Below are 70,775 nucleotides of genomic sequence, written 5' to 3' on the forward strand. Positions count from 1 at the left end.
AAGAGCATAACTAACACCTCTTTTTGCCATGAGGACTGCAATTCTGAATGCCATCTCTCCACTTCCTGTCTCTTCTCTGCTTGGAGCATCACAATCAACCAGAGGTTAACTAAGTAGGTTTCTGTGTCTGTGCAGAAACAGTGCAGGAACTCTGAAGGTTCCACATCACTGCTGGACACACTTGCATCATGGGAAGCGTATGAGGGACCAAGAGAAAAATGTGTCACTTCCAGTAGCATTCCATTTTTATTTTATTGTCATTCATATTTGCACCCCTTTTCTGACAAGCTGCAACTTCTTCAGGCACAGAGCCACAGTCTACATTTTCACATTCTACATTTCAGCTGTGGAGTTTATGTTATTGTTTCTTTTCATGCTTCAGTGAATTACTTCTGAGCATCTCTGCCTCTGTAAACTGCGGAAATACCAGAACATGTTTCAAGCTATAACCATTCCCATAAACGTTACTGTTTGCAATGGGTCTTGATAACGCACTGTTCTCCATTCCGCTGGTTTTCCAGATACTGCAATACAAAAATGACTATGACAGATGCAAAGTTCAACCTATATAACTAGCATGCAAATGACATGTAAATATGTTGACTCAGAGAACTACTGAATTCTGCTCACTGAAGTGTTCCAGGCGATATTGTGAAAATGCAATTCATGCGTAACCTTTCTCACAGTATATCCACAACTCTCAAGAAGATAAATGTGTAGTGAGAACTCAAAGTCATCCCTGGGGGGCAGACATAGCTCAGAGATACAGCACCTACCTGGCATGCATGAGGCTGTGAGTTTGATCACCAACAACACACACACACACACACACACACACACACACACACACACACACACTGAGGCTTCCAAATGTTCCAGATGTGTATGAATACTGAGGCTCCGTTTCTCATGGTCACTTTCCCATCACTAGGACAAAATACTCAACAGCCATCACTTAAAAGGGGAGAGGTCTGTTATGGCTCACAGATTCAGCCCATGACCTGAGGCCTCCATGGCAGAAACAGCAGGGCAGAGGGGCCTGGCAGAGAGGAGCTGTTCGACCCTTGGCAGCCAGAAAGCAAAGCCAGATGAGGCCCTCTGGCCACGCCCTCAGTGACCCACTTCTTTCAACCCTACCCTCCCTCCTAACAGCACAGGCAACTGTGCACTGCCCGCTGGGTGAATCCAATGAGGGTAACAGCACCCTTGTGCCCCAGTCGCCTTCTGTACATACAAGGTTTTGGGGGGAATATTTTAGATCTCAACTCTAACACCACTGTTATTTATCTTGAAAATAACCTGCAAATCACCTGATAACTGAGCAGGAACCCCAAGTAATCAGAAATCTGTTCACCTGTTTGTTATCCTGGTTATCAACTCAATAATGTCTGATCCAATTTTTTTCAGGTAGACTGCTTGATATTTTTAATTTAGAAGTAAGTCTTTGTTTCCAAAACCTTGCTTTTCACACTTTGGCATTCCTTTGGAATGACAACCTAATGTCTCCACAGTACCTGTGTCACTGTATGACCTTATTTCTTCCTAAGACTCTATCAGAACTCTATTTGGGCTTTGGTTAGGTTTTCATTTTAGGGTGCTGAACTCAATAAGGGGCTTAGAGATGTCCCTGCCCTCCTTGCAGCACCCAGTGCAGAGCAGGATGTGGGCCCTGGCAGGTCCTGGGGAGCTGGCCACTCAAGTGGCGACTGTTGCAACCTCCTAATTGGAGTAACTATGAAGGCTTCTGGGTTCTGAGGGACATGAGAGGGACAGTCTGGCCCAAGACACATGGAAAGAGAGCAGGTCATCCCAGCAGGGAAATTCCTCTGGAGTGGGGCCGGGACCATCAGAGTTAACAGTCCACATCTTTGGGAAGAGCGGGCTCTGATCCTGGCTTCCTCCAGGTCCTGGCTTTCCTTCAGTATTGTAGAAAACAGTGCACCAGTGTGACCTGCGGCCAGCCCATACCTGGTCTTTGCCTCACTGAGCAGTCAGGATGTAGTTGAGTCTCACAGGGAACGAACTATCATGCTGACCCTAATCCCACCAATGATAAAGGGACAGGGTCTCAGCAATGTGCCCCAGCCAACATCATCCCAGAGTTCCCAGTGTCCAGGCTGATTCCCATCAAAACTATCCTTCAAGTGGTCACCAGAGAGTTCTCTGAAACATGGAAACATCCAGATGAGAACCATTCGTGATCAGCCAAAGAAAAAGTACAAGCTCTACCCTGGGCTACTGGGCTCATTGCCCCGCTCCCTCACACAGTGTGCATTGCATGGACAGAGCTGCTTTGAGTCTGATGTCATCGGTGCAGCTACACCTCCTTTCAAGTGGCCTTGTAGCTCAAAATTAGCTCAGGTGTCACCTACTCCAGGCAGCTGTCCCTGAACCCCCAGGATAGGTTAAATACCCCACATTGATGTTCCCAAAGCACTTTGTCTCTACCACACATGGTGTGCTGTCTTCTCCTAGGGAGTTAGTACCTGCAGACTGGCAACCCTGACTTGTTCCTTAGGTACCCCCATGCCTAGCATAGTGCCAGCCACATGTGATGTCCACGGAACATTATTTGCTGACTTAAACTGAACCAAGGTCACAGTTTCTGACTTGACTGAAATTCTCACTCGTTTTACAATTCCCCTCCAAATGTTCTATGAGCACCTAGAAAAGTAAATCCATGACAAGGCATTTTCCCTCAGGTGGCCTGCAGTACTGGGCTTCTAGACCCAAAAGAAATTAGAATGCTACCAGGCCTCGGGTTTCTTGCCCCAAACAATACTATACTGCTTCTCTGATGCTTGAAACACTTATTCATCTAGGTCAGAAGAACTCATTCATGCTGAGTTCTTAAGGTTGACCTCCAGGTTACAAAATCCTGTAACAATTCCTGTGAAGTAGGCCAATGTGCTGCTATTAGCAGAGTGTGGTGCTTACTCAAGCAGAAGCCTTGGCTGCTTGGCCAGAGAATCGCTCCACCAGACCACAATGGCAGTTTGTCTCTGAGTAATCCATATGTTCCAGTCCATTAAGATGCTCTGCTTCCCAACCCTTTTTTATCCGGCCCCATTAGCAACCATCGCATCTCCAACACACAGCCACCGAGATGACTTCCTTAGCCTCAGTTCTTACGGATCACTGATGCTCAGATGACAGAAGCCAGAAAAACTGAGGACAGCACCTATTTCCTAAGTTTGAATGAAGAGAGAGAAAACTTAGAGAGAAGTTTTAAGCTTAACAAAGAAGATGGGTTTTCTGCCACCTAACAAAAAGCCTCCAAGGTCACTCGCGTTCTAAAGACAAGGGTTTGCCCTCAGTGGGTGTCCACCTGTGCCGTAGATGCCGGAGTTCAGACCATCATCGGAATAAGGACCTTGAAGTGCGCACTCCAGGGCTCCTTAAAAAGCCTTGCTAAGACAAGTAATGCTTGAGGATGAGGACCCCGCTTCCCTCTCACCAGTGTTCAGTGAAGCCACGAAAAGCCAGCACGGATGGGGCCCTCATTTGCCCGGTCAACCCAAGGAAGCACTGTTCACTGGAATAGCCAGCAACATTCACTAGGCATCACTACAAGGGCTGGTATGTGACAGGGACTCGCGGCTCTTGTTACACATCTTGTTATTAAAGAGACTGTTCACTCAATAAAATAAAATTTAAAAAAAATACAAAAATAAATTGAAAAAAATCTAAGACAGAAGATAATCTATTTTATGATTTCTGTAAAGTTAGGAGAATCCAAAAATTCTTAGCAGAATTATTGATATTAAGAAATCCTGATCACCATATCTCTTTTGAAGCATTACTTGGATTACTCTATATGAAATTTTCTAATAAAAGAATAAACATAAAAAAAGAGAGACTCTTTTGGGTCCTCCTTTCCAAGATGACGAGAAAAAGAAGGAACAACGGTTGTGCCAAAAAGGGCCATGGTCATGTGCAGCCTATTCGCTGCACAAACTGCGCCCGGTGCATACCCAGGGATAAGGCTAATAAGAAGTTTGTCATTGGGAACATAGTGGAGGCTGCTGCCATCAGGGACATTTCTGAAGTGAGTGTCTTCGACGGTTATGTGCTTCCCAAGCTGTATGTGAAGCTGCATCACTGTGTGAGTTGGGCCATCACAGCAAAGTGATCAGAAATCGATCTCGTGAAGCCCGCAAGGACCGAGCTGCTCCACCCCAATTTAGACCTGCTGGTGTTGCCCCACGACATCCACCAAAGCCCATGTAAGGGGAGCTGGGTCTTAATGGATTGAAGAAAATTCTCTTGAGAAAGAAATAATAAATTGAATGTTATACTTTTAAAAAAAAAGAGAGAGAGAGACTGTTCAGCACTGCAGGCTTGCTTTTCATCTTCCAGTTCCAGCCTTGGTCACGGTGGTGCACGGTGCAATATGGCCAAGTCCAAGAACCACGCCACGCACAGCCAGTCCCGAAAATGGCACAGAAATGGCATCAAGAAACCTCGGTCACAAAGTGTGAATCTCTGAAGGAGGTAAATCCCAAGTTCCTTAGGAACATGCATGTTGCCAAGAAGCACAACAAGAAGGGCTTCAAGAAGATGCAAGCAGGGCCGGCGAGATAGCTCAGTGGTCCAAAGCGCCTTCTTAGGCAAGCTTAGGCACCGTGGTTCAATCCCCAGCACCTCACCAGCCCGCCCCACCCCTAGGGTGGGCTGAGCTGGCCAAAAATAAATAAGTAAATAATTCTTTAAAAAAAAAAAAAAAAGAAGGGGCTGGGGAGATGGCTCAGCGGAAGAAGCGCTTCCCTGGCAAGCGCATGGGCCTGAGTTCAATCCCTGGTTCCGCAAAGAAAGAAAGAAAGAAAGAAAGAAAGAAAGAAAGAAAGAAAGAAAGAAAGAAGAAGATGCAAGCAAACAATGCCACGGCCATGAGCGCACGCGCCGAGGCTATCAAGGCCCTTGTCAAGCCCAAGGAGGTCAAGCCCAAGATCATTCCAAAGGAAGTAAACCACAGGCTCGCTCCACTTGCCTATATTGCCCACCCCAAGCTTGGGAAGCGTATCCGCGCCCGCATTGCCAAGGGTCGCAGGCCTTGCCAGTCAAAGGCCAGGCTCCAGCCAAGGCCGAGGCTCCAGCCTCTGCTCCAGCCAAGTCCAGGCTCCAGCTTCTACTGTAGCCCAGGCCCCCAAAGGTGCCCAGGCCCCCATGAAGCCTTCACAGTAAAAGCCTCTTATCTGCAGATGTAAAAACAGGACTGGTGTGACCCCTGGGGAGCCATCTGTGGGGGGTTGGTGTCCTCCTGTGCTCTTTGTACAAATAAACCTGAGGCAGGAAAAAATAAATAAATACATAGACTGTTCAACATTCCTAGTAACAATAAAAATCCCAGATGAAAGAGAAAGGCTCAGAAATTCACAAACCAGAGCAAACTAGAGAAACCAGCTGACTAAATCAAGGAAGTGCTGGACTGAATTTTTGAACAGAAAAAAAGGATATTAGTGGCAAAATCCAAATGAAGTCTGGGGTTTAATTCATAGTTTTATACTACTGTTGATTTCTTCATTTAAGCAAATGTACTGTGGTCAAATAAGAAGTTAACATTAAGGGAAATTGGATGGGGAGCAGAGGGAACCTCTCCATGCAACTTTCCTGTAAACCTAAGGTTATTATAAGATAAAAAGATTATTTTTTAGATTATTGCATGTGAAGGTTAAAGTTAAGGAAAAATATGTCACCCGAGAGAGCCTTGCATATATTCTCTCTTTTAACAATAAATACCAATAATGCATTGTCCTGGTCACTTTACTTTTGTTGTTCAGGTGCTCAGGATCAAATGCTACACTGGATGCCATCAACGTTTTTCACCCTCAGGTTATTGTATTTGTTTCCTCATTTTTCTTGAGCCTTATTTCCCTTCTAGTTTAGATATCCAAACTCACCTTGCTACATTTTTGCTGTTGTGTCACGAACCAACTCTAATCCTTTTGGGAGGGAGCCTGTGCATTAATTATAAAACTGACAATTGTCCAAAAGGCAAAGAGGCAAGACTGGGAAGGTGAGAGGCACAGCTGAAGGAACCAGCTCCCGTGGGCAGAGAGATGACTCAGGAGGGAACTGATGGTAATCGTCGAAAGACGGAAAGATTGCCCTTGAGAGAGAAGGGAAGACTCACTCTGGGCTGCACCAAAAGGCCAAATCCAACCAGGGGTTGGCTCTCACCTAGCAAGAGGAAGAACTAGGATAGCTGATCACAGGGCAGTACAGTAGTTAGTGCTGTACCCTGAGAGGGATTTAGATCACACCAACAGGGTCTGCCAGAGCCCCTTGCACTGAGTCCCAATCTCCTACAAGGAATAGACTGGGGGAGGGGAGAGAGAAAGAGACAGACAGACAGACAGACAGAGAGAAAGGGCAAGAGATAAGATGGCAGTACAGTGGGGATCTGGGATGCCCAGTTGCTCACGAGGAACAAAAGGCCACAGGGGTAGACATAACCTCAGCGCTTATTGATTGAGGAGGGGATTATTGAATAATTCAGAGAGCTGTAATGACCTTAAATTAATGAGGATCCTGCCCTGGAGTGTGTTAGCCTTAGTGGTCTCAGTGTTAGTCTTAGTGGTCTTGGTCTTAGTAGATGGGAGAAGATAGCCCACCACTAATGGGATAATGGGAAATCTCCAAAGGGTGACACCAAAGTCCCAAGCCTCCATGCATCCCTTAGGGAAATATATGAAACTAACCACTGTGCATTTGTGGTCCCCAACAAGTGTCCCCTATGTGCACACAATGTTGGTACTGAGTAGTGAAGCTCTAATTTAGGCCACTCAACAGATAGTCTTCACTGAAGGGGGTTTTTTTTGGTTTTTTTTTTTTTGGTTTTTTTTTTGTTGTTGTTGTTGTTGTTCTTTTTCTTTTTCTTTTGCTCAGGGTCTCACTACATAGCCCACATTAGTAGTGATCCTCCTGATTTCTGCCTCCCAAGTGCTGCGATTACAGGCGCACGCCACCGCGCCCGGACTCCATCGCCGGCTCAGCGCACCCAAAGGTGGGGCCGGCGCGGCAGGCAGAGCCAGGTATTGAACCCTGGCCCCTGCGCTTACCTAAGCAAGAGCTTAGTCCGCTGAGCTATACCGCCGGCCCTACTGAAGGGGTTTAATGAGATCTCTACATACATTTTCTTTAGCTACTAACAGTCCATATGACAATTCTGAGTGGCACTAGGTCAGTGCAATGAATGCTTAACCTGACCTGGGAGCTACAGGACGTTCCTGCAGCCATGACCTCTCTAGCCCTCCCCACAACTCTTCGAGTTGGCCCAGCAGAAGCACATCTGCCAGCCTGGCCAAGCCATTCCCCACTGCTTCGGAGACAGTGACAGTGCTTGTCAGCTGACTGTAGCATGACACCCCAAGGAGAGAGCCTAAAACAGAGACTGGTGTTGATTTGGGGAGAAGTTTAGGCAGCTGAGCCCGGTGACCGACCTAATCACCAGCCATGTCCCTGGCAACCAGAAGAAAGCCGGCCAGGTCACTGCCTCCCTGGCTCCTGGGAGAACCTCCTCCTTGCTCTGTATTTCGGTTAATGCTGTGTCACAGACACAACACAGCACACAAGAGCTGCATGGCCTTGTGCCAGTGAGTCACTTTCTTTGCCCACCCCTCACACCATGCAGGAGGCTAGGTGGGTATTTCTAAGGACCCCTAGTTCTAACATTACCCACTCGAAATGCAGGTGGTTGGTGTTTCAACAACATTCCCAGTTCAAAGCATGGGCTAAGGATCATCTTGTGTCCCATCATGAGCTGTAAACTATGGAAAGTTCCCTTCCAGGCAGTTTTACTCTTGGCGCCCCCTAGCGTAGTTATGGACTCCCATTTTTAACATCCCCAGAATGGGGATCATCCTGCGATTCACTCTTCTGATGCTGCTGGGTGGCCACACTGAGAGAAGTCAGCCCTGTGCAGTCCAGCCTCTGCCCTAGGTGAAGGACTGAGGATGCTGGTGGTTCTGGCCGCCATCAAAGGGGCCCTGGGGAGGCAGAATGGCTTGGCCCAACAGAGAGCCACAGTCAAAATGTTGGAGGAAGGGATGTTGGCATTGGGAGGAATAGTGCACAGGAAGAAAAAATAACTGATGCCTACTTTTCAAGGGTAAGGGTGATATTAGGTATGATATACAGGTCAATCAGATACATAAATAAAACAAGTGGGGTTACATACAGTAATACTGCTATGGCAGCCGAGAAAAGGAAAGAGCAGACTGTTCACAGAAATCTTGGTCAACTTTATAAAATGCCATTGGGATGAAATAGGCCTTTGTAAGGACAAGAGCTCTACACAGATTAGGTCACCAAGGAAGGGAGAAAGGGAGAGAGAACCACATCAGGAGGTCAAGATGTAAGCAAAGACTTAGACGTCAGATGTGGTGACTCTTGCCTGTCATCCCAGCACTTGGGAGGCTGAGGCAGGAGGATCACCATGAGCTTGAGGCCAGCCTGACCTACATAGTAAGGTCAATGCCAGTCTGAACTACATTGCAAGAATCTGTCATAAGAAACAAATAAATAAATGTACAGAGGTAACAAAATTAAAATCAATTTTCCATTGGACTGGGGAGAGGGGATAGAGGAGATCAGAAGGAATCGATGAGCTGAAGGGTTTAGTGCTTGCTAAGAAACCTCAGCTTCACTTAGCAGGGCTGAGTGAATTTGGGGTAGGGGCCCAGGGCCTGGTTCATCCAGAGTAAAGGCCCAGAGCCTCATTTAGTTTTTGTTTGCTTGTTTGTTTGTTTTATGTATTTGGTACAGGGTCCCACTGTGCAGCTCACACTCACAATGATCCTCTTGTCTCAGCCTCCCTAGCACTGGGATTACAAGCCTGCACCACCATGCCTGGTCTTGGCCACTGGCTCAGCGTGCCCGGGGATGGGGCCAGCATGGCATGTGGTGCCCTGGGGATCAAACCCCAGTCCCTGTGCTTGCGTAAGTAGGTGCTTAGTATGCTGAGCTATCTCACTGGCCCCAGAGCTTCCTTTAATAAGGCAGCTCAGAAGCAGGGCAGAGGACACACCCAGAAGAGAAGGAGGAGGCTGGAAACTGTACTCTAACCCCAGCTTATTGTGTTAGGGGCAGGAAGATGAACCTGGAAACAGCACCTATGGTGCAGGCTGGGTGTTGTTAAAGTTGTGGGTACAGATCCCTGCTAGGTATCAATGAGATTGAGTGAAAAAGGACACACTGGCACAGTGCATTAGAACTAGGGTCAGACCACTCTCCCTCCCTCTTCCTGTGCCTGGGCTCCCCACACCACCCCAGGATGCCCCCTTAGCTTGTTCTCTGCCCCCTGTGATCCATCCTTAGATGCTGCAAATTAAGGTTCCCAGTTCCACCCCTCAGGTTCGTGGCGTTAAAAGAAGAGAAAAAGCAGGAGGACCTCTGGCCGCTCTGGGTCACCTCATCTCATGCTCATCCTTTCCCTGCGCAGATCTTGCTGCCCATGGAGCTTTGTCCTCCAGCCCACGTGAGCTCTGTGCACGCTGCTGTTTCCTTGGGCTACTTTCCTACTCCTCTCTGCCCATCCATGGCCTTCGCTCTCCTTAGCATGCCCCCAGCTCCACACAAATGAGCCTTGTCATGAAGACATGGACCCAGTTAGGGTTCCGCAGACCCCTCTTGCTGCAGAGGGCCAATGAGCAGCACAGGACTCAGTCCCACTGCACGGGTTTCACTGACCTCCACTGGGAAAGGCCATGTCTCCCTGACTCCCCCCACCACACCCCAGGAAGACAGGATTCTCATTCTGCAGAGCCTCCCTCTCCCAGTCCCTTGCTTCCCTTCATCTCCCGCCCATCCTCCAAGGAGTCAAGATGCAGCCATCTAAGATGCTAAACTGTCATCAGGGCTCCCCTGTAGACCTCATCAATACCTGACCGCCCCAGATCAAGGGCGGGTTCCAAAGAGCCCCGCTACCTCTAGTGACAGCAACCTGCCAGACACCAAGATTGCATCAGCTAGAAAAAAAGAGGGTGTTGAACCAGACAGAGAAAGATAAATAGCATAGATAATAGTGACATGCTGGGATCTTCTCAGGCACAGCCATCTTTTAATGATCTTGCAAACAGGAAATCAGAGCAGCGGAAAGCTACAGATAACCTGTGAGTTCCAAGAAACTTTGTGCCTCGAATGTGCCAGCCTGAGTTGATGTTTACAAGGCAGGAAGGAGAGCAGTAGAGGCTTTCAGGGTGGAAGGAACATCTAAAGAACAGGAAAAACACAGTACCATGCACCATAAATCCTATGGGTGCCACAAGGCGGTTATTAACCACAAGTCTGCACTCTATTCCATTAATGGGAAGGCTCACGCTTTCCTGAGTGTGGCAAGTGGCATCCAATCATACCCTGGGGACTCCGTTCTTCAGCCACTTAGCAGTCACAATAAATTTTTCTGCAGTTCCATTTAATAGATTATTCCTCAGGGGGTATTCTAGTTTAGTTTGAACAGCCTGTAATAAATATCTCCAACCAAGAGCAGAAAGGCTTCGGTCAGCCCCTTCTACCAGGCAGATGTGTCCCTGCCTATGCAGCCCAGGTAATTGTGGCCAGAAGATGACAGAGAAAATGACTCAGCTCTCACTTTTACAGGTGAAAACTAGAAATCCTAGGAAGGGAGAAGACAGCCCCAGTCATGGGTCTAGGCTCACAAAGACAAATAGGGGCAGAATTAACAGCAGATCTAGGTCCCTTCAAGCTCACACCATGTCTAATTTAAAATAAATGTCTTCTTCCAACTTTCTGACTCCTTCTATGACAGCCTGGGTTGACATGAGCTACATCATCCAGGGCCCCCTTGAAGTAAGGACTTGTATCTCCCCTTGATGTCTGGCTGCCATGCAGTAACTTCCTGTCTTCCCAACCCATAATGCATCACTCCAAGAGGCAGAGAAGATGCTGGGGGGTCTCTACCTTCCACTCTCAAACCTGTCCTCTGTTTCAGGGGACATCGAGTCTGTAGGATGTGGAGCGGGTGCATATATTACCATCACTGCCCTCGCACCTCCTCCTGCGAGGTCACCCTCTGCTCATCCTTACAGACCCGTTAGCCTTTTCTGGGGTATTTGAAAATGAAAGATGAAAAGTTTAAAAATGAAAGCATAGTTGGTGGCCAAGTTCAAGACACACAGGTGCCAGAAAAGTTTTACTAGGTATGGGAGAGGTGACTGAGTGGTAGACCTACAGTGGCCCTGACTGGTACCTGTCACCCCTGTATACTGAGTCGCAGTACTGCCTTTCAGTTCCACATGTCCCAGCAGTGGTGACCCAGGGCACAGGCCACATTGCCTTGGAGCAAGCCAGACTAGCCAGTTGTCCTCCTCCTCCGACCTGGATGTATTGAGCGAGTGGTGAACGGAAAGAATAAGGTCTCAAGACAGCCTCAGGTCTGAGAAAACTGCATCAGCCACCAGCTCAGGAACTATGGATGAACTTCTCAGACTCTTATTGCTCTACTTGAAAAACAGAAAGAGCAAAACATACCAGGCTTCATGCATGGCTGTGGAGGATACCAAGTAAAATAATGCACAGGAAAGGGATTAAAACAGTAAAGGCCGATTCAGGAGCACCTCTGGACATAACACCTAACCGAATGGGGAAGAGGTTAGCTGTCATCATCAATAGGTGGATATGCAGCCACTTTTCTTTTTAAAAAACCAATGGGTCAGGCTGGCAAGATAGCTCAGCAATCTAAAGTGCCTGCTTAGGCAAGCTTAGGCAAGTGCAGGAACCACAGTTCAATCCCTGGCACCACATGTCATGCCAGAATGGGCTGAGCCAACCACAAAAAAAAAGGAAAAAAAAAAAAAAAAACAGTGGGTCTTCCATGAAAGAGCAGAGTCTAGTTCTCCTACCCTTGACTACAGGCTGGCTGTAAGGACCCACATTTAACAAAAAGAATGCAGCCTAGGTGCCCCTGGATGGTGACTTCCAAAGGAGGTCATGGCCGGTCCTTTAACCCAGACTCTCTCTGGGGATGCTGCAGTCCTAGCTGGCATGGGCTAAGGGGGAGCCTGGGTTGACAATGAAGAGGCCAAAGTGGGTGTTCCAGTCCCTGAACCCAAGTGGGGTCCTAGCAAACAGACAGTCTCCTGGCAACCTTAAGAGAACGCAGCTCCTGCTGCTCTGTGGGACAGCAGCCTCATGAGAGGCCCACAAGACAGCCTCCTCCTGGGCCCAGTTAGCAGCACAGGATCACTTCATGGGGTGGGGGATAAACGTGGATGGGGACGTGTATCCAAAGCAAGGTGCTCCTTGCAGAGCCCACCTCTCCCCAGGAAAGTAAGAAGGACCTGAGAGGAGTCCACAGGGGTGGGCCACCTGCAGCCCTTCTTGGACAGCCCATTATTCTTGCTATCTCCTTTATTCTAACCTTTGCAATTCATTCTTCAGACACTGCCACCCCTGGGGCTTGTCTCTCTACCAAACTTCCTGGGTTGGAAAATCAAGTTTGTGTTCATTTTTCCCACTGTACCTGCCAGGTTAGAGACAGTGATCGCATTCACTCTCCAATTCCCTTTTCCAACTGAGACCATGTGTAGTTTTCATCAGAGCCTAAATGGAAAATCAGGGCAGCGCCTAAAAAGTCAAGGTCTGCACAGGCCTGTGAACTTCTAGCAGAACAGGTTCAAGCAAGTAGCTTATTTGTTCATAGATGGCTGGGCTTAATCGGCTTTGAAGACAGCGTGTGGGTTTTAATTTGTGTTAATGAATGTAGGTACCTACTGAAGTACTTTAAAATAATGGCATAATGCTCTGAATTGAATGTTAAGATTCATGTGTATGAGTTTTATTACACATTAAAAGCTAAATTTTCTCCTTAGGAACAAAGCTTCACAATCATAATAGAAAGCAACTGGGGAAATGTCTGCATCCTTCAGGGGGTTGTAGAGTAGCCTGCACAGTAGAGCTCACGTCAGTCATCATGAGTGACAGGCAGCCATCGTAGGACCCACAACCTCATGTCCCTACTTCTCGACAGAGCACTGATGGAAGAAGCTAAGTCTTCCTCTGCCTCTCATACCCCCGTGCCCAGCCCTCTCTCCTTGTCCTGCCCACTGGCCCACCCTGTCCCACAGCCCCAGACCCACCTACTCACCCTCTGTGGTAAGTCCCTTGCTGTATTGCTCTTTTTGAGTTCAAACTCTTCATGCAAATTGATGTGTATGACTTTTCTTTTACGGTGATTTTCCAAGACACAGGAAGAACTTACACATTTTTCATCACCCAGAACTTACTCTAGCTTGCAATTACCAGAAGGTCCTCTGGGATTCACTGGATCTAAGGACAGTGTAGCTGAGGTACCTTATAGGACGTTGGTAATCTTATTTTTCCTGTATCCTAAAACATTTGACTTTCATTTTAGTAAATATTATTATTCATCTTTATCCATCAGTTGTTCCCAACTATGGCAAAACAGACAAAAATAACTTTTAAACGCAAGAGTGATGGAATTTTCCTAGGATGAAGCAGACATTCTCTTAATGCCAAAAGAACTGGGGATGTCACCTTTCAAGGAGGTATGAAGGAAGGCTGGAGATACCATCTTTGGAGTCCGCGTTTAGCATTCATTCAGCACATAGACAATCCAGAAGTTTTCATTTTCTACCCTTAAAAGCAAAGAAAAGGAACAGAGAGAGACATTTCAAATGATTAGATGAACCGGAAGACGCAATGAAGAAAGAGAACAGCACTCTAGATTCTAATAGCAATGGTAAAATTGATTCTATAAGTGAAATCTCAGCATATGAATCCTCAGTCAACATTGTCCTGAGTGAATTTTCTCACGCCTAAGAATTGATGAATGAACAAATCATTTTTAAGGACAAAAGGGAAATCTACTATTTTCATCCAGTTAGTCAACAGGAAGGACATGATCACATTATAATTTGTGGCAGGAATCTGGATCATTATGTTTTACTAAAGGCTGAGTGACAACATTTTTCATCTTGAGTCATGTTTGTGCATCAAAATTTACCTGGCGCAAAGAGGCTTTCTATACTCAAATGCTTGTTAGAATTTCTAAAAAAGTTGTTTCTACTATCCTTCTTCTCACTCCTGTAAAATATTCATGGAATGACTTCAACTATAAAAGTAAATAAATAATCCATTTCACCTGAATAGGTCCATCATTTTTCCCGGCACCCTATCTTGCTGGGACACAATGCCTGGCCCCCACAACAATAAGGATTTTGGCTCACGGGCTCGAGGTTTTGGTCCATAGTCAGCTGGCTCCAGGGCACGGCAGCATGGCAGAGGTGGGAAGCAGAGCATGATCAGGGAAGGACAGACAGAACCTTCCAGGCCACGCTCCCAGTGACCTACCTCCACCAACCAGCTGCACCTCACACTGAGGAGGAGTGTGGTCCACTTTCCTCCCCAAAGCCCACCAATGAGCCCATGAGGACTTGGGGGGACATCTAGATGTAAACCATAACAGACTTTGAAGGTGGAGGTCAAGGTGGGTTCCCATCTACCTCCTGGAACTTTCTGCTGCCCCGGTCCATCTAAAACTCACCCTTCTCTGAACAACTCCTCTAAGAACTTCGCTGAAACACATTTGCTGGATGTGTAAGTGTCCCACCAGAAAACAATTGTCAATGTGAATTGATTATTCTAAATTCTTAATGTGCTCAATGAATGCTAAACGCAGACTCCAAAGATGCTATCTCCAGCCTTCCTTCATACCTCCTTGAAAGGTGACGTCCGCAGTTCTTTTGGCAATAAGAGAATGTCTGCTTCATCCTAGGAAAATTCTGTCACTCTTGCATTTAAAAGTTACTTTTGTCTGTTTTGCCATAGCTGGAACAACTGATGGGTAAAGATGACTTCCTATAAGCTGTATATTTGCTTAGTTTCTTATCTGAATCAAATTATGAAGTTCTTTAGGGCAAAAATTGGAATAATAAAACTAAGCAGGGGCCAGGGTGATGGCTCAGTAGAATAAGTGCTTCCCTGTCAAGCGCAAGTGTCTGAGTTTGATCCCCAGTTTCATAATAATAATAATAATAATAATAATAAAACTAAACATTAATAGCAGTTCCCTGTGAGTGGTAAAATTACAAATGGTTTTTTTTTTATTTTCATTTTTATAATTTTGGTATAGGCTGAATTTTTTTATGATGAGCACAAAGTTTCTATAGTCAGAAAAAAAATCTCACTTTGGCAAAAAATACGATGTCCTGCTCCAAAAGGATCTTTCCAGCTCAGGAAATTCTTGGGACAACCATCCTGTGGTGGAACACTTACACGTTCCACAAGGGTTTCAGTATGGGGAATGCAGTCCTGCTTGCAAAGGCTCTGGCTACATTTTGAAAATCATCTCACCTAACCTTAACATTTTTCTCCCTATTTCACTATACAAACATTACTCTAAAAGCCTGAAATGAAATTTTGAAAAGAAGAGGAAAAAATAATTTTACCAAGGCTTTCTTTCTTATCTTAGGATCCACATCTGTGATTATTTTACCCCGCTGCCATCATGTGACCTTCCTTTTACTCCCCTCTTCTGAAAACATGGTTCATTCACTTATACCCATCTGGAATCCATTCACTTTTGGGGTATGCACCCTTTGAGCTTGTCCTAAATGCACTTTTCCAGCTTGAAGGGCCCCAGCATATCAGAGACGGGTTGGGTCTCTTCTGCCTACGTGTGCAGCTCCAGCCCAGCACCAGCCCCAGGAGGCCCCATGTGCTCGTGTGTGTGCATGTGCGTGTGTGTGTGTGTATGTGTGTGCACGCACATGTGCCCACAAGCAGCCCCACTCAGGGCTGTGCTCAGGAGAGGGCTGGCTGCTTCTGGCTCAGGGCATGCAGGCAGCTACAGCATGCAAATGAAATGCCTTCCACCCCAACCTGGGCCCTGACTCACAGCCCTTGGGTGCCTTCTGTCTCCAAGCAGCAGGGAATTCAAGCAGAAAATTCCCCATTAGCAGTTCAATAAAACATTCAGGTCCTGGATGCGGCCCCTGTGGAGGCCACGTGGCAGCCTAGAATACAGATGTGCAGGGGGCGAGGGGCCCCATCCCTATTCATCTCCTCTTTAGAGCCCTGAAGTCTTTAGGGGTCTGGGGACCATGGCACCCTGGTATGCAAAGTGACAGCAAGAAGCACTACAAAATTTTGGCAAGCCCTGGGCACCCTGGAAAAGTTCTTGTCCTCGCTCTCCTCCCTCCACACAAGAGATTAATCATCTAAAGCTTCCCTACGGAGGAACAAGCCCATTATCTTACCCCGACCATGTGGCTTCAGATGTGTGGGAGGCGCTGGACTCCTGCTCCAGCGAGCCACACTGGGCAAACCATTCCAACAGCACCGGCTCCTACGGGGGGCTCACTAATGCTGTTTGTGATGACGGCAAACAATGCTAGAAGTACACCAGCAGTGTGTGTGTGTGTGTGTGTGTGTGTGTGTGTGTGTGTGTGTGTGGAGAGCAGCAGAGGCCTGCAGTGGGAAGAGGCCATGCAGGAGGAAGTAGAGACCACAAGGTGCATAAGTACTGTCTTAATTCATGCACAAAAATTGGACAGAGGAAAAACACTGGACAGAAAGATTCATTATTTTATTTTGCAAAGGAATTATCAATTTTGGGGGAGGCATTTTTGAAGCAGAGTTTCACTATGCAGGTGAGGCCGTCCTTGCAGTGACTTTGTAGCCCAGGCTGGCCTCCAACTCCCCTTTACCCTCCTGCCTCAGCCTTCCGAGTGCTGGGATTATAGGCATGCACTGCTGCAGTTGGCTCCATTTTCTTTACTAAAAATTTTTGTTGTTGTTCTCTATTTTGTTTTCCTCTTCCAGAACTCTTAAGTAGCTTTGGGAAGGGAACCATCTCACACAAACAGCGTCACAATCTTGCGAAGTGAAATTCTACCTGCTGCAAGCTGACAACTGTCCAATATGAGCCGGGAACAGGAAGAGGTGGCCAGTGCCCACACACTTGTGAGCAGGGGCTCCTACCCAAGCTGGCTGTCACGGCCTCCACAGTGGTGAAGGACACATGGGAGATAGCCTGATCGAGAGTTAATGTCATGAGATTTTCATGCGACACTATGTGCTGAATAATAGAATATTTTCAGTGCCTTCGCTTGACTGTCTTTTTCTATCCTGCTTCACAGGCTGCAGTCCTCCCTGCAGTACGCACCATCCTGTTCCCTCTGTCTAGAGTATTCGGTGCTCACCCCTCCTCAGCGCTCCTAAAATAAAACCAGAAAATTGCTGCCCTGCGTACAAACTGCACATGGTCCTATGGCTAAGGGACAGCAGTAACCACTCAGGCCACTGTACCAGGCCTCTGCTGTCTTAGCCAACCTCCACCCACAGCCCCTCCTTCTGGGCCCTTCTCAAAGCCTCCTCTGTGGTCTGCTCACTCTTACACCCCACCTGCCTCTCGCCCACCCTGACCTCGCTGGTCCTCCGTGATCCTGCCCACACCTTCTGGGCCAGCCACCAAGCCTTCCCAGCACCCAGCTGGCGGAGATCCACTCCCTTTCGGGGCTTGCATATCTTCTGCTAAGCCAAAGCTACCTTATTTATACATCTGTTTTAGTTCTGGAATCTTAGCTTCCAAGCTAAAGTCTTTGAATGCAGGAATTGTTATTCCATTTTACTGATTCCTTTGTCTGTCTATGAAGCTGACGGATATTCTGTGTATTAATGATGTCCAATCAATGTATGTGAGCTTCAAGGACACTGGTCTGCTGGGTCTGCGCTCTGTTGCAAAGGAGGACAGGAGAATGTAAGTCGCTTCTCCCCAGGGCTGTCCAATCTTCTTGGGCAGCCAGATGTGAGCCAGCACATGTACTATGAGCTACAAGTCTGGAAGTAAAGCAGTCACCAGGAGAGATCTTTCAGAAAAGTTCTGGGAGTTCAGGAAAGGCCTGAGTCAACCTTAATTAGCTATATGAAGTGACTGTGTTTGAAATGGCCCAGAGAGAGAAGCACGATGCATAAAAATTGTCTGGAGCCTTCACCATCGCTAACTCAGCCTAAAGCCTCATGCTATTGTGAGGCAGTCCCAGGCCCACTTTAAAGAATGGAAAGCCAAGGCTCTGAATCAAGAGGGATTTGGCCAAAGTCACATGGCAGGAGGGGTGAGGTGGGACTTAAGCACAGGCCTTAGGGTTGGGGTTCAGGGACTGTGCAGCACACGCTAACCATAACCATGCTTCATGTGTTATCACGCTGCGCCTGGTGGGCTGGGGAGATAGCTCTTTGGCATAAGTGCCTGCCTGGCAAGCACAAGGTCCTGAATTCGATGCCCCATATGGGATGCCATGTCAGCCCTGGAACCAGGCATGGTGGCGCACACCTGTGATCCCAGTGCTGGGGAGGCTGAGACAGGAGGATCACTATGAGTCCAAGCTGTGTAGCAAGACCCCGTGTCAAAGATAAATAAATAAATGAATGAAACTTGGGAAGAAAGAATTAAAGCAAATGAAAATAATGTTTTTAAAATGTCAGGGAGGTTGCTGTCAGTAGAACAGGAGAAAGAGCAAGCGAGCTCTCTGGGGGCTCTGTCAGATGACAATGAAGATGAATTGCTTGCATTGGATTGCACCCGAATACAAAGGACAAAGATGTGGAAAAGAGCAGAAAGGAAGGTGACCTGGACATTTTAACATACTGTAGCTGTAGCCTGGAAGAACCTTATTGATAACACTGGGACTGGAAGAACAGGACAGTCTCACAGGACTATGACGACACCCTGGCGGGCATCAAGGGGATATTGAGTGACAACTTCCCAAAGGCACTGGAAATTGGGCACCAGATCCCCAGGGGAGACCCAGGCTGGTCAGAGTACTGTGACACTGTAACATGGCCCAACACTGGTGACACAACATCAACTTAGCTTCTGAGGGTGTCAACTCCTAGCTTTGGGGGCCAGAGAGTGGAAGGAACACCCTGACTGTTATCCACCCAGTGTCTCCAAATGACTTTCCGTTCCCTCTCTGGGTTGTAGCCCTTCTATCTAATAAACATGATTTCATTTTCCCCAATATGGGCTAAATTATGGGTCTCTCCCCCACATTCCTATTTTGAAGCACAGTCCTTCCAAACACGACTGTCACTGGAGGCAGTGTTGTGAAGAAGTCACCCGGGGCAAATGAGATGGCTGGGCTAGTCCACCCTGACATTGTCCTTAGGAGATTCAGACACAAATGCTCACAGAAGGAAACACGAGTGACATGGGGAGAAGGAGGCTGTCCCCTGTCAATGAGCAAGGCCTCAGCAACAGCCCTTGAGCTTGGCCCTGAGGCTTCAGGGGTGGAAGCACAACAACTGTGAGTGGCACTTTGCTCTGACAACCCAAGCAAGTGAATGTACCCGCTGATCTTTATCCACACCTGTGTTGAAGTCAAGCTGCCTCTTTCTGCCTGTTCTCAATCTACAATTTGTCCTCTGCAACTTCACATTTTGCTCACAAAAGATAAGCATCATGTCACCTCCCGCCTGTCACCTGAGCTTCCTCCCCACTTCCAATCTGATCTACAATCAGTACAGCGGTCTGAATTTTCTAAATCTCTAATCGAGCTGTGCTGGTCACCACTCATTAGCATAACTTTTGCCACCTGGCCTGGCTTCCCCAGGATCAGGCTTCCATCTGTCCTCACAGAACTTAACCAGCACCCACCTAGACACTGTGGTCAGAAGATCTACATTTGCCAAAGCAGTCATAGTTCACTCGCATTGAGATCCTATCCACCCAAGTCACCACCCCCAACCTGAGCTCTGTGTTGTCCCTCCCCAGTTAGAATGGCCACACCACTAAAATCACAATGCATCGAAGATCTGAATGTTATAAAGGAAACACATGGGCCGGGGAGATAGCTCAGTGGTCTAAGCGCCTGCCTGGCAAGCACAAGAACCCAGGATCAATCACTCATACCGCATGCCGTGCTGGCCCTGAAACCAGGCGTGGTGGCACACACCTGTGATCCCAGCACTGGAGAGGCTGAGACAGGAGGATCACTAGGACTCCAAGCTGCAAAGTGAGACCCTTTACCAAATAAATAAAAGATTAAAAAAAAAAAAAAAAAGGAAAGACTTTACCTGCTGGAGGGTAAAATAGGCACAACTTTTAAAGGCATAGATATAGGCATGGACTTTTTTTTTTAATGTATTTAGTACAGGGTCTAGAGTCTCACTACACAGATCAGACTCATTGTGAGCCTCCTGTCTTCAGCCCCCCAAGTGCTGGGATTACAGGTGCACACCCCCACTCCATCTCAGTCGTGTCTCAGCACGCCCTGGGTCCCTGAGCCCGCCTAAGCAGGCGCTTTACTCCACTGAGCTACCCAGCTGTAGGCACAGACTTTCTGGACAGAAGCTCCACGCCCAGAAAAGAATAACAAGAACTGGCAAATGGGATCACATCAAGTTAGAAGGCTCCTGCACCGCAAGGGAAGCAGTCGAGTGAAGAGTCCACCTTCACAAACCAGACCCGTCCAAAATGAAAGAAAAAAGAGCTGTTGCAACATGGACAAATGAATCACTAATTCTCAGAAGAAAAAGTACGAATGGCCAATAAATGCATGGAAAAATGTTCAATGACTCTGGCCATCCGAGAAGTGCAAATTAAAACAACACTGAGATTCCATCTTATGCCAGAAGCTGCTGTGAAGAAATCAAATAATAAAAAACACTAGATAGGCTGTGGGAGAAAACAAACCCTTCTACATTGCTGATGGGAATGTAAACTAGTACAACCACTGTGAAAATCAGCATGTAGATTCCTCAAAAAAGCTGAAATAAACTTTGGCCCAGAAGCTCCAGTGGCACAATCAGTTAGCGCATGATACTTACAAAATTCGGCCCAAATATTCCCTTCTAGGTATCTTCCTGAAAGAACTAAAGAGCTCACATTACAGTGATACACAGTGATACACATGCCCGTGCCCATAAGGGCTAAGTCTTGGAAGAAGTCTGTATGTGCACTAACAGATGAATGGATAAGGAAAATTGGGTATTCATAGACCATGGAGTACTATTCTGCCATAAAGAAGGACAAATTTGAATCATTTGTAGAAAATAGATACACCCTGTGACCAAAATGTTAAGTAAATAAAACAGACACAAAGGTTAACTATTACATGGTTTCTGTCATCTAAGAAACCCCAAATACAAATAAAAAGCAAAATAAAAGATACGTACTAGGAGGTGGGGGTATGGATGTTTTTCAAATGGAAAGGGGATTAATAAATGGAGGGAGAGGGGAAGGGGATGCAGAAATTGAGATGTGCTGTGTGCATGCACCAACTCCCCACTAGGAGAAAAATTATCATGTAATGAAAACATGTACTGGCTGGGCACGGTGGCGCACACAGCCTGTAATTCCCATACTCAGGAGGCTGAGGCAGGAGGATTGCTATGAATTTGAGGCCAGCCTGGGCTACACAGTGAGACTTTTTGTTGGGGGGGGCATTTATGTTTTTGGTACAGGGATTCACTGTGCAGCTCAGACTCATAGTGATCCTCCTGTTTTCAGCCTCCCTAGCGCTGGGATTACAGGTGTGTCCCACCATGCCTGGCCTCTACATAATGATTTTGAGGCCAACCTGACCTATACAGTAAGATCCTGTCTCGAAAAGAAAACAAAACATAATATACAAAAAAAAAAAAAAAAAAACTAAGAGTGGGGAAAAAAATGGCCAGCACCAGGAGAAAGCAACCAGAAAACAGAAGTAAAGGTGTGGACAAAGGACCACTCTTACATACTGTTGGTGGGAATGAAGATCTGTAAAGCTGTTGTGGAAACTAGTAGTTTCAAGCTATTCCTCTAAAAAATAAAAACAAAAACAAAACTGCTGTATGAATCAGCAACCCCACTACTGAGTACATATCCAAAGGAACTGAAATCAGAAATAACTGTGTTCTCGTGTTAGCCGCAGGGCTGGTCACAGAAGCCGAGACAGAGGACCCGTGTGTCCACAGACAGATGAATGGAGAAGTACATTGGGGGCTTATACACTGCAGAGTACTATATAGCCACCAAAAGTTAATGAAAAAGCCAGCCAGATAGCTCAGCGGATTACAGCACCTGCTTGGGCAGACGCAGGGGCCAGGTGTCCCTGGGGTGTGCTGAGACAGTGATTGAGACAGGGCATGGCAGCACAAGCCTATAATCCCAGCACTTGGGAGGCTGTAAACAGGAGGGTCACTTCAAGACCGATCTATATAGTAAGACCCTATAGCCCCTGTACTAAATCAAAAATTTTTTAAAATGACAATGAAAGCCTATCCTCTGCAGCCACAGGGGTGGAGCTGAAGGACACCCAGTACTCCCCGTTCTCACTCACGGATGGAAGCTTAAGAAGGGGGTCTTGACTGTATGGGCAACTTGCCCAACTACAGGGAGTCTGTAGTTCCAACTACTTGGGAGGCTGAGGCAGGAGGATAACTTGAGCCCAGGATTTTGAGATCAACCTGGGCAATAAAGATAGACCCCATCTTAAAAAAGTCATAGAAGCGCAGAATAGAACAGCAGTTCTGAGCAGCTGGGAAGAGGAGGGGAAGGAAGGATGAAGAGTAGTTAACAAGATTAACTGGCAAGGGGCTGGGGAGATAGCTTAGCCATCTAAGTGCCTGCCTGGCAAGCGCAAGGACCCGGGTTCGAGCCCCTGTACTGCATGTCATGCACCCCATAACCCTGGGCGCATTGTGCTGGTCATCAAAACCAGGCGTGGTAGTGCACACCTGTAATCCTAACACTGGGGAGGCTGAAACAGGAAGATCACTATGAGTCTGGATTGTGTAGCCAGACCCTGTAGCACATAAATAAAGATGTTTAAAAATTAAAAGATTAGTTGGCCAAAGGAGTAAGCTCTGGTGTTCTATAGTAGGGATAACTATCATTTACTGTGGTTTTTTCTTTCCTTTCTTTCTACATTTCTTTCTTTTTTGTACCTGGAATCGAACTCAGGACCTTGCACTTGCCAGGCAGGCACTTGTGCTGCTATATCCCCAACTACTGTGTATTTTAAATAACTAGAAAGGACGGGCTGGTGAGATAGCTCAGCAGTCTACAGCACCTGCGTAGGCCAGCGTAGGCAGGCGCAGGGTAGCACGGTTCCATCTCCAGCACCACATGCCACACCAGTTCCGCCCTCAGAGAGGGCCGAGCCAGCAAAAATAAATAAATAAAAATGTAAAAATATAAAACACAAAAAAGGGATAATTTTGAACATTTCCAACACAAAGAGTCCATAAAAGTTTAAAGGGACAGCCATGCTAAACACCCTGGTAGTCATTTCACATTGGATACAGGCGTCACCTGGTCACACCACGCCCCATAAATCTGTGCGAGTACTGCCTCAGGTAACAGACTAGGGATACAGCACGCACCCGCCATGCAGGAAGGAGGACAGGGTTCCGTTCCTAGCGCCACAGGAAGTACACGAAAATCAAAACTCTACTTCTTACTGTTACTAAAATTCAATCTGCCCTCCATAGTTCAAAAGTCCTTCCATGCTTTACTGTAAAGATGTAGAGCAGAAAGGTGTCTATTTTTAAAATCCATTTGAGTCCCTCTTAAAAGTGTTTTACCCTCTCTGGAAATCCGAAGCAGCGTCTCCAGCCTCCAGCCCTCCTGCTCCGCGGTTACTAAGGAGACAGCCAGAGGTAGACTGCATCCTGGCGGCTGCACCTGGAAGGAGGCGCCCTTCGCCCTGAGAGGGGAACCCCGGCGGCAGCCTCGTGGTGGAATCAGCAGAGTCCCAGGTGGGCACCCAGCTCGAAGCCCCCTCCCTTAACTGCCCCTTTGATGAGGAGCTGGCTGGATCTGGCTCCGCCCTCACCTGGGGGAATCTAAGTCTTGCAGCCCCCTGGCGGGAGTGAATGTCCGACCCTCCGCAGCAGGAGATATAAGGTCTCGTCCTCCATCACTGGTTTTCTCATGAAGGCATCTGGCAATTGGAGCAGCAGAGCTCACCACCCCAGAAGAAAGCCTGGGTCCCCTGAAGCCTCACGCTGCAGCAGGGTGCCCCGGGGAGGCGCCCACACCATTGCACGCCACCCCCACCGGTCTCTGCTCTCCACCCGGCTTGGGCCTGCAGCTGCAGCTGCCCCCGAAGAGCGTCCAGGCCACTCAGCTCAGTGCCTCCCATAGAACCTGGGAAAGAAAGGCTCAGAGAAGCCTCCAGACTTTCCTCCAGTTCTTTCTGCCCTTTGAGTTGCTCAAGAAGAGAAGCGCTCAGCTACCAGAAAATTCTAGGAATAGCCAGGGTCGAGGGGGCATCTGCACACCAATGTAAGAAAATCCATATGCTCAGCTAAAACAAAGCAGGGAGGGGTGAGTCTGCTGAAGGCTCCAGTGAGGCCTCTGCATTATGCAATTCTGTAGTCCCCACCCAACCTGGCCGGCGGCAAGTACAACGGTGGCAACAGAGTGCCTGCCCCACCCCAAGAGTACAGCTGGTTCTATAGCAACATGTAGTGGAATCCTACAGATATCTGAAATAAGGGCTAGGGTTTTTGTTTTTGTTTAAGTTAGGAAAATAAAAATGTTGCAAACCCAGGATTGCTAAAGTAGCATCCTAGTCATGGGGGACCTGGAATTTCCATTTTTATATTCCACTCTCTTTAGCAATGGCTTTCATCTTCATAGCTGGCTCATGATCCAAATAGCTGCTAGAGCTCCAGCCATCACATTTGTATTCCACGAAGGCAGCAACAAAAGAGGCTTCTTTTAGCTGAGTTGGCTCCCCTTAAAAGGGCTTTTCTAGGAGACCCACCTAAGACTAGTAACTGAGTCTCATTGGCTACTTTGAGTTATGCAGGACTTTTAGGTGAGCACCTTGCCCCCTAGAATAGAATCAAGAGAAGAATAGGAAACCCGGGGTTGGGTAGGTGACCAGCAAAGCCTGCCTCAGCCTGTGGGCAACCAGGTTCTGCATACATCAGGGCACAAAACTGCCTCTGCGGCCTGCAGCGAATGTTCCAGGTATTCGGACCAGCAGCAGCTGAGAGCAAAGTCTCACTGAGCAGGCACCCGGCCCCTCCACTGTGAGCACAGCTGGGACGGAGCTCATCCTCGGAACTCGCTCGCACCAGGGCCGAGTTCTCCGTTCACCTGCTTCCCTTGATTGCTGTTCCCATCACACACCATCCACCACTTGAAGGCCTGGCTCGGCGGAGTTCAGTGCCCACTGCAGACCACTTCCATGGTGCAGGAAAGAAACAACCCAGTTAGGCTCAGGCCACAGGTGGGCCTCAGCCCTCCACCCAGCCGCAGGACCACCATAGAACTGCGTTTGCCACTTGCATGTGTGTTTGTGTTCCTGACAGCTCCAAGTAGGGGCTATGGGATGCTTCTTATGCTCTTGGCAAAGCCAGGGCCACGGCCTTGGCTCGGTGGCATGGGAGAGGCCAGGGGTCTCCTGGGACACTCTACGCAGCCACAGGGCCGCCCTGAGCTGCAGGGCGAAGGCAAGGCGCAGGGCCTGGTGAGGGCCAGATCGTCCTCTACAGAGCCCCAGCCTCCTGCCCTGGAGCAGGCAGAGGCTGACACAGGCTCACTGTGTGCCAAGGGGCAGGGAGCGGGGGACTCAGCACTTAGCAAGTTAATAACAGGTCTCCCTGCTCTGCTCCCAGGGTCCTAGGGCTGGGGACCCATTTCTCAGAGGAAGACCTGAGGTTCATAAGGAGCAGTCAGCAGCTCTGACGGGGCACCCAGAATCCCCCCACCGTGCAGAGGGCACCTGTGGACACGGATCCTCATGGGCCCTCGGCAAGTGCAGCCACCCCTCTGTGACCTGGCCCTGGCCGTCTGTGGGCTGGGACTCCAGGACGGCTTGATCGAGCTCAACCCTGAGCTTTGGGAGCCGGTGGGAGCCTGGCACAAACGGCCCCTCCTGCCTGCTGCTCGCCCTCCCCTCCTCAGGCAAAAGGTTGGTCCAGGAGCCTCCAGGATTTGGGGTCTGTCTGGCCACGGCGCCAGGAGCCCTTTTGCTGAACGTCTTTGCAGAGTTCCCGGCAGAGCTCTCAGAGCCTCGGAAGCAGCAGGGAGGAAGCCACGGGATCCTGACTGCACTGAGCCCAGGTGAAGCAGGCAGGAGACTGGACGGATGGGGAGGGTGGCGTGTCACAGGCCTGGTGGCAGAGCCAGCAGGAGGGGGGCCGCCTGCCAGGGCTGGAGGTGCTGCCGTTTGGGGGCTGGAGGGGGTCAGCTGCGCGTGTGTCATCGAGGTGGGAGACTACAAAGGAAGGGGAGGGCTGTGCGTGGGGAGGCTATATATGCTGGCGTGGCCGCCACGGAGGGACCGAACCTCGCCTCCCAGGCAGCCGGCGACGGACAGCCAGCGCCCAGGTAGGAGCCGCTGCGACCCGCCGCGACTAACTGCCTGCTGCCCGCCGGGGAGACCAGGGCAGCCGGGCTGGCCTCCCCGCCCCTGTCCTTTGTCCAGCCCGCCCGCTGCTGGCCTCTCGTGAGATGATTCCTTCATTCATCTTACTTTCACTGCTCGGGTGGTGGGGAGGGGGGAGGGGGGGTGTTTTGTTCGGGTTTTTTGTTTGGTTTGGTGTTTTGTTTTGTTGTTTTTTTTTCAGTCTCAGATTCAGAAGGAAACCGAGAAAACTGAACTTGGAAAAGAGGAAAAGTTTTGCTTCCCAGGCCGTGGCCCCTACTTGGCTGCTGCTCTCTGTGGAGAAGCGGTGGCCACAGCAGCGGGTCAGGCCAGCAGCGGGCACCGAGGGGTGGCGGGGGTGTCCTTTCAGGGTGCCCCTGGGACCCTGGAGAGGGCTTTCTTCCTGCTTCTTGTCCTTCTCTGGTGCATGCAGGCTGCTTCCCCCATGCTTCACTGAACTTGATGCTTTTGGGGGGCTGAGGTTTTCACCTGGGGGAGCCCTCTCCGTTTCCGCCCTCAGTAGACATTGCAGGATCTGCGGGCCTTGCTCCACCTGTAAACGCCGCTGAACGCAGACAGACGCATGTGGTGAATTTCGTAGAGAATTTCCGCGGCTTGACCTTGGTCTCCCAGCCCTTGATCGCTTGTGGTTTCCTTGCTCTCTTGGCATCTTCCTTACTGCCAGTCTCTCCCGTATAACCGTCTCTGCCCCGGTTGTGTGGCATACTCCATTCGTGAATCGCAGCATCTAAACTCTCGACACCGCTGCCTTGTCCTCCTCCTCTCTGTGGTCCCTGCTCTGCCTGGCTCCCCCCTGTCGCTCCCCTGCCCACCTCCCGGTGTCACTCCCAACACTGGCAAGTTCTGGTGGAATTTCAAGTGAGGCGGGATGGCTCAGGAAAGAGACTATTTAAAGCGAGCTGCTTTGGGCTTGAATACCCTGATCCCAGGCGGAAACATCTGTGTTTAGCTTCTCAAGCAGCCCATAATTGCCCCAATTATAACCAATAACATTGTTCGCAGACTAACAAAAGATGAGCTCCGCACGGCTTTTGCCGGCAAGTCCAAACCAGAGTCCTCAAAGCAGAAGGGAAAAAAAAGTAACAGCCTGGCTTCTTATCAAAACCTCCCAAAGCAAATACTGCTCTTTCTCTCTGCCTGTGGGCGGCTGCACGCACCCTCCTTTCTGAAGCGCGGCATGAAATTTTCTACAAGCTCTCCCGATGCCTTGGTACCTTTCACGGAAAACATTCGTGTTCCGTGGGCTTTCTGAGTCTCCTGCCTGCACAACTGCCCAGACGCTACCTTTGAGTCAGAGCCGCAGCTTTTGCCCTTCCCTGTGCTTCACTGCGCCGCCTGTCCGGTGTGCTGGACTGCAACCTGGGGTCGTGTTTTGGGGTGCCGCTTTGTTCTTCCGGGGACAGCAGTCACCTGCTTTATCAGCTGAAGGCCAGGGGTACTCAGGGATTTAGACAAAGCAGGAGGTTTTGCATTGCCAATGAAGGGAGTAATTGCAGGATTAGGCACAAATGGGAGCTGTCACCAAGCTATTTCATCTTCAATCAATCAGGTATTTATCAGCTACACGCACCAGGGCTCCGGAGATTCCGCAGAGGTGATAATAACAGCACTTGCGGCTGTTGCAGTGATTTAAGCACTTTCACACCCATTATCCCAGCAACAGCCCCGTGATTACTTCCAAGTTACAGTTGAGACTGAAGCCTGAGGTTCGGGGAATTAGTTCCATGCATGGCAGAGACAGGACAGAGTGCTGCAGCAAGTGTCCCCCTGTCAGTCAGGGCTGCTTAGAAACTAATACCAGGACCCGGCCCAGCACCTGTAAAACAATCAGCAGACAACACAGGGCTGGGTGCGATTAAACTACATGCTCACAGAGCAAGTACGGGGACATTTGGACAAGTGGCATTTTCTTCAGGATCTAATTAGAGCCCGATGGGGAGACAGCTGGAATTTGGATGGGTCAGGAGCTCTGAAGGGTGAGGTGGCAGCAGAGGCCAAAACACAAAAGGAAAGTGAAGGAATGAGCTTTTTTCTGAAAGCCACTGGTGTGCCAGGTGGTGAGATAAGTTTGTCTGTGTGCTTATTCAGTACGTTCACACATGTACAGGGCAGGCGTGTGTGACCCGGTCACACTCAGATTGTGGTTTTGGGTCCTTCTTGTGCCAACTCTCCAGTTTCCCAAGTCTACAAAGGACCTTGGAACGCTCCTATGTGCATTCTGGTTGTGGTGGAGCTGCCCATCAGGTACCTTAGGAGAGGAAAGGGCCTTTCCCAGGAAAGAGGGGTCATCGAGACAGCAGCTGCAGAGGCTTGAAGTGCTGACAGCTCACCAGCAAACTACATTTTCCAACCACTTTTGCTGATATGCCCACAGTTGCACCTGTCTAACATAACTGTTTCCTTCTATCCACAAACTAGGGAGATTTGGGGCTCACTAACTGGGGGACAAGCTGATTTTCTGGGCATCTCCCTCAACAGACTGTAGTCACTTTCATTCTTGATTTTCTGAGATTCTGTGGCTTTTCAGAGTCCAAATAGCTGCCTCAGCAATGCAGAAGCACGGGCACGCACCACAGCTCAGAGGCGCCCAGACTGCCAGGAGGGGCTCAGCTTGTCTTGCCAGCTGCCACCCAGAGTGGCTCAGGGCCAACCCCGCTCTGCTCACACCAATCCTGTGATCTTCTGCCACCAGTGCGTCCCATTCATCCTCTCATTCATTCATCCAGGAACACGTGTGGAGTTCCTGATGGAGCCACACAGGGCCAGGGACGTAGAGCCGGCAGCGCCCTCGGCTTGCTGCGTATTCATGGTCAGTGTCATCAGCAAAAGTGAAAGCCCAGGCTAGTGGTCCTGCAGGGGCGAGCCTGCCCAGCTACCTACTGGGACTGCTGGAAACTGGGACTTTTGTTTTGTTTCCTTAGCTTTCCTAATTTGTACTTTAGTGGATGTTATGTATAGTTACTAAATAAATGGAGGATGTGTACTAAAACTGTTAAGCCAGGCATGGTGGTCTATACGTGTAACCCCAGCACTCCAGGAGGCTAAGGTGAGAGGGTCACAAGCCCCTGCCTCAAAGGGAAAAAAATTATTTAGTTCCTAATAGCTAATAGGATTTTGAAGGTTTCCACACAAAGGAATGATCATTTGAGGTCATGGATATGCCAATGACCTCGACCTCGGTTATCACGTACAGGTATGGAATGTCACACTGCACCACATAAATAGGTACAATTATGTCAAATCGTTTTTTTAAAGCTGATTGCTAGGGGTACAAAGTTAAGGAAGGTTGGAGATTATTGGTCTGCATCTGTTGCTCTCTTGTATTTTCTAATCTTTTTGCAAAGAACACCGGGTGATTTTACAAAAGTGAATAAAGGCTTTTGAAAGTATCTCGATTACCTTGGTGGTATTTGGGGAGCATCTTCCAGGATGACAGTTCAGTGTCCTCCCTTCCCACTGAGGCACCTGGAGACCCCTCCCAAAGCCCCACTGTATGAAGTCCTCTCCTCTCCCCCTTCCTTTACCAGAGAGGACAAATACCCAGCCATTCACACAACAAAGTGTTAACCATCTACTCAAAGGCCTTGCTAAGGTCCCACAGGTAACAATAGAGCTGAGTCTAGAACTCAGGGCCCAGGTCTCCATGTCCTGCTGTCCACTTGTCGTGGCATCCTGGGCCCATGCAGGGAGGGCAGTGGCCTTGTCCCTTGCACCCCCCCCCCACTCACCCTCCACCCTACTACATGCCAGTCCTATTTTTCCAGGACTCGAAGCTAAATAGAGGCCTTTGGGAAAACAAATGTAACCATCAGAGGAGGAAGTGAATGTAAAGCAGCCTCCCTTGGTGGTGGTTGGCAAAGGCAGGAGTCCTGTCTGCAGTGGGTCTGAGGACCAGGGCCAAGGGTGAACCTGCTTCTTCCATGACAGTCCCCCCCCCCCAGACTGGGGAGGGGGAGAGCCAAGAGGCTGTGATCTGAGAGGCAGGCCTGGGGTCTGGGCCACAGAAGGTCCTTAGAATTTCACTTCCATGGCCACAGACCATCAGGAGGAAACTTGGGACAGGAGCTAGCGCCCTGGAAAGCTTCACCCCTTCCAGTTCTATGTCTTCGTCAAAGCTCAGTTTCTTACCCTGTAAAATGGGTGTGATCACAAAGAGTGGGTGCTTCTGAAGTCACTGGCACCAGGCCTGGACCAGCGTGACTGCTTGCAGTAGTCATGAGATTTTAAATTTAGATTCCGGGGCCAGAGATAAAGCTCAGTGGCACAGCACCTGCCTGGCAAGCGCAAGGTCGTGAGTTTGATTCCTTAGTACTGAAAAAAAAAGATTCCACTCCAAAATTCCACCAGAACTTGCCACACTTCCAAAGCAGAAACTGTTAGGAGTTTCCAGTTGCCCAGAGCTCACAAGTTGAAGTGGAACACCTGAGTGCAGTCCTTGGTTCTGCTATCTATTAACTGGATGAGCTGAGACAATTGCCTAATCTCCATGAAGTTGTGTGTATCACGAGAAGGGGGTAAAATTAACTCTAGGATTAGGATGAATCTGAATATAAGCATCATTTGTAACCTGTAAAAGACAGTGTTCCTACGTGCAACTGACACAAGGGTGATATTCTTCTAGGAGGAGGGAGGCCTTCTTTCCCTTCGCCACTAAAAGCACCAAAATTACAGGTTTCCTCCTAGGTCATAAATCACAACTCAATCAGAGTTTAGCTGCAGCTGAAGGTGCATACGTAATCCTCAAACAGAAAAGCAACTAATTTTATTGCCCTAGGAAGCAAGAGAGCACGCAAGTAGATTAAGGTTAGGTCAGAGTAGTGTTTGATCTTTATAAACAGTGAGACACAATCAAGCTTATGAGCTGTCATTACCTATATAAAAAGTAATTGAACATTTCTTGATGCGATACAAGATGCCCTGATGCCCTCACAATGGTGAGCTGAGCTCGGCTCCTGGGAGAAGCACAAGACACGTGCAATTCAAACAGCCTCGGGCTTACTATAGTTACTGATGGTCATTTGCTGCTAATAAGTAAATGGGGGAAAGAAGCCTGTCGTCATCACCATTTTGTGGAGAACACCGAGGCTCTCAGAGATGAGATAACCCACCCGCAGTCACACAGCGGCAAAGGATAAGGTGCAGACACATTCAGCTCATGAATTAATGAATCATTCATTCTCATTTTAACGACATCAGTGTGTATACAGAGAGTGTCAAACCTGCATATAGATGTGGTGGGGATTTCTTGAAGTTTCTCTAAGGACGTGGCTCTGTGGTAGGGCCTTCACTCAGCACGCATGGGGCTCTGGGTTCAGTCCCAGTACTGAGGAAAATGAAATTTTCTACTGAGTTCCCAAAGTTTAAAATCTGACCTATTGGCGCCCATGACTCTAGTAGGCGCTCTGAGGAGTACAGTATTGCAAAACGCCCTCCTTGTACTTGTGTCTGTTTTGAGCTTCTCCTTGGAGTAATCATCCCATTTAATGATGGCAGGGGACTGTGACATGGGACTGCATGCTCGTTCCACGTGGGGGTCCTCTGAATTGCAGAGAGAATGACTAGCACCAGGTCTAGATGGGTTCTGAGTAATAGGTAGATCCACGTACTAAAGGTGAGGGCAAAAATTAGAGGCCACAGGAGACGGCAAGATAGATCTCTCATAAATGAGAAGAGGACTAAGAGAGGAAGGGAGAGAAAAAGAGGGAACAGGAAGGGGGACATAAAATGAATTAAAATGTGTGACCTACGTGGACTGACTCCCCACAATAAATGTAATCACTACGTACAGCAATCATGTACTAATAAAATTTAAAAGTGAGGTTAAACTTGAGGGGAGACAGGACTGGACAGGAGGTGAGTCTCAGCCCACAAGGAGGGCCTGGAGAACACCAGTAGATTTGATGCACTGTCCCCAAAATCCAAACAAAGGGACCTCATGTTTTCCATGCAGCCTGCTACCAAATGGAGCACACATTCATTGTCCTGGGACCTCGCCTGTCTTCTCCTCACCACTGAGTCCCATTTACCCAGAGTTTGAGATAACAAATATCAGTCAAGGCACAGATCGCTTCCTGCATGCGTGAGTTGCCTCAGTTAATAGCACTCACGAAAAACCTCAGCGGGGAAGCATTTCATTAACATCCTTCCCAAGTTGAGCTCAGCGCCTGCACACATGGTGTGCTGCAAGCTTCGCTTAGGAAGCCAAAGAATCCACGGATTCCCTCCTGGAATCCCTTTCTTCTGGGACATTCAGCTACTGCCATCTAGTGGCTGTGGAGGGCATTGCCATGCCATGTGGACACACTATAAAGAATGTGTTTCCTAACTAGAGAGATAGAAAGTGAGTAGCATAAGAATGTGAAGGCGATTCTCAAATTAAACAAAGGAAGGACTTAGGCAGTCCTCACTTTAATACTGGCTTGTGTTCAAGAATATCTGTGTGGGGGCTAGGGAGATAGCTCAGTGGAATAAGTACTTGCCAGGCAAGTGCAAGGTCCTGAGTTTGATCCCTGGTACCAAAAAAAAAAAAAAAAAAAAAAAATTGTGTGTATATAGTGGCTACTCAGAATGGGAGATATATTTTCACTTGGGAAGAAAACTTCCTGAACTTGTCTATCAACTCTTTTACCTGCACAGGCCAAGCACCAAGCCTCATCCCAGCTGTGCCTCATGGTTGTTTGGGCCAGTCTTCTACCAGAATGTGCTGGAGTCCCAGTTTAGGATGTCACAAGTCCAACACTGCTCTACAGAGTGCTCAGAGATGAGAGAGAGGCACTGGTAGCATCACGGAGTGGATGCTGTGTGCCGGGCTTGCTTCCCAGAGAAAGAGTTTGTTATGCACTGGGTATTATTTTCACTGCTTACAAACCCAAACCACTAATAGTCACATGAGATCAGTACTAGGATTCTCCAGTTCACAGGTGAGGAACTGCCAGGTTGGGTACACCTAGCAAGTTGCAAGACTAAGACCGAAACTCAGGAGTCCTCCACTGAGCAGATGAGAAAGCGCGTGTCACACAACGCCACAGCATTGGTCTGGGATAGCTGTGTCACGGGCGTGGCACCAAAGGCTCACTTGCTTCCCACTGTAATGTGTCATCCTGAGATGCCAGAGTAGCAGATCAGTCCGGCTCAAACCAGAAGTTGGCAGTGACTTTCCAGAGGTGACCCTTCTTGATGCGTGCATGAGGCATGAGTTTGAGAAGGGTTTTCTGAGCAGAGGGAGTCCTGAGCTAGTCTGAAGACACTCAGAATCTAGTGTAGCTGGAAACTGTTTTTCCTAGGACTAGAAGTGACACCACAGTGTGGGACAGGTGGAGCGAGAGCCAGTGCTCAGCCAAGTCCTCAGAACTCCTCCTGGTGGCCTTGGAAGTTCTAAAATTACTTTAAGTAGGAAGTGACATCATCAGATGTGGAGATGCCTTGGCGGGAAGCCAGATGATTAGATGGACTAATTTGGAGGTTATTACAATAACAAGGCAATAAATCTCAACTAAGGCACTGGGGCTTGGGACAATGATGTAGAAATTGCATTTGAGATACATTCATGGATATAGATGTTGGTGTTCATTCTTCATTAGGCTGAGACATCCCATAGCTGAATGATAAAGGATAATCCCTGTAGCGGACTGGACATCTGGACCCACCCCACTTTCTGCAGGGCTGGACTTGGAGAGTGAGGCAGTGATCTGAGACACATCGGCCTGCTTCCCAGCCCCACAGGTTATGATCTAGCTCCCTTGCGCTTTTGGAAGTGCTGCTTCCTAGGTCTCCCATGTTGAGCCCCCTAGGAAAACTCCTGCTCATTGTTAACACCCATCTCAGCTGGATGTGGTAGCCCATGCCTATAATCCTAGCACTCAGGAGGCTAAGGCAGGAGGATCACTGTGAGTTCGAGGTCAGCCTGGGCTCCAAAGTGAGTTCAAGCCCCGCCTGAACTGCATAGTGAAATCTTGCTACCCCAAAAAAAAATTTTTTTCAAATGCCAATCCATGGACTCAAACATTCACTGAGCACCCTCACAGTCACCATCACCATGGTGTGAAACACTTCCACACTATACAAGAAGAGCCACATCATTTCCCAGTGTGGCCGCTGGTGACCTCAGCTACAGGTCCTTTCTCTTCTCCTGTGGACTGGCTCTTTCACACTCTTCTCACACTTACAACTCTCCAACTCTGTCATGCATACAAGTTACCTCAGAATAATGCTGAATATACATAGTCTTGCCTGATCCAGTGGTTGTGGGTGGGCTTAAGTTCTCCCAAGACCCCAGCAGTTCTGCAGACTACACTTGAGTAGCATGATCCTGTGCATTTTCTAAGGGAATTCTGATGAAAAAGCAGTAAGGCAACTATCTTTGGTTTTCTATGCTGCGCAGAATTTAAGTACGTGATTTAATGGGTTTGGACAATGCATACTCCCCCTAGGACCTCAACAGAAAATGCTTCTATTTCCAAGAAGTTCCCTTGTTCCCTTGTCCATTTAATCTTCCAAGCAAGATGGTTCATCTGGGATCCAGAATGATGGGGTCTGAGGAACTAACTTTTTGATTCAAGAAGCTTGATACAAAGAGAAATTCTAAAGAGAAATGAAAGAAACCACACCCATCTTTTAGGCGATCTTGTGTACAAAAACTAGTGGTCTAACTAATTAGTAGTGCTACTCTCTCTGAATAGATTTTTTGTTCATTTTTCCATAGATAATTCCATAGGCCAGCTCCTGTGATTAACATGGATGGCCAAATGTCCTTCTTGGTCCTGTATTCAGGAAAACAACTCTCCTTAGTCTTTTTGGCTTCTCCACAAGCCCCTAGACTGGGTGTCTTATCAACAACAGCAATGTGTTGCTTACAGTTATGGAGGCTGGAAAATCCATGATCAAAATGCCAGCAGATTCACTGTCTCAGAAACCCATGCCCTGGTTTGTAGACAGCACCTTCTTCCTGCGGCCTCACCAGTGGCTGGACTATCTAGTGCTCATGAATCTCTTCGCTAAGAGCACTCATCCCTCTTACCTAAACCCCAGGCCCCAACTTTTGATGCCATCATAGTGGGGTTAGGATTTCAATGTGTGGATTTTGGAAAGACACAAGGGCTCAGACCCTAGCACAGACTTTGGAAACTTGTGCATTCCTGACTGGGCCAGGGAAGGCTGAGAGCATGTGCACACCTTGGTCACTAATAAATCTCAGATTTTACTCACCATCCTCTTGCATAGTGCTTTGCCAAAGCTCCTTAGAGATCTCATTTCATCTCCATCACAGATCTATGGCAAGGCAGGGGCCACAGTCCCCTTTTGTGGCAATGGAAATTGAGGCTTGGAGAGGTTGACTTAGAGCCACAGGCTGGCCAGCTAAAGTGGCATCTGAGCTCTCAGAAAAGCTGTCTCTGCCACCCTACAGTCACTTCCAGAATGGTGGCAAGGCCAGCAGAGTGCAGAAATCAGGGGGACCTCCAAGGAAACTAGACAGAGTCATGCTTGAGCTTAGTCCTGGGAACAAGGCCAGGCCACCTGCACCCCTAGAAGCTGCTCCCTGAGGAGAGGTGTCCTGCAGCACCCCCGTGGCTGGGCTAATCACCATGCTTCCTCCTGTGTATTTCAGCACCTTGCTCCCTGGTCCTGCACCATGAAAATCCTGCTCTGCAATCTCCTGCTGCTCAGCCTGCTCTCCAGCATCTTCAGCAGTTGTCCCAGGGACTGCCTCACCTGCCGGGAGGAGCTCAGCCCAACTCCGGACAGCTTCAACCTGGAGGTAGGTCCCCCTCCCTCCTGATCCCAACTGGACCCTGAATGAGAAACTCCATCCTCTTCTGTGGGTCTCCTGGTCAGGAGGAAACAGATGTGGACTTGAACCTCCAACCCTAACAAACACATGCTTACCCTGTCTTGTCATTCCCAGTATTAAAAATAATGCTTCTTAGCCAGGCATGGCGGTGCACACCTGGAATCCCAGCAGTCTGGAAGGCTGAGGCAAGAGGATCACCAAGTTTGAGCCTCGCCTGGGCAATTTAGCAACTTAGTGAGACTGTCTCAAAATAAAAAATAAAGAAGGGTAAGGGTATTGCTCAGTGCAAAGGCCCTGGGTTCAATCTCTAATACCACAAAAATAAATACACGCATAAGTAATGAAATAAAAGCCCCCTCATTTTTAGCCCCAGCAATCAATGAAAGAATCCTACTTCTTCATCTTACTGGAGTGTCCAGGATAATTTTCCCATGCTGTTCCACATCCTTTGAAATTCTTTCTTCCCTTGAGTATGACAACACCTACCTTGTCATTTCCACCTGCTGAACACTGTTACCCTCCAGTTTTGACACTGCAGATGATCCTGCAAGTATTCATGATGTTCTCTTGTATTTTAAATTTCCATCTTGAGGTGCAAATCTAGTGCTAAACTTTTATTCATTAAATAAATTGTTTTCTTACCTCCTTCATTTTCAGCCTAGTCAGCCCTCTCCTCTTAAATCCATTATAATTCAATTTTTTCCCATTGAAGTCCATTAAACTTCTCCCAAGCAGCTACACAGCAAACCCCTCTGTCTTTCAAACCAACCAAAGCAGCTACCATTCCCTGGAGGGCAGAGAATGCAGCATCTGTGTTGAGCAAGCCACCTCGGGGTCTCCTCGCTCCACATAGTAGTAAGCAGCTCACAGCACCTGGATACAACCAAGGTCCTTTTCCAGGTCCCTTGTGCTTTCCTCATGGACCTGCCCTACCCTCATGCCCCCCTCAGGAAGACTTGGCTAGCTCCCAGGGCTCTTCCTCCCTCCAGCTACTCTCCTCCAGCCCATTTTGGCTGCTCTTCCTCCCTGTACCCCCAAACATAAGACAGAGCCTACTTCTAGCCTGGTGTGGTAGTGTAACCCTGTAATCTTAGCACTCCAGGAGGTTCATGGAGGCAGGAGGGTCATGAGCTCAAAACCAGTTTAGCCAAGACCCTATCTCAAAAGCTAAAAGAAGGGCTGGAGATAGCTCAATACAAGGACTCCTGGCATAGTCCCCAGTACCTCAAAGAAAGAACAAGAGAGAGACATTTCATCTCCCTGCTCTACCTCTTCTCTCCAAGACCCCACCCACACATCTCAGCCTTTGCTCCTTCATGCTGGTAACTTGCAAAGCTGCACCCCAACCTCCTCTCTCCTGCCCTAAATCCACATTCCCATGCACTTTCCACAGCTCCCAGGAAATGCCACCTCTCTCCTACCCAGCCCTTTGCCTGTGCCTGACTCAACTCCAACTAGCACATACTTCAAAGTCCAGATTCACTTTCAGCTGCTAAGACAGTGAAGTGGAACCTTTTAGAGCTTTCAGTATCAAACAGCTGGCTTTGTCACAAATGAGTGATGGGGGGCTCAAAGGATGTGGAACAGTGTGGGAAAATTATCCTGGACACTCCAGTAAGATGAAGAAGTAGGATTCTTTCATTGATTGCTGGGGCTAAAAATGAGGGGGCTTTTATTTCATTACTTATGCGTGTATTTATTTTTGTGGTATTTGAGATTGAACCCAGGAGACCCGCCCAGAGGCAGGAAAGCAGGAGGGAGTGGCCAAGGTCAGGACCAAAGTCAAGAGGAACTGGGGAGGTCCAGGGAAAGGCTAGGGTCCCCACTGCCAGCCAAGGAAGCCGAGCTGCAGTCAAAGTCCTGCTGGGTCTACACATCACTTCCACCTGGAAGTACCTGGCAGTGTAGCCTGCGTGCCCAACCTACCTATATCCCAAGGCCCTTGACCCTGATAGCTGGTGTGTAAGATGCAACTGAAAACTATCGTGCAAGTTTACATTCTATAGAAAGTATATTATAGTAGAAGACATGGCCATGAATTCCCCTCAAGCCTCCTGCTCGCTTTGAGCACAGTTCTCCCATCATTCTTACCAGGTTCTGCAGCAGTTCTGGAAGCCCTCTTTCGTGAATATCTTCAGGTGTGCTCACATGGCCACATCAGTGTCCTGAATTAATTCAAAACATTAACCCTTCGGGGCCATTCTGAAGTCACACCTGTCACATCTGGTCAATAAGGTGGACAAGGACACACTGCATGTAATGCTTTTACAAACCTGCCTTTCCGTCAGACGGCACTCGGCAGCAGCATTCACATATTTTTTATCATACCTCATAAAGATGCCAACGAGGACTTGCACAACTGCCTCAGGAAGTGGCAAGAATGATCGAACAAGTATCTTAAGTGAGGGAGATTCATGGCAATGTGTCTTTTACTGTCAAAAAAAAAAAAAATGTAAATTAAGCATTCACCACACATTCAGTGATCCGTGCATATAGAAGGAAACCTACCACCACCAGGGTCTTTACTAAAGTGACCTTCAAAAGTAATCTGACCTTCTCTGGGCCCTGATAAGAGAATGAATAAAGTTCCTTCTGGATGATGTTCATGAGCTGTTTGGCTTCCAAATCCAACTCAGTATGTCGTGGCTGTCCCTGACACGTGCAAATCTCTCTCTCTTTCCATGCGGTGTGAGTGTCCTTGGCTGACCAATCAGCACAGGGCACAATGGCCAGCGCCCAGCAGCGCAGTACCTGCGTCTGTGGAGCCAGTAAGGTTCTAATATCCTCCGCCTCCTGCTGAGCACACCTGCTGCAGCCAGAGAAGGGACTTCACACTTGCATCTTGCAGAAGCAATGAAGAGCTTGGAGCGCATTCTCACCTCTCCAGTGCATCTGAGATTTGGGGACAACACGCATAGCTTTACTTCTTTGAAACAAGTCAGCAAACAGACCCATAAAGGCTACCATGGCCAAGCTGCCTCCTTGCTTTGGCCTCTATTTGGCATTAAAATTTATTTATTTTAAGTTTATTGAAACATTAAGAACGTAAGCAATCACATCACATTTCTAAATCTGGTAACCTTTGGGTATGACCACTCTGTGAATGCTGGGGGACTCATGTCTCCCCACCAGAGGACACACCCCTGAGCTACTGCAGGATCCCTCAAGAACTTTTCTGCTTATGCTCCTGATAGATGGTTGGCTTTTTGTTAGACTATAATTTTGGTTAGCAAATGGCTCACATACCCCAAAGCACCCTGGCCTTTCACCTGATTCTTTCTCTGTCCATTCAAGTAGGAGAAAACAAGATTCACCCAGTTGTTTTAGTGACAAAGAATAAGGAACCCCCATGAAACAATCTAGAAAAATACACTTACAACTGAACTAAAATCCTATTGCAAAAGAAACTACTTTCCTCTTTTGTTAAAGGAAACTCTTAAGGCAAAAATATGCAATGTATTAATTATTGAAACTGTCCTACCAATCGGTTTTGAAGAAAAAAAAAAAGGAAACTCTTGCAGCCACAGTGTTTCTAGCGCCCCATTGTGTCAGCCCTAGATGTTCTAGCTGTACCTCTTGCAGCAGATGGCTTCCAAAGGGCCCTTGGCCACAGGTGGCTTGGCTTTCTTGGCAGAACTAGACCATCTATCTCAGTGGCTTCCTACTTTTTCTCCAAAGGAACTGTGTGCCTGTTTCCCACGTGGTACCCTAAGCTTTTTTCCTTTCTGATGATCGAGCCCATCATCTAGCACACGCTGGGCAAGCGCTCAACCACCCAGTCATACCCCACACCCTAATCTTTGATCCAGACATCCAAATGGCCCCTTGCTCAGCCTCCTCACGAGCTCAGCTCCCCAGATCAATTTGGCACCAGTCTGAGACTCCAGATGCTCACACTAACTCTCGGGCTTAATATAGCAAAGTCATCAGCATGGGCTATGGAAATGTGTCCAGCTCACTTAACAGGCCATTAACACATCTCTGCAAAGAGGCTGGTGAGGCCCCCAGACCAGAGCTTAGGCATTAAGCTCAGATGTCCATCTGGAGCTACACATGCTGTTGTGACTTTGCGTTCCTCCTGTTTGCCTCCAACCTTCTCCTGAGTGATGAGTTGAGATGATTTTCTTTGTATCTAATTTATCTAGCAATGTGTCAAGTCTTGGCACCTACTGCGGAGTCTGGTTTGGTCATAAAACTCATGTTCTTGGACTGACACGAAATCTAATTACCATCTGTCTGACCTTAGAAGCCCAGGGGTTTGTAGGAGCCCTAGTACCCTCTAGACTTAACTCCTCCACCCATGTGCGTAAGCCAAAGGAACAGAACACCCCAACAATCATCTGGAGCTCCTGCTCTATGACAGTTGGACCTCAAGGAGCCTAGAGGTACTCTAGTTCCAAATCTTACACTTCTATGGTCTGTCTCAGAGGCGTCCACACCTCCCTGCATTCCCATTGACACTATACACCAGGGTTTCTCAGCTTTGCCAGTTGAGACATATAGGGCTGAGTAATTTTTGTTCCCAGGAACTTCTGTGTGCTGAAGGTGTTTTCTTAGCATCCCTGATACCTAGCTGGCTTTAGCAGATGACTACACAGTATGACAAACAAAATATCTCCTTGTATTACAATGTCCATCATTTAACCAAATGTAATAGAATTGTCTGCTATTTACTAGAAGGAATCAACTCCTACAAGGACTCAAATATAAGGTGGGGCTTCTGCTGCTTATATTTTGCCATAGAAGTTATTGTAAGCTTCATGTTCACACAGGAGCAATACAAATTTTGGTGGAAATTGTGAGGGGAAGCCGTAGAGTATGGCTGGGTCCCTAAGGGTGGGTGGAAGAAACACAAGGACAGAGTCTCCCCTCAGAGAGGGCAGACTGATAAAGCACAGGGATTTCAAGGCATGAGAAGTCTTCTTTGGCTGGGGGATGGGAAGGCAGAAAATGGAAATAAGATCCAAGAGGTGGGCTGGCCAGGTATCTGCCCGGTCTGCTTGGAGGTGAGAGACGTTTTATGGAAAAGACAAATATCAGGCAGTTTTGAACAACGTGACAGTGATGATGTGGTTGGAGTTACTCCTTGGGAAGAGTGCTCTGCCAGGGGCCTAAAGTGGATTCAAAGATAGAGATGGAGGAATCAGCCAGGGAGCCATGGCCTCTAAGAGACGCTTGGGCAGTAGCCAAGGAGATGTAAAGGAGAGGTCGACCTGTGTGCTGAGGGGTGGGGCGGTGGGAAGGGGGTGAAGAGATGCCTGGGCTTTAAACCTCAGTTCATCAGGAATGGGCACCGATAGAGAGAGACAGAGTGGCCGAGCAGAAGGGCAAGCTTGGGTGGGGACAGGACAGAGTTCTAGATGGCTTCATTTTGTGTGAACCCGGGGTTTGTCAACCTCGTCTCGGAGCTCTGGTTTCTTTCCTGGTAAAATTATGGAGCTAAGCCGGGGGTTCTGTTTCTAACTCTGAAATTCTATGAGCCTATACAACTGCAACATTTGAGAACTACCACTTCCGGTACAGACACAGATGAGAGGAGGTCGCTGCTTCCTCGGCTTGGATATGGAGAGGCTCTGTTCCTTTTCCCTCCTTGCATTTATGGAGGACCCTGCTCTTTTTCCTTCCTCCTGCCTGTGTCTCTGCAGCTGTGCATCCTCCAGTGTGAGGCGAAGATGTCCCCCAGCCCTCTCTGGACTCTGTGCAGCAAGGTCATGGCCAGGGGCTCTTGGCAGCTCAGTTCTGCTGACCCCGAACATGTGGTAGCCGCTCTTTACCAGCCAAAAGCCTCAGAGATGCAGCATCTGAAGCGAATGCCCCGTGTCCAGAGCCCATTCCAGGCACAGGAAGAGACAGAGCCAAGCACAGAGGAGGCTGGCGAGGTGGAGCAGAAACAGCTGCAGAAGAGGTTTGGGGGCTTCACAGGGGCCCGGAAGTCGGCCCGGAAGTTGGCCAACCAGAAGCGGTTCAGTGAGTTTATGAGGCACTACCTGGTCCTGAGCATGCAGTCCAGCCAGCGCCGGCGCACCCTGCACCAGAATGGTAATGTGTAGCCGGAAGGGGAGCCCCTCCCAGCTGCACCACCACTGCAACCCTTGAGTGAGTTGGGGACAAAGAGAGACCTCCCACACCCAGCCATCTTAGCCTTTTCCCAGGCCCAAACACACAGATATACACACATGCGCGCGAGCGCACACACACACACACACACACACACACACACACACACACCCCTCTCAAGGACTCTAGATCCTTCTGGACCTAGGAGAGATAGTCCTGGTCCTGCCTCCTCCCTACCCTTTTTCTAGGGAGCCAGGATTTTCCCATTCTTGTTTCTTAAGCCTGGCCACTCCCATTTAAAGATTGGTTACCATGGGAATAGTAGTAGTATGTTAAGATAACTAATTCCTCCATAGCTCTTTGGGAGCCCAGTTACTATGGGGACAGTTAAGTGGACCAATTCTATTATCCAGTTGCCATAGAAACCATTCAGATCACCTTTCCTCGGAGACTCTCTGAAGACCAAAGGCTGGACCTAGTCTTAGCCATTCACAAAGAAGCTGATTACTGTTTCACCTTCAAAGGTGCCTTTCCTATCCTTCCCTTCCTCTACACCCCAAGAGGACTGCCCTCCCTGGAAATCATACAGAGCGCAGAGGTAGGCTAGCTTACTTTCTTCCGCAAGCTACGTGTCTACCAAGGAACCTGCCAGAGAAAAAGAGATTCCTTGTGGCTAATGGCATCACTGCTGAGCAGGACCTTGAGAATTGGGTCTAACAATAGCTTTTAGAATATGGAGGAAAAGGTGCATCTTCTTTCTTCACTTTGTGCTTCCTTGCAGAGTGTTTTTTTGTTTTGGTTTGGTTTTTTTACTTTGTCTCATTTTGTTTGCCTTTCTCTCTCCTTTCTTGTTTTTCTTTTGCTCTTCTGCCCCCAAAAGCATGCTCATACAAGTACCTATAACACATATCAGATATGTACAGCAAAGATTTCATTACCCATCATTCAATCTCAACTCTCCTTAGCCCATCAATGAATACATACCTTTGGATGGCACTGGAAACCACCACAGTGACATCTGCTGAAAATATAGGAAAAATCCCAGCCAGCAAGTCGATTACCTTAATCCATATATGGAAATATGATCATGAGCCAAGTCCCACACTCCTCTTTAAACTGCCTAGAAACTTGGCCCGCTGCAGAGAACCAGTCATTTCAGAAAGATCATCCCAAAACATTGCCAGAGTTGGGTTAGACCCTGATTCTGAGAAATAAGAGAAAAAGGTCTGCATGTCGTCTGTCCTTCATCTCTTCATGCATTTAAGGTCGCCATAGCATGATTCACCTTCCTTCAGGGCTTATCAATCTCTACATTGATTTTTGGAATCTAGGCTCCAAGGGGAGACAGCGCCCAGAGCTCTTTGCAGGTATGGTGTCTGTGTGCACTAAGCCTGTCTCCAAACACTGACACAAGTATCAAACGGTGGGGAGAAAGCTGCCATGTTTATTTTAGCAAAATGACTAATTCCAACGTCCTGTGTGAACTTGAACCATGTATGAAGTCATCCTATGTCTTTCTAAACCACATCTGTACAGTACCGAACAAATCTTTCAGAAATGGCATAGATTAATTTTTTACATCATAAAGACACTCTTCTTTAAAGTGGCTCTTAAGAGATCCCAAAGGCAGGCTGGGGCAATAGCTCAGTGAAAAAAGTGCTTGCCTGGCAAACACAGGTTGTGAGTTTAATCCCTGGATATCCTTAAAAAAGGAGAGAGAGAGAGAGAGACCAAAGCCATGTCTAATTCTCAGCCACAACAATTTTCTTTACCAAAAAAAGTTTTAAATCAGTCCCATTAGTAGGAATCAATTTACTTGGAGGAAAAAAAAACACTATGTGAGCTCCTATCCAGGCAATTGGTTTTTCTGATTTTCTGTTGCCCTTCCGGCTGCGAGGTACTGAAATGTGGCTGGTCACTAGGTCCCGTCTGCTGCACTGCTCAAGATGAAAAGTTCTTGGTGGACACACTGGAAACATTAGCCAGCTCATTTGGGCGAGATTGATGGCTCTCTCTCTCTCCTTGAGTGAGTGTCTCTCCGGTCCTTTTTTCTGCACGTGCACAGCTGCCGAGCTCCAGTGCAGACATGTGTAAGTGAGCCTGTAACACACACAGTCAGTCACACACACAAATGCTCGGCCTGCCTGCTGCATGATAGATTCCTTCAGCTTGCTTTTACCAAAGCCTCTCTTGACTCCTAAGACATCCAGTGACAATCTATACTGAGCAGGCCGCCACCCAGGAAGTGCCACGTGCCATCGGAACGCAGGGTGCCAAGGCACAGGTCCTGCTCCACACTTAACTGTGAAAGAATACGGCTGGTCTTTATGGCCACCTCCCTTTCCCTGGCCCTGTACTGTCATCCCCTTTTCTGCTGCCTCAAGCCTTGATCCTTCTAGACTACGTAGAAAATGAGCAGAGTCACCCATGGTCAGGTATTAGTGACCCGAGGCTTAAAGAGCACTTGTACTCTAAGAAAACCATAAATGAGAACACAGCAGGGATTCCGAACACCAGGGACAACAGACCTGTTTCCAGGTAGGGGATCTGTCACTGCCTTTCAACCCACAGCCCACTGACCTCACCTTCCTCCTATTAGTCCTGCCACAGAAGCAGATCCGATGTGCGAGCGGGTGCTAAGGAACCCCTCAGCTACCTAGGGACATCTTTCTTGGGTTGCTAGGTTTCCCTCACTTGGGAGAAAAGGAGGGGAGGGTCGGAAAAAGCATCAGATTTGCACTGAATCATTTCTGTCTCCCCAGGCGTCCTGGTGATCCCCAAAACAGCATGTGTCCAGCCCCAGACCTGCCGCCTGGGACTCAGGATTCCTTCCTCCCCAAGGCACTGAGCCTGCAGGCCCTGCGGGCATGGCCTCGGGCACCTCCTATCCAGTTGTTTCCCTCACCTGGCATGATTCCCCACAACCCTCTTGCTACTTCAGAGTGTATTTTTGTAATTCCTCCAGCTAACATTTTAATGCCCCCGTCTTTCCTTGTCACCCCCTCTTCTCTCTATGGGGCCGGGTGAAAGGAGAATGAAATCAAGCCTGGGGTTTCAATCTGTCACTGCCATAACTTGTTTGTAAAAGAGCTGTTCTTTTTGACCGATTGTTTGAAACAACTATTTCCCCATTAAACTTCTACTGAGCAAATGGTTAATAAACTGGTTTGCATTTTCTAAATGGTGTGACCAAGAAGCACAGCCTGCTGAGAGTTGAAGCTGTCTCTCTAGGGAGGTAGAGGCAGAGAGCTCCCTCGGAAGGAGGCGGGGCCCACTGTTTGAGCATGAGGAGCTCAAGGGTGTCATGCACCTTGAACTGGAAGTCACTTCACTCAGCTGGGTTTGACTTGGGCAGGGGCATAAGGGTGAAGGAGGTGGGCCCAGACTCTGTGGGTGGCCGGGTGCGTGGCGCACCCCCAGGCTCTGATAAGGTGGCTATTTGCCCTCTTAGCAGTCCCTGGTGATGCAAATCTACTTTCTATCTCCGTTAAACATATTAAGGTGTGTGGCTAGCAGATCCCAGCCAGGAAACTCACAGGGAACCCACACAGAGTCACTGAGGAGTTAAACATCTACCAAAGTAGATAGGGGATGAGTTCCAGCACCCCATGGGTACCAAAATCCAACAGTGTTCAAATCCTTCACATAAAGTGTGTATTTGCATATAACCTCCACACATCCTCTTCTCCACTTTATACCATCCCTGCTAACAATGCCCAACGCCACAGAAATGCTATGTGCATCATTTTTAGGCAACATTGTTCAGGGTTCTTGATCAGTTTGGGTGCCATTTTAAAAAATATTTTCACAGTGCAGTTGATTAATTTATAGAAGCAGAAGCCACAAATACAGCCAACCAGCTGTACCCCAGATGGTCATAAGCGTATTCAGCTTTTACTTCCACCACTGGGAAGTCCAAGATAACAGGGTCCAGTGTCCTTACTGTGCCTTCAGAAAGTGAAAGGCAAGCAGGACTAAGGGGAGAGCTGAATCCTCCTCTTACTAGAGGCCCATGTTCTGCATAACTAACTCCCTCCTGCCATTTGACAGGCTGTGTAAGGCAGAACACGGGGGGTCAGCATTTCTTAAGGACCACATCTCCCAGGATCCCTACACTAGCCATTAAACGGCCAACCATGGCAAAGAATTTGCAGAGCAGCAAGGGATGCTGGAAGCTCTGCGTGCGAGCTGGGGAGCCCGGAAGGGGCAAGGAAGTTACTCAAACATGTAAGAACTGCAGCCATTCACAAACTCTAGGAGCTGAGGGGCTCAGCAACCCCACTTTCAAGCTCCAATGTGGTGTCCCCAGGTTGCCAGACCCCACCAGGAGCTAAAGAGTTAGGAGGTCCATGAATTCACCCAGAAGGGCAACCTGGGTAACCCCCCACCACAGCTGCCAATGGAGAATGCCAGCTGACTGACTTGGGGGAGCTTTGGCAAATGGTCGGCAAGCAGGTTGGTCCTAGATGGGATTTCCCTGGGTGAGAGGTGAAGACAGGTGGAGAAAGGACAAATAGAAGGAAGACACAGGGCTTCTCAAACTGCCATGACGAGCTCACTGCATCTTGAGTCAGCCCCCTTCCTCTCCAGCAATGGCAGGAGTCCCCAGACCCTGCTCCCAGAGCCACCCCTAGTCCCAAAAGTGACGCATAGAGACTCGCTAGAGCCTTTCTCCAGCTCCCGGGTCTTCTGCAGACTTCTGGCTTACCAAGAGCAGGACCATTGGCTCTCCTGCCCATCCCCCACATCCACCACCTCAAATGCTCCCAAGAACAGCACACCCTCTCTTATTTTATACAGACTGAACATTCAAACACATGTCCACAACTGCCTCCAGCCTTGTTTCTTCAACTTGGTCTTGGAATCTACAGGTGCTGCACTCAGCTTTTCTTCAAGATTGGCAGCTGAACTTGTAGAGACACCAGTCCCCAGGTAGGAGCCCCAGGTGGGATGCAACTTGCTGCTCAGTGCACTGAGGCCACTCTGCTAGGGGTGGGAGTGTCGCAGCGCATGGGATCCACGTTCAGGCCCATTTCTCTACATAGAGGGTCCTGGCCTGGAGATGTGTGGGTGTCCTCAAAGGCTCACGTGTTGTCGGAGGCACGGACTCAGAGTAGCAGGGAGAGATAGGACCTAATAGGAGATCCTTAAGTCATCAGAGGTGCACCCTGATGGGGGAGGAAAGGACTCCAGCCCCCCCAGCTTCTTGTCATTGCATTTGATCTCTCCCTCCCAGCACAGCCATCTGCCATGCAGTGTCACAGCCAAGAGGCCGACTGTGCCATACTGTTCACTAAATGCACCTCTTTATAAAGCTAGCCTGCCTCAGGTATTTTGTTATAAAACAAAAATCTAACGCCCTGTGACTTTTCTCCAGAAGATGCTGCCCTTTGTCAACAGAAGGAACAGAAAATAGTCACTGCCTAGGTCACAATCCTGTGCTGTTTCTCTCCCAGCTTCTAGACCTGGGCAAGCTTTTCAACCTCTGCGCCTCACTCTCACCTGTAAAGTAGGGACAGTAATGACTCCCTCCGAGAGCCACTGCATCGGTAATCCATGTACGCACAAGGCTTAGATCCTGGTCAACGTCACCTTCTGGTCCTAGAAGGAAGCAAGAGTGCACCTGATCTAGAGTTTGATGTGGGGTCAAATGCTGGCTCAGCACCGAAAACAATGAGCACTTTACTCGCTGCAAGGACAGAGGAGAAGAGGGACAAGCACACATTAAGCCAGACAACGTACCACTTTATTCCTTATAAAATATATTTCATATTGTTGGTGTAAAAACATTACATTTCACATTTTTAAAAAAATTTTTAACAGTAAAAATAATACTTAGAAGATGGCTGAAGGGAAAGAAAAAAAGCCAGTAAGACAAATTCACAGATGGGATTTTGCTTCTTTTTTTTTGCCCCTGCTAAAGTCACAACCTGGATGACCAGAAAGTAACAGGACAGATTTTTCTTCCAACAAATCAGAATTTACACACGCAAATTAATTATGTCCTCCGAGTGCACTGCGCGCACTGTGACAACATGGCCATGGCTCGCCACACTGTCTGAGGTCACCAGACTGCTTTCAGAGCCAAATTCACATTATTAAGTCCAAGCTAAGTTACCTGCGCCCTTTTGCTCAGTACCTGAGCCTTCCCCTGCCCTCGGACATGATTCTGTGTTCCACGTGGTGTGGACTTCGCCTCTGCCACGCAGCCTCCGCTCTGACGGGCACCCCAAGAAATATGTGGACACCCCTGGACCAGCAATTTCCCGAGATAACTGCCCTGTGGATGGGTCGCGCCGCACCTGTGGCATTGGCCTTCTGCCACAACCGGTGCGGGGTGCGTGGGGAGTGGGAGCAGGGAGACACCACGCATGATCGCCGGGTCAACCGCAAGCTACCCCAGCTCTGGGAAGGAACCACAGAGCAGCCACACCAAGGATGGACCCATGTTGGGGGCCCACACAGAGCATGAGACAGAAGCCACTGCCACCAAGAAGGGGGACAGAATGATACAGACAATAAAAACCAGACAGAAACTAAGTGACAGGAACAAAACCCTCTCCACTGTTAAAGCATCCCACCAATTTCTTCTTCCTCGCTTCCTTTTATGTCCTGTGCACCAATGGCAGGAGGAGTCTACCTTGAGTGGAGAAAAGTCCTTTCATCAGCTACAGCTGCACGGAACAGGCTGCTGTAGCCAGGAAGGCCCGTGAGGCAGGGTCCCAGTGTCAGGACGCTCCCTCCCCAGGAGATCCAGACCGGAGCAGCGCAGGAAGTGGGCCAAAGGGAGGAGCCACATAATTCTCCACGAAGCGACAGAAGAGAAGCCCTGGGTCACCTCTCACTGGCCTGGCTTTAGGCTTTGCCAAAACATAGACATGAACACTTATTTTTCCCAAATTGCAGAATTATATTCCTACCAAAGACGCTCATGTGTAAGCAAGCGCTTCTGTCCCTTCTGTCACCAGCCAAGCCCTGCACTACAGCCTGCACACCACTACCTCCCTATGCTGAGCAGTACAGATTTACAGCACACACATTATTTCCTACGCGGCATCATGTTCAGTGGTATCAGCCCTAGTGGCCAGGTCTTTTGTCCTGGGACCATCCGGATAAGAACCAAAGGAGGACACTACTACTCAGTCCCAGGCATGGTGACTCGGGGACACAGTGAGCCCAGGGTGGTCATGTCCAGGTTCTGAGGCTCCCTAGCCACTCAGTCCTTAGTCAACCCTGGCTGGCAAGGACTAAGCTCCCAGCTCTCCTCCTTGGTGAGAACAGCTCTGCACAGTAACCCCAACACCACCTATCCCCCCCAATGCCTGGCCTTCCCAATACCAAAGGCCGAAATCAGCAGCTACTACTCAACCCCACAGCGCCCACCCTCGAGGTCCTCAGCCAAGAGCTCACGCCCAAAGAGCTCTACCTTCCCTACCCTGCCTTCTGCGGGAAGAAAAAATGGAGGAAATCCTTGGGGGCCACCCACATGAAAGGTCTCAGAACACACCAGGAAAAAGGACAAAGTGTTCTGGCCCTTCCTCTTCCCACAGAGAAAAGAGACCCCAGGAAGGGTCACTCTGGCAAGGGCACCCTCTCGCCGGACACTAAAACCCTCTCAACCTTCCTCCAGGAGACAAGCAATGCTCAAGGCTCTACTGAACGGCCACACTTCCAAAAGCAAATTCTCAGCAGCCTTTTGGCTCAGCTACCTGGTGGCAGCCTTCACAAATCTCTCAGTCTGGGTGGGTCTTGAGAAGAAGCCACAGAACAGGCAGCTGTCAGCACAGAAAGGATTCCTTTTCCTTCCAGAGGCTGCTCAAATGGAGCAGCTTCCAAAGGAGGGGCCTCCTCTAGCGGCAGAGCCTCCTGGGGGCACGCGAGACACCAGCTGTCTCCACCTACCCCAAGTCTTCCCTCTGTCGAGAAGCTACTTTTTTCTTTTCTTTTTTAAGAAATTCATCTTGCTCACAATCCTTTCTGGAAATTTAGAGAGCAAGGGATTTGCCAGCTCAGCAGGAAACAGGACTCGTATGCAATACTATCCCCTCTTTGAGACAGACAAACTCATCCCTCCAGCCAGGAGAGGTGGGACAGGGACAGGAGAGGGAAGGGAAGGAATTCTTTGGTCTCTGGTTCGCTGCAGAATACCCTTGGTCAGTTTTGGCTCGCTCCTATTTCAGGGGGAAGAAAATTCATTTTTTTAAAAAAATAAAATGTTCCCCCAAGGGGGAAAAGTGTTTTAAGTGTTACACCTTTGCTGAATAGACTGGTACTCCACACCTCCGCGTGCATCTGCCCGGCTCTGCTGTGGCGGGTGCCTTTCTGCCCCCCTGACCCTGCTGTCACCGAGCGGCAGGTGGCCGGGTCCGGCTCAGTCCAGGAAGCGCTGGCACGCCTTCTTCCACCGGCAAGCGGTGCACCACTGGTCCCGGTGTTCAATGCCATACACCTTGCGGCATTTCTTGGCCTCGCCACGGGCTTTCCTGCCAAGGGACAGGAAAGAGGCAGAGTCACACACTGGTGGTCAAATACCGGCAGGGTGAGCAAGCCGGGGCGGAAAGGTGGCTCCTAACAGATGCCCACAGGGCCTGACCCCAGGGGCCTGACACAGCCCTCGTGTCCTCCACCCAGGGTGCCCTGGGGGACTGACACTGGCGATTATCCTGGGGTACATTCAAGGCTCATAACTACCAGTGGAGATGGGGCACAGAACCCAGAAGGGACAGTGCCCCCGGACTTCTTACCTGGTGCTGCTCTGGGCCCGGGGTGGAGAGGTGACAATCAGGTGAGATTTCACGGCAGGTGGCGGCTGCTGCGGCTCACTGAAGCTGAGTGAGCGGCTCCGGACCTAGGCATGAGGAGCACAGCTATGAGTACAGGCCAGGGCAGCCGTCCGTCCTCCAAGACAGCTTCCCACCCACCCCGGAGGGAGGGGACTGATTCCAGGCAGGAGGGGGCAAGCGACCAGGCCCAGGAGGGTGTGGAGGATTGCAGGGCAAGGCGGAGCCCTGAGCCTCACTGGGGACCTGACAGTCTCAAAGCAAGACAGCCACCTGGGAAGCTGCCCTGCCTACTCTGCCTAGGACTTAGATGCATGGAGTGAAGTAGGCACCAGGTTTTATAAGGTGTGACACTGCCCTGCGACACACCCTGGAGGCTAGAGCTCAGTGCATGTGATTCTGATGACTTCCGGTTTGCCCAGTTCAGAGTCCAGGACACTAAGGTGCCAGTCCACGAGGTCTTGCAGCCTCCCGAAGTGCCTCTCTCCTGCCCTGCACTTCATCCTCTCCAGCAGCCCCTCATTCTCTCCTTTCCTCTCCTCTAAGCACTGGGCTCTACCAGGCACCCAGGAACACACAGGGCTGAGCCAGGAAACGAACACAGTGGAAAGCCACTTGCCTTGGACCCCTCCGTGAGCAACCTCCGCCCAGCTCAGACATGGCTGGGGATGTGAGGATGGGGCATGCAGGGCTCCTTGCTATATCCAGGCCCAGAGGCCTGGCGACAGCACCATCTGTGTTCCCAGGATAGGCCCTCCAGCCCGCACTGCCAGCCAGCAGTTGAAACACAACACCACATTGCTAGCCAGAGGTTCTCAGGTAGAGCCCCGGGCTTGTGCGGAGCCCCATGTGTGGAAGGGCACACTCACCGGGGAGAGGGGTGAGGCAGTGGCGGGGGCAGCAGCCCAGCTGATGCTGGTGTAGATGTGGGGGGACACAGGGATCTGGAGGGACGGCAGAGCCTGCGGAGGTAAGAGCACATCAGCCAGGCTCCAGCTCAGGAAGGACTGTCTGCCCGGGGCCCTGTAACCTCACATCCCACGGGAAAGCCCAGCTGTACCTGAACGGGATGACCAGAAGGTACAGGGCCACGACAGGGCTATTGCCCAGGAGCAACCTCAGAGCACCCAGCTCTTCCAAACCACCTCCTCCACCCATCTCCCTTTTAACCCTCCCTATAATTGACCCTTGCAGCACAACGGCTTCTGGGTGCCACCACCTGCCAAGAATATGCCACACACAGCTGCCAAAAGCAGCCCCAACACCAAGTTAGGTGGCACTGCTGAAACACGACACACCGCATCCCCAGCCAGCGGTTCTCAGGTATCCCATTAGGTCTATTTGTAAAATCACAGCCACATCACGTGGACCAACAGGGTCAGCTAGGGCTGGACATGGGCCGAACCATGAAATGATTAAGTGGCCACTGATTCCAGTGAGGAGGCAACCCAGCCATTCTGGAACATCTTCTGTTTGAAAATACTACTTTTTAATTCCTAGCTTGCGTCTGGCCCAGAGTCAAAAAAACAAAACCAAGTACTAGGCACCAAAAGACTTTAAAATCAGCACCCAGGAAGCTTCTTCTCACGTACCTACTGCATGCCATGAAGACCTCCCTAAATGTCACCACCCCGTGACACTTCCCTAAACATGCTAAGCACTCCTGTGGTCTCGCCTACACCAACAGTGCTTCTTGCGCCTCCATAGAGCAGTACTTTGACTATGCCTTACAATACTCGTAGGTATATACGCATTGCTACGCCATGCTCTCTACAAAGCCAGGGGCTGGCTTATTCCACGTGCAGCTTACTTGGCCCAATGTGGGGCACACAGCTGGTATGCAAAACTAGACTGTTGCATGAACAGCTGCAGGACCTAAGACTAGCCCAGGGAAGCCCAACAGCACCACTCCACTGCTTTTTTTTTTTTTATTTAACTGAGGACTGAACCCAGGGATTCTCCTGGAGCTATATCCCCAGCCCTTTTCAAGACAGGATCTCACTAACTTGCCCAGGCTGGACTAGACGTTGTAATTCTCCTGCCTCTGCCTGGCAGTACTGGGGTCATAACCCTGCACCCCAACGCCAGCAACGGGATGGTTCCCCAACCAAATCCATCAACTCGATTACTTGGGGATTCAGCTAGATTGCTGGAGCCACTCATGACAGCTACAAAGGGAGCGCTCCTGAGATTCCCACAGGTACGGCATGGACTTCGTCTCTCTTTCCCTTCCTGACCAAGGTAAAGTCAGCACTTTGGCCAAAGGCTCAGCTGTCCGTCGGGGTGGTCAGTGTCCTGTGACACTGCTGGTCAGGGACCAGTTAAGCTAAGGCTGGGCCTTTACCTGGTACGCATGGTCGGCCTGAATGTGCCAAAAGGAGCTGGGCGCCGACTTGCTGAGCACAGCCGAGGGCAGGGAAGACTCCAGGCCAGGGTGTTTAGGGCCAGAGCACTGGGCCTTGGGCGGAGGCAGAGGGACAGCAGCGAGGGATGGGCTGGTCACCCGGGCGGCAGGGGCTGGCTCGATAACAGGAGTCGGAAGGACAGAAGGGCCAGCTGCAGCCACAGCAGGGTCCTCCTTCATCTGCACCTCTGTGTAGTAGAAATCCTCCTCCCGCTTGAACTGATCGGAGTCCACAGAGTCCCTGTGTGAGAAAGAGGCAGCCAGCGTCAGAGCCTCTGTTCAGAGCCTGTGGAAACCGCAGTGTGAAAGAGAAAGAATGGCCAGGGATCACCCAGCAAGTCACGCTGGTACCCAAAATGCCCAGCAGCCTTGCTCGCGACCAGTGCCTGAGGGATGCCAGGCTGGCACAGCAGCAGGAATTGTTTCCTGGCACAGACGCCTGTCCCTTCTGAATACCGGCTCTGAGCCCTGCCCCAGCCCTCCAGGGGCCCCTCCTCTGTCCCAGGGCTATGAGCCCCGTCGTGCCACAGCAGTCATCAGCCAGCTCCGCATAGATCCAGGCCCTAGCCCCAACATCAGTGCCCATGTAGCCTGGATGCCCAGTGAGAACGGAAATCACCACTCCACATCTGGGCCATGGGGTTGCACCGGAGAGCGGACTAGAGTCCCCCACTTCCACCCACAACTAAACATCTCGCTTCCTCCCTGGGCTACAGCCATTCTCACCCACCAGCAGGAAGCCTGCAGAGCCGCTAGCGGGGCTGGGCGCATGCTCCACACACCGCACTCAGTCCCTACGCTGCTGGGCTGGTAGGAGCGGGTAAAGGAGACTCGCCGGGAGCCTAGGAAGCAGCTCCGAGCTCCAGACCTACCCCAGGTGCAGGGCTTTGACGTGTCGCTTGATGCCCACAATGGAGCGCAGAACTTTGCCACAGCTGGGCCACAGGCACTTGTACACCACTTTCACGGAGTTCTAGGGGAAAGAAGAGTCCAGTCACCGGAGTGTGTCCTGCTCCCCGCTCGTGGTGGGGACTTCTGCTGGCTGCTGTCCTCTGCATCAACAGCAGGCCCCAGGCCAGGGTTCCTGGGGAGCAGAGACTAGCAGCCAGGGGTCCCTGGAGTAGGCCCTGGTAGCCAGAGCAGTGTGTGGTTGTTATGGTTTGTGTGGAGGTTTCACCCCAACGCCTCGTGCAGACATGGGGCAGTTTGTGATTGCTTACAGTGGGTGTGGATGGTGCACCTGCCCTGGGGCAGTTAATCTGCATTACAATGTAAGGAGGGGTGAGTGGCTAGCTCGCTGCCAGAGCAGAGGCCACTCCCCTTGGCTCTCTGCTCTTCGCTGCCACCATGAGTGGATGCTCTCTGCCCTATGCCACTATGCTTTGGAGCCAGTTGAGTATGGACTGAAACCTCCAGTAACTGTGAACTAAATAAACCTTTCCTTCCCTAATTTTGAGTGTTAGATATTTGTCCCAGCAACAAGAGATGAGTAACTGAGACAGTGGTGCTGTGACCAGGACCCCACCTCTGCTCCTCACACACAGGCCTGTGCGAGAGTGTAGGGAAGAAGGTAAGCTCAGGAGGAGGCTTAAAAGGATAAGGTGAGGCTAAGACAGGAGGATTGCAAATTCCAGCCCAGCCTGGGCAACCTGCCCTGACTCACAATACAAATCACACACCTTCCTTTTGCGTGGAGCAGGTTCATCCAACGGGAAAGGGTCAGAGTCAGTCTCAAAGCCGTGGTCAGTTTGGGGAGAACCAAAGGCATCGCCCAAATACTTGGGGCTGGCCTGGGGGTGCGGGGGCGAGGGCGTGGAGATGCCGCTGCTGCCACTCCAGTGGCCACTGGTGGTGCTGCTGCCGCTGTCAGACACATCCCCACTCTCCTTCCAGGGGTCAGCGCAAACCACTCGGGAAGCTGGGCAACAGAGAGAAGACAGAGATTATAGGCGGGCTTGTCCCCAGGTGACAGAGCCCACCAGAGCCACATCAGAGGCACGTGGTGAAGGTCTGAATCTTACCTCATACTGTTAAAAAATCAGGGACTGTGCCCATCAGTCATCCCAGCACTCTGGGAGGCTGAAGCCGGAGGATTGAAAGTTCAAGCCCAGCCTGGGTAATTAGCCACTTACTGGGACCTTGTCTCAGAAAAAGGGAGGGGATGGGATGCAGCTTCACTCGAAGGCCCTGAGCTAAACCCTGACTACCAGGAAGAAAAACTGCGGAGCCTGTTTTGAGAGCTGGGGGCGGGGGGTGAGACACTTCCTAGGGCTGGCAGAGGCAGGCGGTCACACGGTACAGCAGTGTGGCGGCCACTCTAAGCCAGGGTGTTGAGGCAGGAGGGCCCAGGCAGACGAGGATTTTCAGGCGTCCGGTTGAGCACCAAACTCCGGGCTGGCTCACGCTATGCAAGTGCTCCAAGATTGTCTATCCTGGGGCTCGGATCAAGGCAGACACTCGGGGCGGAACTCAAGAACCATCCAACAGGCCCATGGAAATCCACTCAGGAAGACCACAAGGGACAGGACAGCAGGGAGAACACACCCAGGCCGAGCAGGCCCCCGAGGGCAAAAGGCAGGTCCACCACGCGAGCCTGGGAACACAGCGGCCCTGCCACAAGGCCACCGCTTCCAAGGACGGGTACACCGAAACCAGCATGCCCAAGAAGCAAGAGAGAAAACCAGGGCAGCAGTCAGCCCTGTAAGTGAACCTGAAAGTCACTAGGATGCAGGGGACGGGGGATAAGAAGTTCTTCTGGGGCACAAATAGCAGCTAACGAGCCTAGATCCTGAGAGCAAAGTACTGCACGAGTGTGCCGTGGAGAGTGTGCAAGCAAGGCTTTTAGAGGCGTTTATGTGGACACAGGCACACACCCAACACACGTGCATGCACCGCGCCAGCCTGACAACACACAGGCCGGAGTGCAGACAGCATTCGCGACTATCGCAAGACTGCCCGTTTGTGGCAGGGTCTCACTATGCAGCCCAGGCGGGCTTCAAACCCAGGGTGCTCCTCCTGCCCTGGCGCCCCTGCTGCTGGGAGCAGGGGGTGCACCACCGTGCTCAGCTACCGAAGCAAGGCTCTTATGTAAATCGCCCTCTGCAGGACACTTCAGATAATTAGCTGCCAAGGAAGCCCTAGTTCCACTGACTTTTATCACAAAAGCAGAAATGTAAAACCTTTAACAACAAAAAAAGCCTTTAACAGACAATAAAAACTCATCAACAAGGGACAGAAGAGCCACATATGCTGTAGTCCCAGCTACTCAGGCCGAGGCAGGAGAACTGCAGGTGTAAGCCCAGGCTCGGCAACATAGCGACACCTGGGCTCAAAATACACAGCCAAAAGAACTAGGGGCCTCGCTCAGGAGTAGAGTTCTCTTGGGTTTGAGGCACAGTACAAAAGGACGGGGTGGGAGACACTGTGGCGCATCATCACGAGAGGCAGGTAGGTTGGAACGCATGCGTGTGCGTGCACACACTCCTTATGAGGACTGGAGTCATTCATTTTCTCTTCTAGGTCTGCTGACCCGGCCTCACAGATTCTCTTTAACTTGTAGAACTACCTGAGAATTTAGACTACCCTCTTCTGGGTCTACTTGGGTTGGGGGGTGGGGGAGCACTGATAAAGCAGCCGTGCAATACTAGGCTTCACCACTAGGTGTCCTCAGAGCTCAGGCTTTAAGGTTGCTCCCTCCCTTTCCGTCTACTGAGATCACTTTTGGGGATACTTGTAAAGGCCGCTTTCCTCCTGATCTAATTCCATATTCTCCTACAATTCATTCAGCCCACACAGATGAAAATGTTCTTCCCTGGGAGTAAAACAGGTCAGCTAGCCCTGTAAGAAATTTCCGAAAACGCTTCAAGACACCCAGCGATCCTTCTTGCTGGGTGACCGCCTCAGTGTTTTGAGGTCACCACCAATAGAATTTCTATTTTAACACACATCTGAAGTCACAGATTTTTTTTATCTTGGATTTTTACCATGCAGCGGCATCTGAGGGCTCTACTGAGGGGCTGTAGGCCCCACAAGTTGAGGAGGCTGAATCAGGCACTTGGAACAGGAGGTACGAATTTTCTGAGGCTTCTAGGGGACCGCTTAGCATATTTCTACCTCAGAAAACTAAATATTCCTCTTGCCAATGCCTTGCTCAGACTCCCAAAGTGCACCCCTGCCCAGGGGCTAGCTTAGCTCAGTGTTAAGCCTAAGCATCTCCAGTCACCTGGGGAAACTGAGGCACAGGGGCAGAAGCTCTGCCTCAATGGCACCAGAGGAGACTCCAGAAGTCCCAGGGCCAAGCTGACTTTGCATCAGCTACAAAGCAGAAGGGGTCAGGCCCATTTGCTCACCGGAGAAGTTAGCTTCGGCCCCTGGAGGGCTCTGCACAACTGGGCTGCAGGACAGGGAAGTCAGCACCATCGCCGCCATCATCTCGTCCATCTCCACTGCATCTGACTTCCTGCACTCAAACAGGAGGAGAAAGCTGACTTCCTGCGCTGGCCAGTCGTGGCGCCTTCAGAAGGCACCCACCTCGGACTATTTTCCTGGGGTCATCCTACATTTCTGTCCCACACCCCAGAATCCCCGTTGATGCACCCAGGTAACATGAGGAAGCCAAGCTGAAGGGCCCGCCTCCTCCTCACACGTAAGACGTGCTCACTTGGGCGCTTGGCGTTCACCATCCGGGGCAGTACAGCGGAGCACATGGGTCCCCCGCTTACGCTAGGCTGGTGCCCCAAGCAGCCCTCTTCCAACTTTGCTTCCAACTCTGCAGCTTAAAATGGGACATTTTATTCGGGGGAGGAGAGAGGAGCCAAAACAACAAATGGTAGGAAGAAAAGATGCCCAAAAGACATCAAAAGACTAAAGTCAGCCGCTTGCCTTTTCTCGTGTTTATTAGTACGCAGCTCCTACACGTGATTACACGCGCTGGGCACGCAACACACCTTCCCTGCCCTCCCCAGTCTCTAGGTCCCCTTCCCAATGGCAAAGGCTCCACCTCCCTCCTTTCCTACCATCTATCGTTTATTTTGCTCTTTCAATTATTTACACTTTGGGTTCCTCATATAAGCGACACTGTGTGATATTTAAGCTCCTGCATCTTATATGGATTGCACCCAACCTTACAGTCTCAAGCTGCGCCCATTTCTCGATTACCTCCTTTTCCTGTCTTACATGGAAATTTAAGAGGAAATAATAACACTAATCGGGTTCTTCCTCGTCTCTTCCTCCAGGTACCTAGGCATTCTATTAGCTGCTCAATGTCAACAGAGCCTACTACAGCAGTCTCCAAGCAAATAAGCTACACACTAAATCTTCCTGCACAGATCTCAAGGTTTTACACAGAGGCATTCTATAAAATTTATGTGGTCATTTTTTTTAAATCCATATGCAGCTATATTATTTAGAAGCAAAATTAGATCCATCTGTAAGTTAATGCTAAAGCATTAGGAAAAGTTATTCTGAGATAAACTTCTACATGTCTTTTTTGTTGCTTTTTTAAGAAATAGGCCTGGGCCAGGGAAATGGCTCAGTGGAATAAGCGCTTCCCTGGCAAGCGCAAGACCCTGAGTTCAATCCCCAGTTCCTCCAAAAAAAAAGAAAAGAAATAGGCCTTCTTTTTTTTAAACTGCGATGCAGTTCAGACTTCTAGTGATCCTCCTGTTTCAGCCTCCCCAGCACTGGGATGACTGGCGTGGGCCACCATGATTTACCTGGGGCTCCAGGGCCAGTATGGTATGCTACAGTACTGGGGACCGCACTCAGGATATTGCACTTGCCAGGCAGGTGCTCAGACCAATGAGTTAGCTCCCCACCCCACCCCCCCAAAAAAGGTCTTTTTTAAAGCTACCTCTGGGGAATTAGCTACCTCTGTCACAGGGACACCATCTCCTCAGGTCTAGGCACACAAGGGTATTTCATAGCATGGCAGCCTGTTTGGAGGGCCTATGTTAACTCAGTTTTGTTTTTACAATCCAGACTACTAAACTACGCAACTGGGTATGCAGAAGTTAAGCCATGACCACCAGCATATTAAACACAGTTATTTCTATGACCTTTGAATATTCATTTGCATATACTGGAAGGCAATTTCTTGGCAGGCAGCCCACTGAATACACAATAACAAATAAAGTCAAAATGGATCAGGCTCAGCGTGGCTGGCGCATGTGTGTAATCCCACCCCGTGGGAAGCTGAGGCATGGTAGGTAGCTGAACTACCTACCATGAGTTCAAGGCTAGCCTGGGCTACCTAGCATGACATTGTCTGAAAAGCAAAACCAACATGCTGGATCTATTTCACCAGCACTGGCCCCTCCAGACACACAGGGGTGTGACTGCCTGTCTTGTGTGTAACACAATCCCAGCCAGCAGATTTTCTTTCCCAATCTGAAAAGACTAACAGACACATAGAATCTAAAATATATATATTCTCAGAGAAAAGTCATATCATAAACTCTAAACCAGTGTGCCGGCATACGCTGGGTCTCAGCTAATCAGGAGGCTGAAGTGAGAGATCCTGAGTCGGAGGCCAACCTAGGCTATGCAGTGACACTCCATCTCAAAGAACAAAATAAAATTCTAAAGCAAATCACCCACTCTCCCTCCACCTCCAAGGTTCAGAGTATCCAAGCCGGGTCAGCACTCCGAGTGGCTGCCTGGGGCTATTCAGTTTTTCAGCTATAAGTGGTTTTACATTTTTAATTGTTTTTTTTTTTAAGAACCCAAAGAAGAACATTATTTCTTGACATGTGATACATAAACATTATATTAATTACACTGTAGTTTCAGGGTCCATCAATGCTACTGGGCTGGAGTACAGTCTTGGCCCCTGACTTACACCTCTGCTCCGTACCCCATCTTCCCACTGGCCTGGCAATGAGACCCTAAGACCCACGTTTTCGCCACCCCGGCACAGCCCGAGGCCCACCCTCACTGCTGCGCACCTCTTGGGGACATCGATGTTCCTGGAGACCGGTCTGTAGGCCAGGGCCTGGGCCACCCTGTGCTCCGGGGACATCGCCTGGGGCACCACGCCTTGCAGCTCCGCCAGCCACACCTCCTCCGCCTTGCAGCAGATCTGCAGCTTCTGGTCCAACAACCACACAGTCACCTTGTCCTCGGTCCAGCTGTGCTGCTCCACCAGGCCCGTGCACTCCCGGCCCCCATACCACACGCAGACCTGGGGGGAGGACAGTAGCCCGGGGTCACTCCTCCGCATATGTCACCCCAAGTTCTGAGTGTCAAGGTGTGTTTGCCATGTGATCCGCATGGGTCCCGAGGGCGATAGCTTTAGCAGGTGAAGGACTCAGTGCTCAGGGGCGTGTTTCTTACCCCAAGGGCATAGCATATGAGGCAGGGAAAGTTCCCTCACTCTGAAAGCAAGCTGAGCCCAGAGGCCCTCCCCCGAGGCCAGCCCAGCGCCACACTCTTGGACCTCCCAGCCACACCCACTGTGACCCATTAAATTACTGCTATGATGCATGTCCAGATGACCCCAACCCCAAAGCCTCATGCAGTCACAGTGGGCTTCTAGGGTTTGTGACTGACTCCTGATCCGATTAGGGGTGTGAGCACCGCACCCGCCCTGGGGCAGGCAGCCTGCATACAATACAAGGCAGGGAAAGAGGCTTGCTCACCGCTGCTCCTCCCCCTTTCCTTGCTGCTTTTGCTATTTTGTCATGAACTACTGCCCTCTGCCGTGTGCCACTCTGCCTTGGAGCCAGAACAGAGAAAGACACAACCACAAACTGTGAGCTAAATAAACTAAACCTTTCCTTCCTTAATTTTAGGTGGCAGGTGTTTTGTCCCAGCAATGAAGAGAAAAGCAGCCAACACAATTACCCAGGCCTGAACATCCTGCTCCAGGAGCCACCAACAGACCAGGACAGAGCAGAGGACCCAGACGAGCCATGCTGGGCCAGCTCTGCCCCAAACAGGGCCCTACGAACTCGGCACTGGAGATGAGCCACAACTCCCTGGAACCTGTGTGCCCATCCTCCCTCTCGCCCAGCCTGGCCTTTGAGTCCTGCACACTGGTGGTGTTCCATTTGTACCCACAACTTCCCACACCCTGCATTTTACCTCCAGAGACTGAGTCTCCGCAGGGAAGCTGGCAGCCAGCCTGTCCTGCTGGCAGCTGCCTTAGCGCGTGGGCAGAGGGCCAGGAGCACCAGCCAAGCAGGGAAACAGAGGCAAGTCTCCACTCTCAGTGGAGAGAGAGGCAGAGGCAGAGAAGCCCACGCATCTGAATGTGGTAATAATATCAGGCCCAGAGGGGGATGCTTCTGCCCCACAGGGGACAATAAAGGCTAAACTGAGTTCTGAGGACACAAACCTCTTGGAGCCTAGCCTCACAGCAGAGTCTAGAGCTAATTCTAAAGAAGCAATCTTCTGGCCCCTGGAAGCCGGGGATCCTGTTCCCTTGTTCTGTAAAGCTGGCAGACTGCACCTGGATCACTCACCTTCTGTCCTGGCTGAAAGGCCACCTGCTGGCGGCCTTTGGAGCCCAGAGCCTGGAGGAGCTCCTGGGGCTGCTCCTGGCTCTGGGGGTCCTTGCAGGTGAGGACAGGCTGGGGTGCGGTGCCTTCTGGCAGCTCCACCTGTGGCTCCAAGAGCGGCCCGGCCCCCAGGGGCCCCTCAGAGGCAATGGGGCCCAGCACCCGAGCTCCCAGGAGCGACCGCTTGCCCAGGCGGCGGGACAGCACGCTGGCCATGCTGCTGCGTCTGCAGGGGAGCAAAGGTGACAGTCAGTCCTCATCCACACCCCAAGGAAGCAGAGGCTCAGCCAGGAGTCATCGTCAGAATGAACTAGACATTTGAAACTAACATTTACTACTTTTGTTCTTTCCAAATTTATACCATCCCTAGGAGGGCATTAAGAAAATACTGATCAGCGCAAAGAAACTTCAGTCGCTCAGAAGCCTGGCTCCCGACGAGCTCATTTTTCCTAAAGAGTGTTCTGCCCTTTCCTCCATACATGCATTTACCACAGCTTTCTTTCCATAAAAACAGGATCCAGGGTTGGCAAACTCAACCTTCACTTAATTCACGGGCTAAGTTTCTAGGACATCACTAAATGGTAGTCTCTGAAAACACAGTCACACAGGATGTCTTAGGCAGATGCAACCACAGCTAATTTCACAAATCTGTGTCCCTGAAAGCCAAGTCGGATGCATCGCTGTCAAAACCTCTGAGCTAAACCACAGCCCGCACACACACCCGTGCTCCTCCGTGGCTGAGGTTCCCACACATGGCACTGCAGGTCCCAGAAGGAAAACACCCAACACACACGCAGCCACCCAAGCTGTGCGTTGGCTCCAACGTACAGAGAGCTTAGAAATGAACCACGCTATTCTGCTCGCCTGCTCATGGTGACAAAGGAGGCTGGTGCCAGAGCCTAACAGCAGATCCCTTCAGGAAACCCCACTGGCCCTGGCCCTGTTCCCAGGCCAGTCTGCTGGCGGGAGAAGGAACAGAGCCCTGCTCAGCTCGTGGCCCTCCTCCCAGCCATGCTGTGGGACGTGTCTCCTTTCGGTCCCCCAGCACACTGATGCTGTCTGTTGCTGCAAGTCCTCTGTCCCCTCCTATCTGTGTTCAGCCGGTATTTAGTCGGAGGACACCCTGGTCCGCGGTGCTGGGCAGATACAGAGCACCAGGGTTGTTGGAGACCTCAGGACCACATGCTGCCTCTCCTGCCCAGAAGGCCTCAGTGGCTAATTACACCTGTCCACCTGTCATATCCAAAAAATACAGCATGTGTTCAAATTTTTTAAAAATTATTACCAGTTGAAGGGAAGGTAGGAGGGTTGGAAAAAAGTTCTATCATGTACGGGTACAAATTCTCTATGATGAATGTGATCGTTATGTATATAAAGAATGTACTAATAAAATCTAATGTTAAAAAATGATTACTGTAAAGGCTGCTCTGCCGTTAGTCGCCCTCAAGATCCTCCCTCTCACTTGCTTCGCACCCGGCCCATTGTTCTTGCCACTTTCTGAAGCAGCTCTGCAAGTCCTCTTTTGTGAGTGTCTTTAGTTACACTGTCCTGGCTGTCTCATTGTCCTGAACTGATCCAAAACAATCACCTGGTGTGGCCATTTTCACCTTGGGGGAGACCAGAAGCCTCACAGTGCAGATCCGCTGACTGTGCACAAGTACCAGCCTGCCTTTCCACTGGACGGCACTCAGTGTGAAGTGGCCCGCTCATCACATTTTTGATCACACCTTGTGAAGATCCTCCTAAAAGAAAACTTCCAGAACTGCTTCAGAAAGGGGCCAGAACTGGCTAAGAGTGCTCAAAGTAAGATGTGTTTTGAGAGACATTTATGACAACATGTCTTTTACTATAATAACTTTTTAAAAGTTTAAACACAGACTGTGTCTTTTTGATCATCCCCTGCATTAGGTCAGCCTCTGTCTGAGGGGCTCAGCTACATGCCACAGCCGCCACCACCACCACCACGGCTGCCTCCTCCTCTTCCTCCTCTTCCTCCTCCTCCTCCCCTTCCTCCTCCTCCTCTTCCTCTTCCTCTTCCTCTTCCTCTTCTTCCTTCTCCCCCTCCCCTTCCCTGCCCTGGCCTCACTCCAACACAGACGCAGCCTAACGGTGCATACTTTCTTTGAACAGTTCTCTAAACCTTCTTCACCTTCTACCCTGGTCCAAAAGGACCTCTGGGCTTGTTGGGTCCCACACTGTCTCCACATTTGAATCCTGGCCTCCTTCCCAACGAGTCCAGCAAGTTCTGTTAGCAAGCATCTCTATAATAACAAACCAAGAACAGCAAAAATAACTCAAGGATAATAAGAAAAAGTTGAAAAAAAAAAAAACTGGGTCAACAGCTGGCTGGTTTCCCCAGCATTTCACCCGGGGACCCAGGCGTGGAATCTGCAAGACAGCAGAAAATGTATCAGGAAAAGCTGGGGGTCACAGCATGTGCCCACTGGGGCGGCTGGTGGCTTAGCCCCAATCACACTGTATCGGAAAACTTCACTATTACAACAGAAACAAAAATGCAAGGAATAAACTTCTTATCACCAGGGTAGGAAAAAAGAAAAAATCCAGATCCAAGCAAAACGGATTTTCAATTCCAGTCTCCAGGGGCTCAGGGCTACCACGCACCTCGCCTGTGCAAAACCCTGTCACAGAGCAAACCACACGCTGGCGGTAAGGCGCAGTGCCACTTATGGACAGGAGGTGGCAGCACCGAGCCAGAGAACCAGCCAAACCAAATTCTTGGCAAAAATCCCAGTGCCACCCACCCCCCCTCCACTTTCCAAAGCAGGAAGTTTGGGGTTTCTACCACTGAAAATGAACACAGGGTAGCATTTCCAAAATTCCTGGGTTTCCAGGCTCCAGACAGCGCCTGAGATATGTGGCCAACCAACTCCCACGATGTTTTCCTTAGCCTCGCTTTCTCAGTTAGCTTTCTTTTACTTTTGACTTTGGTGAGCCTGCCCCACTGGATCTGCGCAAAGCGAGAGACCCTGCCACTTCCGTCCTGCACCCTGCACACAGCTTTCTCCTGAATTCCACTTAAGAACACCTTTTATTATGGTTTGTATTTATAGTACTGCTAAATCTTGGCCCTAGCCTTCTAAGGTCAATTAAGACTCAGGACATATGAGAACTTGTACTGTAACGTCATGTACCTCGGTAGTGTCCCAAATTTTCTGATCAAGAAGATTACGGGGCCAAAGAGGAAAGTGATCGATGACGTAGAGTGTGCCTAAGGAGAGTCACATGGGGAGAAGACACTGTCTCAGGCTTTCACAGAAAGCATATTGGCCAAGCAATGGCCGTGACTCATCCACATGGCTGCACTGATGAAGGTTCTACAATCTGAGGTACAAGATCTCAGGATAAATCCTGAGGGCATTTCACTGACCTTCTCAGACCAAAAAGCTACAACTCTTGTTGCACAGGTCCTGCTTTACCTTGGTCTTAACCATCCAGTAGAAAAGTATGAAGACGAAATATAGGAAGTAAAGCCATGTTGTTATGTTGAGCTGTGGGGGACTCAGGTCAATAATTTCTGACATTGCCAGTTAAACAGAAGACCCAATGCTATTATGGGCTACTGGACTTGTTTAGAATATTTTGCTGAGTTTACACACCTATAATATTCAATAACGGTACTTAAAAAAAAATGGGGTATAACTATGAATGTCCATTTTGTATCTGTGTATTCAAAGTGGTTGGGATAGATATATAGTTGCATTCTCTTAATGAATAGAATGATTTTTTCTAATGGTGTTTGTAAATAGGATCACAAGTCTGCATCTTGTACAGCAATTAACCACTAAGAAGAATATATGCAGTGTATTATTTGTTGAAACTGTGCTTTTGATTTGATTTGAAACTGTCTCATTGCTATATGTTTATCAATAAAACTTTGAAAAGAAAAAGAAAAATTAAATTAAAAAATAAAAAAATAAATAAATAAATAAATAAATAATAAATAAATAAAAAGTACTGCTAAATCTTAATTTTTAAAAGCAGAAGAGAAAAACGGAAGGGAAACTGCCTTTATTAAATGCCTCCCAGACACCAGTTTTCATAGACTGCACCTAATTTACCTCAGAACAACTTGAGATAAAAATAATGGTCTTTGGGGGCTGGGGAGATTGGCTCAGTGAAATAAGTGATTCCCTGGCAAGCGCAAGGGCCTGAGTTCAATCCCCAGGTCCGCCAAAAAATAATAATAGTAATGGTCTTTGATCTGGATGAGGCCCTGAGTTGCAAAGGAATCAGATTACAGAGCCACATGGTTCAGGAACTGGCAGGGGAGGTCTGCGTGAACATCTATGTGAGATCCAAAGTCACAACTTGCCACACACCTAGTGCGACGTCTCTCAAAAATAACTCCGCTCAGTGCAATTTTCCCCCATGTCAGTGAACCTTGAGAGAAAAGAACGGCCCCAGACCAGCCGGTAGGGACCTCTGCTTCCCAGTGAATTTTCCTCCAGTGGAAGACTCCTCCCATTTGCATCTTCGCCTCCTTCCTACAAAATAAAGGTCAGTGCTTTTGTCTGACCTTGTTTACTGGCCCCGTTCACCATTAATCATTTAGTGGTTAGGTCTGCAAAGACCTTTACACACATGCTGTCTGCCAAGAGGCCCAAAGGGATAAGGGAAACCTTAGCCCTGGGACATGCGCCACGGAGGTGGGCAATGCCAGTGCAGACCTGGGCTGGGCAGTGCCACCAAGGGTGCGGGCCACCAAGGGTGCGGGCCACCCCTCCTACACATCCACACAGCCATTCTGCTACCATGGCCATGACCCTCTACGCAGCACAATAAGCAAGAGGCCTCACTGGGACTCACAGCACTGACAAAGGTCACTGGGGGAGGGAAGAAGCGGCACTTGACACTGGCCACTGGAGCCACGTTCTACAGCCACGGTGATCTTGTACCTGGACAGCTTAACACCCGCCTCTAGTCATGCTCGGTCAGTTTCTCTGTGAAAAGCAAATTTATTCCAGCCATCATAGAACGTGCCGTATGGTTCTGCAGCCACCCAGAGAAATCAAAAAGCCTCTATTTCAGGGTAACAACAACAGTATTTCACCATGGAGCCAAATGTTGCTTTACAATTTTACAAGTTCTCAACCTACAGAATTTCTTGCTTGCATGTGAACTCATGCTGAAGACACATCGGTACGGATTCTAGGGTTCTGCATCCCCACCACCACCCCTGTCACCCATCCAAGGGGTGGCCTCCCAGCATATGCATCTTGGTCAACGTCCACAAAGGCGTAGTCCTTGTCACACTCGAAAAACAGCTCCTGATGTGCTGATGGGCCTTAAGGAGGGCGGCCGCCATCAGTGGAGCAAGCGGAGTACACGGGAGCAAAACCTACGCGCTCCGCGGCTCAGAGTTGCGAAGTGCTATTTATCATGTGGCGACTGCTGGACACACACACGTCTCAGCACTCACATGCCTGTGCACACGTCTGCATGCTACGGCCGCTAGCTCTTTCCACCCCGGGATACCGCAGCAAGCCACAACATCACCTAGGAGCACTTGTAGGACATACATCGTAAGTCAGAGTGATCTGTTACACAACTCATTTTTTTTTTTAAACAGTTGAGGGTGACGTTTGAGGCAAGAGTCCAATTTGCAAAAGCTTGGGTGCCTGCCACACCTCTCCAATGAAGAATCTGAAGAGCAAAGTGAGTGAGGCTAAGCTCTCTACCATGAAAACCTGCTAAATTCCAGCTTTCTGTGTATTTTAAGATCTCCTCTGGGTACGTACCACCGAACAGAACAGTTTCCATTTTTAGGTCTTGCTTAGCCTTTTCAGTCTTTTATCAGAAAACTACCGGGTTTTTTTTTTTTTTTTCTTTTAAAGTTATTTTGAATTTTTTTCAGTGGCATATTCCAGACTCAACCAAAACCCAAAAAGGTAACAGCCAACCACATTGTATTTTAAAATGGAACTCCAAAGGAAGCAAGATGCCCAAACAATTCATTTAGCAATTCTTAGCCAGTATCTTTGCTGACTGACAGCAGCTACACTTGCAAGCCTGCTTATGGTTATGAACAAGTATGGCCATAATGGTTTGAAGGTCACCACTGAACCCTGGCAGGAGCAAGCTGTCACCTACCCTGTCATCGCTGCCTGCTCATTCTCCAGGACCCCTCCTCCCTGTGCCTTCCCCAGAAAAAGCAAAATACAACTTCACTAGGCATACGGACCTTTTCTGCACAGAAACCCAAGAGAACCTGAGGCTTTGGTCAGGAACTCCAGTGATAGCACCTGAGATAAAATTGTAAATCTCTAAATATTCATCGAGTCCTCTCACACCATTCTGAACATGGGCGTGGTATGTATTTCAGAAGGATTTTTTTTCCCCCCTCAGGATGCCTTAAGGGCAGGTCTGATAAGGCATGAGGATCTGGGGATCGAATCACAGAATTCTGAGCCTGACTGCTTTGCGTAAGCAGGCACTTAAACCACAGAGTTAATGGGCAGGCCCCCTTGTATTTAAGATTTTATAAACCTTGAGCTGCACAGCATACTAGTGATCAGTATTTTAAATCGGCTAGTCAGATACTGACAACTGTGATCCCCGACTACTATCTTTTGCTGGAGGCTTTTTAAAAACCTGATTAGGGGCTGGGGAGACAGCTCATGGACTACGTGCTTGCCTGGCAAGCGCAAGCTCATGAGTTCAATCCCTGGTACCACAAAAAATAAAAATTAAAAAGATAAATAAAAATAAAAACCTGATTATACCACATCAGAGTCTCAGTCAAAACCCCTACTAGAATTAGAAGATAGGCTGGCAGGAAGACAGAGCAGGGACCTGAAAAACCATCCGGCCCAAATTCAGGCTGGCTCCCCCCCCCCCCGTCCCCCGTCGCTGAGCACCACTCTCCGCTATGGTGAGTAACAGATGTCCTGGCATCACAGAAGGACAGAAGACGGTCCCAAGGTGTGATTTCATGCTCCAGCAGACGGCACAGCCATCATCAGCCCGATCCGGCTGGTGGGAACTGTCTCCACCAATTAACAGAGGTGACTCCGACCAACGAACACTCTTGTGGGTCTGACGGCACAACGGTCCCTCAGCCAGGTAACAAGTCCCTCAGCCTGTCCACGAGACAGGAAAGCGAGACGCTCACACTTGCCCTTCCCTCACACCTGCCTTCCCACATGCTTTCAAAAGCTCTGTGACCTTTCTTTATAACCATCCTGCTTACCTTGGCGGTAGCAAACAAAATAATCTTGAGACACACAGGTAAGGACTTGGGGACCTGAAACTATTTCTACTACAGATGAGGAACTCATAATCTAAAATTTCAAAATGCTCCTGAAGTTGCAACTTCATGAGTGGCTACATGACGCCCCAAGTGAGAAGTCCTACATCTGACGTCATGAGAAAGGTCACGAGACTATACAAAATCATCTTCCGACTATGGATATGATGATGTGTATATGAAAGACAAATTAATTCTGTCTTTACTCTTGGGTTCCAGCCCCAAGATTTCTCATTATGTATATGCAAATGTAAAAAAATTCAAAATCCAATGTATTTCTGGTCGCCAGCATTTCAGGTAAAAGCTACTGAACCTGCAGGACAAGGAAACATGTTTTCCTTAGACAGTGAGCCCTGTAGGGCGAAGAGCAGCTCTGCTTTATTCCACCCAGATTTATGACTTTTAACAGGTGATCTTCCCAGGGCCAGGAGAGGCCCAGATGCGAGAAAAATATGTTTTCAGGGAGACCTGCTGCACGCCCTACAGTGCAGACAGCTGTCAGAAGTCAGGAGGAGTCTAAGCAGCATCAGACTCAGCTCTGAGACAGCATCTCCTTCCGACCGACCGGGCAGGCCGGTGATGCGAGGGGGCAGGTCTGAGTACCTCTGTGCTTGCAGAGCCGCTGTGTGCGGAGAAGGCCGTCCAGCCTGGTGCGAGTCACGCACAGGGTGGGGCAAGCATGCCTGCACACCGGGTTGGGGGAGGGGAGTGGTGGAACCTGCTTTAAACAGCTAAAGCAGCTATGTGAGAGTTCCAGGGGGCTGGGAGGTGGGTGCTGCCGACTTGGCATTCTCCCCAGAGCCAGGGCTGGGGGTGGGGCAGCTGGGAAAACCAACAGATGCTTCCAGCAGCTTTCAGGGGAGGCTTGTAAAAGACCAGAACTTGCGCTCAAGGAATGCCTGAAGGGTACTTGGGTTTGCTTTCATGCATGCCTCAGGGGACTTCTTTTCTTTCCTGACCTCCCAGCAATTCAATAAAATATAGAGGGACCCCATTATCCCCAGCTTACAGCTCAGAAAACTGAGGTCCACCAAGAAGGCCACTTAGTTGCTACAAGTCACAAAACCAGCAGGGGCAGGGCTGGGCAGCTTTCCTGGCTCCTGCCTGGTCCAGTTCTGCCTTCTCTGGGAGTACAGAGCAGTGGACTCAGAATCTGGTGGTCGGGGGCCCTGAGGAAAGGAAGTGCGCCCTTCGCTGTGCGGAAGCCTCCTACCAGAAGAGCTTCAGGACCAACAACCGACCACGGACAACAGAAGGCTGCCACCCCAAGAATGGAAGCCAAGGACACGAACATTTTAGCAGTCAGGCCCGTGAGCTAGGGAGGGAAGCCCATACTGTATGGACCCCAAGGTGCCAACCCTGAGACTTGACAGAAAGGGAGCCTGATGTTCCGCTCCTGAGGAAAGGCAGAGGGGCGCAGGCTGTGCTTTGTATCACTTTTTCATTGAAATGGTTCACGCAGAAACACCATGTAGGCCTTTATAGTCATTTGAGCCAACACCCACACACCCAGCTGACAACAGAAGAGCACTGCTGTGCACAGCGGAACGGTTAAAGCGGAAAACAGGCCAGAGCTCAGGCATGTCACTGCAGTGAGTTGCCACATCCCCAGCAAG

The 70,775-nt window shown here is 49.5% G+C and overlaps 2 protein-coding genes across 7 annotated transcripts in view; one reads left to right on the forward strand and one right to left on the reverse strand.

Annotated features, from left to right (window-relative positions):
- Positions 1-26,232: 26,232 nt before the first annotated feature.
- On the forward strand, positions 26,233-45,343 carry Pnoc (prepronociceptin). Its single transcript, XM_004630696.2, has 4 exons — positions 26,233-26,308; positions 35,971-36,120; positions 41,799-42,192; positions 44,973-45,343. The coding sequence occupies exons 2-4, from the start codon at positions 35,995-35,997 to the stop codon at positions 45,056-45,058; spliced, it is 606 nt and encodes a 201-aa protein (XP_004630753.1). The 5' UTR covers positions 26,233-26,308; positions 35,971-35,994; the 3' UTR covers positions 45,059-45,343.
- A 4,816-nt stretch (positions 45,344-50,159) lies between these two features.
- Znf395 (zinc finger protein 395) overlaps positions 50,160-70,775 on the reverse strand; it is a 36,949-nt gene continuing 16,333 nt past the window's right edge. For 4 of the 6 annotated variants that reach the window (XM_004630697.2, XM_023714684.1, XM_023714683.1 and 1 more), the window contains exons 2-10: positions 61,857-62,118; positions 60,339-60,574; positions 57,744-57,853; positions 55,074-55,312; positions 54,267-54,367; positions 53,335-53,635; positions 51,860-51,952; positions 50,955-51,058; positions 50,160-50,693 (exon numbers count right to left, since the gene is read on the reverse strand). In XM_004630697.2, the coding sequence (XP_004630754.1) occupies positions 50,582-50,693; positions 50,955-51,058; positions 51,860-51,952; positions 53,335-53,635; positions 54,267-54,367; positions 55,074-55,312; positions 57,744-57,853; positions 60,339-60,574; positions 61,857-62,108 (1,548 nt within the window). In that variant the 5' untranslated portion in view covers positions 62,109-62,118 and the 3' untranslated portion in view covers positions 50,160-50,581. Of the gene's footprint in view, positions 50,694-50,954; positions 51,059-51,859; positions 51,953-53,334; positions 53,636-54,266; positions 54,368-55,073; positions 55,313-57,743; positions 57,854-60,338; positions 60,575-61,856; positions 62,119-63,480; positions 63,502-66,333; positions 66,406-70,775 lie in introns of those variants that run through there. The other 2 variants (XM_023714682.1, XM_023714686.1) reach the window with 2 other exon arrangements.

This window comes from Octodon degus, unplaced genomic scaffold, assembly GCF_000260255.1.
Source record: "Octodon degus isolate 3935 unplaced genomic scaffold, OctDeg1.0 scaffold00036, whole genome shotgun sequence".
Lineage (NCBI taxonomy): Eukaryota > Metazoa > Chordata > Mammalia > Rodentia > Octodontidae > Octodon > Octodon degus.

Excerpts from the sequence above, each read along its gene's own strand:
- Pnoc (XM_004630696.2), top strand. The coding sequence starts at position 35,995 with ATGAAAATCCTGCTCTGCAATCTCCTGCTGCTCAGCCTGCTCTCCAGC. Across the intron at positions 36,121-41,798 it reads CGGACAGCTTCAACCTGGAG|CTGTGCATCCTCCAGTGTGA; the intron begins GTAGGTCCCCCT and ends GTGTCTCTGCAG. Across the intron at positions 42,193-44,972 it reads GCGCACCCTGCACCAGAATG|GCGTCCTGGTGATCCCCAAA; the intron begins GTAATGTGTAGC and ends CTGTCTCCCCAG.